The sequence below is a fragment of the Cyanistes caeruleus genome, chromosome 25 (assembly GCF_971803275.1).
Source record: "Cyanistes caeruleus chromosome 25, bCyaCae1.hap1.1, whole genome shotgun sequence".
NCBI classification, from domain to species: Eukaryota; Metazoa; Chordata; class Aves; order Passeriformes; family Paridae; genus Cyanistes; species Cyanistes caeruleus.
In genome coordinates, this window is record NC_141725.1 from 2,528,329 (window position 1) to 2,597,759 (window position 69,431).

General features: G+C 49.9%; 2 protein-coding genes and 2 long non-coding RNA genes across 4 annotated transcripts; 2 read left to right on the forward strand and 2 right to left on the reverse strand.

Moving 5' to 3' along the window:
- Nucleotides 1–10,267: 10,267 nt before the first annotated feature.
- MUC16 (mucin 16, cell surface associated) lies at nt 10,268–29,548 on the forward strand. The gene is made up of 46 exons (XM_086862326.1): nt 10,268–10,475; nt 10,586–10,612; nt 10,837–10,982; nt 11,090–11,157; nt 11,553–11,725; nt 11,836–11,862; nt 12,098–12,243; nt 12,354–12,418; nt 12,849–13,021; nt 13,132–13,158; nt 13,390–13,535; nt 13,646–13,710; nt 14,147–14,319; nt 14,430–14,456; nt 14,692–14,837; nt 14,948–15,012; nt 15,449–15,621; nt 15,732–15,758; nt 15,994–16,139; nt 16,249–16,316; nt 16,734–16,906; nt 17,017–17,043; nt 17,268–17,413; nt 17,521–17,588; nt 17,983–18,155; nt 18,869–18,895; nt 19,158–19,303; nt 19,409–19,476; nt 19,668–19,840; nt 20,298–20,324; nt 20,540–20,685; nt 20,768–20,835; nt 21,162–21,334; nt 21,836–21,862; nt 22,070–22,212; nt 22,323–22,390; nt 23,076–23,248; nt 23,540–23,697; nt 24,479–24,546; nt 25,201–25,355; nt 25,892–26,055; nt 26,147–26,211; nt 26,875–27,050; nt 27,150–27,194; nt 27,898–27,977; nt 28,863–29,548. The coding sequence occupies exons 1-46, from the start codon at nt 10,268–10,270 to the stop codon at nt 28,959–28,961; spliced, it is 4,932 nt and encodes a 1,643-aa protein (XP_086718452.1). The 3' UTR covers nt 28,962–29,548.
- Nucleotides 29,549–33,021: 3,473 nt separating this feature from the next.
- Nucleotides 33,022–34,024, reverse strand: LOC111940311 (uncharacterized). The gene is made up of 2 exons (XR_002869469.2): nt 33,723–34,024; nt 33,022–33,119 (listed from the first exon to the last, which is right to left on the reverse strand). It is a non-coding gene; the product is annotated as an uncharacterized LOC111940311 (long non-coding RNA).
- A 1,635-nt stretch (nt 34,025–35,659) lies between these two features.
- Nucleotides 35,660–37,626, forward strand: LOC147649328 (uncharacterized). The gene is made up of 2 exons (XR_015279160.1): nt 35,660–35,738; nt 37,462–37,626. It is a non-coding gene; the product is annotated as an uncharacterized LOC147649328 (long non-coding RNA).
- A 7,056-nt stretch (nt 37,627–44,682) lies between these two features.
- NFILZ (NFIL3 like basic leucine zipper) lies at nt 44,683–47,607 on the reverse strand. The gene is made up of 2 exons (XM_086862328.1): nt 46,734–47,607; nt 44,683–45,093 (listed from the first exon to the last, which is right to left on the reverse strand). The coding sequence occupies exons 1-2, from the start codon at nt 47,605–47,607 to the stop codon at nt 44,924–44,926; spliced, it is 1,044 nt and encodes a 347-aa protein (XP_086718454.1). The 3' UTR covers nt 44,683–44,923.
- Nucleotides 47,608–69,431: the final 21,824 nt, after the last annotated feature.

Sequence of the window (69,431 nt, forward strand, 5' to 3'; positions counted from 1 at the left end):
TTTTGGAAAGACAAATGTTAAATTGCCACTCTGAAATGACCATGGCAGTTCCATGATGCAAGATGGAGAGGAAAAAAGGCAGAGGAGGGTGCTGAGGGAGGTCCCTGTATTTTGCAGGCCAGGCAGCCACAGGGACGAGACGCGGGTGGACGCCGTGTGCAGCTACAGCAAGGAGGCCTCGGCTGCGCCTTTGGACAGGGTGGGGCTGTACCACCAAGTGAGCAACAAGACCAGAGGCATCACCCAGCTGGGCCCCTACAGCCTGGACAAGGACAGCCTCTTCGTCAACGGTGAGCAGCGCTCCTCCCTCAGCCTCCTCTGCTCTGCCAAGGCAGCCCTCGCCCAGTGCTGTCCCTGGCCCACATCCAGCTCCTGACCCTCTGTCTCTCTCTTTTCCCAGGATACAACGAGCAGCCAGTGCTGACCAGTGAGTACCTTGCAGGAGTGGGATGGGATCTGAAGGCAGAAAAAGGGACCACTGGCTTCTTCCGTAGGGCTGAGGACTCTTGGACCTGGGCAGGAGATCCTGGGGTTATGGGGAGCTTCTCAGCATTTGCCCTGGAGAGCAAGGCAGCAAGGAGACCTCTATACCCAGCCAGCCAGAGCTGTACCAAGCCAGTCTTTGCCCATTGTTGTTCTTATTTGCGCTTCTTCCAGCTCCCACCCACCCACCAACAACGACAGCTACTGCCCTTGAGCGTTTCACCGTCAACTTCACCATCACCAACCTTCCCTACACTTCCGACCTGGAGAATCCTGACTCGGCCAAGTTCAAAGCTACTCGAAGGGTTATGAACACATTGGTAAGTGGGACAGCTGTGGAAAATTCTCTTACCCTCCCTGCATCTCTGAACATGAATAGCAGTGAGATTGCCATGCCTTAACTGTGACACCATTTCTCTTGGCAGCTGGACCGCCTGCTGAAGGAAAGCAGCATCAGCCCTGTTTTCCAAGGATGTGAGACAACAGATTTCAGGTATGGGTTACACCCAGTGTCTCTTTGCAAGGCCCTCCCTAAGAATGGAAGCAGTCCCACTCATGTTCTCCTTTTTCTGGAGGCTGGACCTTCTCAGTAATGCCCTCCTGCACAAAGACATTTTCTCTGATTTCTATCCTTCTTACATATTCTCCTTACTGCCTGTCATCTCATCTCGAGGTCTGACTTAAGAAGGCTCTTGGTCTAGCCTTCATTACTTGCTCCTGTAAAGGCCATGTGGAATTTGTGAAGGAGGAAAGTAGGAATTGAAAAGCAAACAAACATATTTTGGGAAGGCAGAGCTTGCATTCCAACTCAGAAATGGTGTTGGCAGTCCAAATACCCAATCCTGAAGGGACACTGTGCAGAGGAGCTGCTCACGTAGGCCCCTGTGTTTTGCAGGCCAGGCAGCCACAGGGACGAGACGCGGGTGGACGCCGTGTGCAGCTACAGCAAGGAGGCCTCGGCTGCACCTTTGGACAGGGTGGGGCTGTACCACCAAGTGAGCAACAAGACCAGAGGCATCACCCAGCTGGGCCCCTACAGCCTGGACAAGGACAGCCTCTACGTCAACGGTGAGTGGCGCTCCTCCCTCAGCCTCCTCTGCTCTGCCAAGGCAGCCCTTGCCCAGTGCTGTCCCTGGCCCACATCCAGCTCCTGACCCTCTGTCTCTCTCTTTTCCCAGGATACAACGAGCAGCCAGTGCTGACCAGTGAGTACCTTGCAGGAGTGGGATGGGATCTGAAGGCAGCAAAGGGCTCACTGAGGCTTCCCTCAAGCAGAGGAGGCTGAGCGCTTGTGCTTGGCTTCCTGGCTGGGGCTTGAATTCTTCCAGCCTTTCCCATGGAGAGCAGGGATGGCAGGATGACCTCTATGGTTTGCCAACCACAGCCTTGACATCCTGGGTTTTGCCTCTTTCCCTTCCCCTTTGTGCTTCTTCCAGCTCCCACCCACCCACCAACAACGACAGCTGCTGCCCTTGAGCGTTTCACCGTCAACTTCACCATCACCAACCTTCCCTACACTTCCGACCTGGAGAATCCTGACTCGGCCAAGTTCAAAGCTACTCGAAGGGTTATGAACACATTGGTAAGTGGGCCGGCCATGGAAAATTGTCTTGCTCTCCCTGGGCTCCCTCCACTTAGAGGAAAATCAGTGAGATTGCCATGCCTTAACTGTGGCACCATTTCCCTTGGCAGCTGGACCGCCTGCTGAAGGAAAGCAGCATTGGTCCTGTTTTCCAAGGATGTGAGACAACAGACTTCAGGTATGAGTGTCTCTCCAGTGTGCCTCTCTGTGCCCTTTGTTTATGTAAGAGGACAAGTCATGGTCATGTTCCCCACCTTTATGGAGCAAGAAAATTCACCGTCCTTCCCAGGATCTTCTTCCTAATGCACCTCTCTTCTATACACCCCTTGCTTCCTGCATTCACCTCTTTGAGCTGGAAATGCCAATCCCAAGTAGATTCTAAAGTTCTTGCAGGCCCTCTGCTTCCTAAATATGCCAAGGCTGTTATTGAAGGCACAGATCAGTGTACGGCAACAAAACACATTCCCCAGTTTTGGAAAGACAAATGTTAAATTGCCACTCTGAAATGACCATGGCAGTTCCATGATGCAAGATGGAGAGAAAAAAATGCAGAGGAGGGTGCTGAGGGAGGTCCCTGTGTTTTGCAGGCCAGGCAGCCACAGGGACGAGACCCGGGTGGACGCCGTGTGCAGCTACAGCAAGGAGGCCTCGGCTGCGCCTTTGGACAGGGTGGGGCTGTACCACCAAGTGAGCAACAAGACCAGAGGCATCACCCAGCTGGGCCCCTACAGCCTGGACAAGGACAGCCTCTACGTCAATGGTGAGTGGCGCTCCTCCCTCAGCCTCCTCTGCTCTGCCAAGGCAGCCCTCGCCCAGTGCTGTCCCTGGCCCACATCCAGCTCCTGACCCTCTGTCTCTCTCTTTTCCCAGGATACAATGAGCAGCCAGTGCTGACCAGTGAGTACCTTGCAGGAGTGGGATGGGATCTGAAGGCAGCAAAGGGCTCACTGAGGCTTCCCTCAAGCAGAGGAGGCTGAGCGCTTGTGCTTGGCTTCCTGGCTGGGGCTTGAATTCTTCCAGCCTTTCCCATGGAGAGCAGGGATGGCAGGATGACCTCTATGGTTTGCCAACCACAGCCTTGACATCCTGGGTTTTGCCTCTTTCCCTTCCCCTTTGTGCTTCTTCCAGCTCCCACCCACCCACCAACAACGACAGCTGCTGCCCTTGAGCGTTTCACCGTCAACTTCACCATCACCAACCTTCCCTACACTTCCGACCTGGAGAATCCTGACTCGGCCAAGTTCAAAGCTACTCGAAGGGTTATGAACACATTGGTAAGTGGGCCGGCCATGGAAAATTGTCTTGCTCTCCCTGGGCTCCCTCCACTTAGAGGAAAATCAGTGAGATTGCCATGCCTTAACTGTGGCACCATTTCCCTTGGCAGCTGGACCGCCTGCTGAAGGAAAGCAGCATTGGTCCTGTTTTCCAAGGATGTGAGACAACAGACTTCAGGTATGAGTGTCTCTCCAGTGTGCCTCTCTGTGCCCTTTGTTTATGTAAGAGGACAAGTCATGGTCATGTTCCCCACCTTTATGGAGCAAGAAAATTCACCGTCCTTCCCAGGATCTTCTTCCTAATGCACCTCTCTTCTATACACCCCTTGCTTCCTGCATTCACCTCTTTGAGCTGGAAATGCCAATCCCAAGTAGATTCTAAAGTTCTTGCAGGCCCTCTGCTTCCTAAATATGCCAAGGCTGTTATTGAAGGCACAGATCAGTGTACGGCAACAAAACACATTCCCCAGTTTTGGAAAGACAAATGTTAAATTGCCACTCTGAAATGACCATGGCAGTTCCATGATGCAAGATGGAGAGAAAAAAATGCAGAGGAGGGTGCTGAGGGAGGTCCCTGTGTTTTGCAGGCCAGGCAGCCACAGGGACGAGACCCGGGTGGACGCCGTGTGCAGCTACAGCAAGGAGGCCTCGGCTGCGCCTTTGGACAGGGTGGGGCTGTACCACCAAGTGAGCAACAAGACCAGAGGCATCACCCAGCTGGGCCCCTACAGCCTGGACAAGGACAGCCTCTTCGTCAACGGTGAGCAGCGCTCCTCCCTCGGCCTCCTCTGCTCTGCCAAGGCAGCCCTCGCCCAGTGCTGTCCCTGGCCCACATCCAGCTCCTGACCCTCTGTCTCTCTCTTTTCCCAGGATACAACGAGCAGCCAGTGCTGACCAGTGAGTACCTTGCAGGAGTGGGATGGGATCTGAAGGCAGCAAAGGGCTCACTGTGGATTCAGAGGAGGCTGAGGGCTTGTGCTAGGCTTCCTGGCTGCGGGCTTGAATTCTTCTAGTCTTTCCCATGGAGAGCAGGGATGGCAGGATGACCTCTATGGTTTTGCAACCACAGCCTTGACATCCTGGGTTTTGCCTCTTTCCCTTCCCCCTTTGTGCTTCTTCCAGCTCCCACCCACCCACCAACAACGACAGCTGCTGCCCTTGAGCGTTTCACCGTCAACTTCACCATCACCAACCTTCCCTACACTTCCGACCTGGAGAATCCTGACTCGGCCAAGTTCAGAGCTACTCGAAGGGTTATGAACACATTGGTAAGGGGACCGGCACTGAGCCATATCCTTTCCCTCTTTGGTTTCATCATCTTGGGATGAGTGCAGGCAGCTGGCCATGCCTTAACTGGGAATCCTCTTTCCTTGGCAGCTGGACCGCCTGCTGAAGGACAGCAGCATTGGCCCCGTTTTCCAAGGATGTGAAACAACCGACTTCAGGTATGAGTTGCACCCCAGTGTCCCTTTGCAAGGCTCTCCTATACATAACGAGGCTGGTCACACTCATGGTCTCCTCTTTCCTGGAGGCAGGATTTTCTACCTTATGGCTCCCTTCTTTCTGAATTTCTCCCCAAAGACCTTCTCTCCTAGAACACCCTCTCACTGGCTTTACTCTCATCTTGGGGTAGTGAATTTGAAGATTACTTGGCATCCCCTAGAAGGTCTTCTAATTCCTTCCAGGCTCTCTCCTTCATGAAGTGTCTCAGGGCTTTCTTGGAGCTGGAGAACTCCCAAATACACACATTTGGGAAAGAGAGGGCTTGATTTCAAATTCAGAAATGGAGAGAGCAGGAAAAGGTTACAGGCCTGAGAGGAGAGTGCAGAGGAAGTGCTGATGGAGGTCCCTGTATTTTGCAGGCCAGGCAGCCACAAGGACGAGACGCGGGTGGACGCCGTGTGCAGCTACAGCAAGGAGGCCTCGGCTGCGCCTTTGGACAGGGTGGGGCTGTACCACCAAGTGAGCAACAAGACCAGAGGCATCACCCAGCTGGGCCCCTACAGCCTGGACAAGGACAGCCTCTTCATCAACGGTGAGCGGCGCTCCTCCCTCGGCCTCCTCTGCTCTGCCAAGGCAGCCCTCGCCCAGTGCTGTCCCTGGCCCACATCCAGCTCCTGACCCTCTGTCTCTCTCTTTTCCCAGGATACAACGAGCAGCCAGTGCTGACCAGTGAGTACCTTGCAGGAGTGGGATGGGATCTGAAGGCAGCAAAGGGCTCACTGTGGATTCAGAGGAGGATGAGGGCTTGTGCTAGGCTTCCTGGCTGCGGGCTTGAATTCTTCCAGCCTTTCCCATGGAGAGCAGGGATGGCAGGATGACCTCTATGGTTTGCCAACCACAGCCTTGACATCCTGGGTTTTGCCTCTTTCCCTTCCCCTTTGTGCTTCTTCCAGCTCCCACCCACCCACCAACAACGACAGCTGCTGCCCTTGAGCGTTTCACCGTCAACTTCACCATCACCAACCTTCCCTACACTTCCGACCTGGAGAATCCTGACTCGGCCAAGTTCAGAGCTACTCGAAGGGTTATGAACACCTTGGTAAGTGGGCCGGCCATGGAAAATTGTCTTGCCTTGCCTGGCTTCCCTTCATCTAGAAGAACAGTGAGATTGCCATGCCTTAACAGTGGCACCATTTCCCTTGGCAGCTGGACCGCCTGCTGAAGGAAAGCAGCATTGGCCCTGTTTTCCAAGGATGTGAGACAACAGACTTCAGGTATGAGTGTCTCTCCAGTGTGCCTTTCTGTGCCCTTGCTTATGTATGTGGACCAGTCATTGTCATGTTCTCTACCTTCAGGGAGCAAGTACATTCACCGTCCATCCCAGAATCTTCTTTTTAATGCACCTCACGCATATGCATCCCCCGTATTTCCTGCATTTCCCACATTGAGCAGGGAAGGCCCAAAAGTTCTTGCAGGCTCTCTGATTCCTCTATATGCCAAGGCTGTTATTGAAGGTGCAGATCAGTGTACGGCCACAAAACACGTGCCTCAGTTTTGGGAAGACAAATGTTAAATTGCCACTCTGAAATGACCATGGCAGTTCCATGATGCAAGATGGAGAGAAAAAAATGCAGAGGAGGGTGCTGAGGGAGGTCCCTGTGTTTTGCAGGCCAGGCAGCCACAGGGACGAGACGCGGGTGGACGCCGTGTGCAGCTACAGCAAGGAGGCCTCGGCTGCGCCTTTGGACAGGGTGGGGCTGTACCACCAAGTGAGCAACAAGACCAGAGGCATCACCCAGCTGGGCCCCTACAGCCTGGACAAGGACAGCCTCTACGTCAACGGTGAGCGGCGCTCCTCCCTCAGCCTCCTCTGCCCTGCCAAGGCAGCCCTCGCCCAGTGCTGTCCCTGGCTCACATCCAGCTCCTGACCCTCTGTCCCTCTCTTTTCCCAGGATACAATGAGCAGCCAGTGCTGACCAGTGAGTACCTTGCAGGAGTGGGATGGGATCTGAAGGCAGCAAAGGGCTCACTGAGGCTTCCCTCAAGCAGAGGAGGCTGAGGGCTTGTGCTTGGCATCCTGGCTGGGGCTTGAATTCTTCCAGCCTTTCCCATGGCGAGCAGGGATGGCAGGATGACCTCTATGGTTTGCCAACCACAGCCTTGATATCCTGGGTTTTGCCTCTTTCCCTTCCCCCTTTGTGCTTCTTCCAGCTCCCACCCACCCACCAACAACGACAGCTGCTGCCTTTGAGCGTTTCACCGTCAACTTCACCATCACCAACCTTCCCTACACTTCCGACCTGGAGAATCCTGACTCGGCCAAGTTCAAAGCTACTCGAAGGGTTATGAACACATTGGTAAGTGGGCCGGCCATGGAAAATTGTCTTGCTCTCCCTGGGCTCCCTCCACTTAGAGGAAAATCAGTGAGATTGCCATGCCTTAACAGTGACACCATTTCCCTTGGCAGCTGGACCGCCTGCTGAAGGAAAGCAGCATTGGCCCTGTTTTCCAAGGATGTGAGACAACAGACTTCAGGTATGAGTGTCTCTCCAGTGTGCCTCTCTGTGCCCTTTGTTTATGTAAGACTACAAGTCATGGTCATGTTCCCCACCTTTATGGAGCAAGAAAATTCACCGTCCTTCCCAGGATCTTCTTCCTAATGCACCTCTCTTCTATACACCCCTTGCTTCCTGCACTCACCTCTTTGAGCTGGAAATGCCCAATCCCAAGTAGATTCTAAGGTTCTTGCAGGCCCTCTGCTTCCTAAATATGCCAAGGCTGTTATTGAAGGCACAGATCAGTGTACGGCGACAAAACACATTCCCCAGTTTTGGAAAGACAAATGTTAAATTGCCACTCTGAAATGACCATGGCAGTTCCATGATGCAAGATGGAGAGGAAAAAAGGCAGAGGAGGGTGCTGAGGGAGGTCCCTGTATTTTGCAGGCCAGGCAGCCACAGGGACGAGACCCGGGTGGACGCCGTGTGCAGCTACAGCAAGGAGGCCTCGGCTGCGCCTTTGGACAGGGTGGGGCTGTACCACCAAGTGAGCAACAAGACCAGAGGCATCACCCAGCTGGGCCCCTACAGCCTGGACAAGGACAGCCTCTTCATCAACGGTGAGCGGCGCTCCTCCCTCGGCCTCCTCTGCTCTGCCAAGGCAGCCCTCTCCCAGTGCTGCCCCTGGCCCACATCCAGCTCCTGACCCTCTGTCTCTCTCTTTTCCCAGGATACAACGAGCAGCCAGTGCTGACCAGTGAGTACCTTGCAGGAGTGGGATGGGATCTGAAGGCAGAAAAAGGGACCACTGGCTTCTTCCGTAGGGCTGAGGACTCTTGGACCTGGGCAGGAGATCCTGGGGTTATGGGGAGCATCTCAGCATTTTCCCTGGAGAGCAAGGCAGCAAGGAGACCTCTATACCCAGCCAGCCAGAGCTGTACCAAGCCAGTCTTTGCCCATTGTTGTTCTTATTTGCTCTTCTTCCAGCTCCCACCCACCCACCAACAACGACAGCTGCTGCCTTTGAGCGTTTCACCGTCAACTTCACCATCACCAACCTTCCCTACACTTCCGACCTGGAGAATCCTGAATCGGCCAAGTTCAGAGCTACTCGAAGGGTTATGAACACCTTGGTAAGTGGGCCGGCACTGGGAAATTGTCTTGTCTTCCCTGGGCTCACTCTACTTAGAAGAATAACAGTGAGATTGCCATGCCTTAACTGTGACACCATTTCCCTTGGCAGCTGGACCGCCTGCTGAAGGAAAGCAGCATTGGCCCTGTTTTCCAAGGATGTGAGACAACAGACTTCAGGTATGAGTGTCTCTCCAGTGTGCCTCTCTGTGCCCATTGTTTATGTAAGAGAACAAGTCATTGTCATGTTCCCCAACTTTATGGAGCAAGAAAATTCATTATCCTTCCCAGGGACCTTCCTCCAAATTCACCTCTCTTCTATACACCCCATGCTTCCTTCTCTCAACTCTTTGAGCTGGAAAGGCCAAAAAGTCCCCAAGTTGATCCTAAAGTTCTTGCAGGCCCTCTGCTTCCTAAATATGCCAAGGCTGTTATTGAAGGTGCACATCTGTGCACAGCCACAAAACACATGCCTCAGTTTTGGGAAGACAAATGTTAAATTGCCGCTCTGAAATGACCACGGCAGTTCCATGATGCAAGATGGAGAGGAAAAAAGGCAGAGGAGGGTGCTGAGGGAGGTCCCTGTATTTTGCAGGCCAGGCAGCCACAGGGACGAGACGCGGGTGGACGCCGTGTGCAGCTACAGCAAGGAGGCCTCGGCTGCGCCTTTGGACAGGGAGGGGCTGTACCACCAAGTGAGCAACAAGACCAGAGGCATCACCCAGCTGGGCCCCTACAGCCTGGACAAGGACAGCCTCTTCGTCAACGGTGAGCGGCGCTCCTCCCTCAGCCTCCTCTGCTCTGCCAAGGCAGCCCTCGCCCAGTGCTGTCCCTGGCCCACATCCAGCTCCTGACCCTCTGTCTCTCTCTTTTCCCAGGATACAACGAGCAGTCAGTGCTAACCAGTGAGTACCTTGCAGGAGTGGGATGGAATCTGAAGACAGCAAAGGGCTCACTGGGATCTTATCTAGGGCAGAGGAAGCTGAGGGCATGTCCTTCGGCTTCCAGGATAGAAGCAGGAATTCTTCCAGCCTTTCCCATGGAGAGCAGGGATGGCAGGATGACCTCTATGGTTTGCCAACCACAGCCTTGACATCCTGGGTTTTGCCTCTTTCCCTTCCCCCTTTGTGCTTCTTCCAGCTCCCACCCACCCACCAACAACGACAGCTGCTGCCCTTGAGCGTTTCACCGTCAACTTCACCATCACCAACCTTCCCTACACTTCCGACCTGGAGAATCCTGACTCGGCCAAGTTCAGAGCTACTCGAAGGGTTATGAACATGATGGTAGGTGGACTAGTTCTGAGCCATCTCCTTGGCCTCCCTGACCTCATCAGTTTGGTAGCAGTGCAGAGGAGGTGGCGAAGGCCTAATTGTGAAACGTCTTCCATTGGCAGCTGGACCGCCTGCTGAAGACCAGCACCATTGGTCCTGCTTTTCAGGGATGTGAAACAGACTTCAGGTATGCTCTGCACCCCAGCGTCCCTTTGCAAGCCTCATGCTCACATGAGAGGTCAAGGGCTGGGTCAGAGAACACTCATGTTGTCCACTCTTACAAAGGGAGCCCCTTCTCCTTGATGCCGTTCTGCTCCAGGATGTTCTCCCTGTGCTACTTGCTCTTGGAGGTCCCTTTCTAAACCCATCCTCTCATCCTTGCATGGAATAGGCCAAGATTATTTGGTAAACTCAAGAGTATTTACAACACCATTCCAGGCACTCTCCTTAATCAAGTATCCCAGAGCATTAGTGAGAATGAGGAGCAGTATGTGGCCACCAAACACACATATGTTTAGGGAAGGCAGACCAAGGATTTCAACTTACAAATGGCTATGAAAGGCTTAAAAGGAGAAGGTACAGATGAGAGTGCTCAGGGAAGTCCCTGTGTTTTGCAGGCCAGGCAGCCACAGGGACGAGACGCGGGTGGACGCCGTGTGCAGCTACAGCAAGGAGGCCTCGGCTGCGCCTTTGGACAGGGTGGGGCTGTACCACCAAGTGAGCAACAAGACCAGAGGCATCACCCAGCTGGGCCCCTACAGCCTGGACAAGGACAGCCTCTTCGTCAACGGTGACTGAGGCTCCTCCCTCGGCCTCCTCTGCTCTGCCAAGGCAGCCCTCGCCCAGTGCTGTCCCTGGCCCACATCCAGCTCCTGACCCTCTGTCTCTCTCTTTTCCCAGGATACAATGAGCAGCCAGTGCTGACCAGTGAGTACCTTGCAGGAGTGGGATGGGATCTGAAGGCAGCAAAGGGCTCACTGTGGATTCAGAGGAGGATGAGGGCTTGTGCTAGGCTTCCTGGCTGCGGGCTTGAATTCTTCCAGCCTTTCCCATGGATAGCAGAGGTGGCAGGATGACCTCTATGGTTTGCCAACCACAGCCTTGACATCCTGGGTTTTGCCTCTTTCCCTTCCCCTTTGTGCTTCTTCCAGCTCCCACCCACCCACCAACAACGACAGCTACTGCCTTTGAGCGTTTCACCGTCAACTTCACCATCACCAACCTTCCCTACACTTCCGACCTGGAGAATCCTGAATCGGCCAAGTTCAGAGCTACTCGAAGGGTTATGAACACATTGGTAAGTGGGCCGGCCATGGAAAATTGTCTTGCCTTGCCTGGGTTCCCTTCCTCTAGAAGAACACTGAGATTGCCATGCCTTAACAGTGACACCATTTCCCTTGGCAGCTGGACCGCCTGCTGAAGGACAGCAGCATTGGCCCTGTTTTCCAAGGATGTGAGACAACAGACTTCAGGTATGAGTGTCTCTCCAGTGTGCCTTTCTGTGCCCTTGCTTATGTATGTGGACCAGTCATTGTCATGTTCTCTGCCTTCAGGGGGCAAGTACATTCACCGTCCATCCCAGAATCTTCTTTCTAATGCACCTCACGCATATGCATCCCCCTTATTTCCTGCATTTCCCACATTGAGCAGGGAAGGCCCAAAAGTTCTTGCAGGCTCTCTGCTTCCTATATATGCCAAGGCTGTTATTGAAGGCACAGATCAGTGTACGGCCACAAAACACATGCCTCAGTTTTGGGAAGACAAATGTTAAATAGCCACTCTGAAATGACCATGGCAGTTCCATGATGCCAGATGGAGAGAAAAAAAGGCAGAGGAGGGTGCTGAGGGAGGTCCCTGTGTTTTGCAGGCCAGGCAGCCACAGGGACGAGACCCAGGTGGACGCCGTATGCAGCTACAGCAAGGAGGCCTCGGCTGCGCCTTTGGACAGGGTGGGGCTGTACCACCAAGTGAGCAACAAGACCAGAGGCATCACCCAGCTGGGCCCCTACAGCCTGGACAAGGACAGCCTCTATGTCAACGGTGAGCGGCGCTCCTCCCTCGGCCTCCTCTGCTCTGCCAAGGCAGCCCTCGCCCAGTGCTGTCCCTGGCCCACATCCAGCTCCTGACCCTCTGTCTCTCTCTTTTCCCAGGATACAACGAGCAGCCAGTGCTAACCAGTGAGTACCTTGCAGGAGAGGGATGGGATCTGAAGGCAGCAAAGGGCTCACTGGGATGTTCTCCAGGGCAGAGGAAGCTGAGGGCATGTTCTTTGGCTTCCAGGATGGAGGCAGCAATTCTTCCAGCCTTTCCCATGGAGAACAGGGATGGCAGGATGACCTCTATGGTTTGCCAACCACAGCCTTGACATCTTGGGTTTTGCCTCTTTCCCTTCCCCCTTTGTGCTTCTTCCAGCTCCCACCCACCCACCAACAACGACAGCTGCTGCCCTTGAGCGTTTCACCGTCAACTTCACCATCACCAACCTTCCCTACACTTCCGACCTGGAGAATCCTGACTCGGCCAAGTTCAGAGCTACTCGAAGGGTTATGAACATGATGGTAGGTGGACCAGCACTGAGCTGTCTCCTTGGCCTCCCTGACCTCATCAGTTTGGTAGCAGTGCAGAGGAGCTGGCCATGGCTTAATTGTGAAACGTCTTCCATTGGCAGCTGGACCGCCTGCTGAAGACCAGCACCATTGGTCCTGCTTTTCAGGGATGTGAAACAGACTTCAGGTATGCTCTGCACCCCAGCGTCCCTTTGCAAGCCTCATGCTCACATGAGAGGTCAAGGGCTGGGTCAGAGAACACTCATGTTGTCCACTCTTACAAAGGGAGCCCCTTCTCCTTGATGCCGTTCTGCTCCAGGATGTTCTCCCTGTGCTACTTGCTCTTGGAGGTCCCTTTCTAAACCCATCCTCTCATCCTTGCATGGAATAGGCCAAGATTATTTGGTAAACTCAAGAGTATTTTCAACACCATTCCAGGAACTCTCCTTAATCAAGTTTCCCAGAGCATTAGTGAGAATGAGGAGCAGTATGTGGCCACCAAACACACATATGTTTAGGGAAGGCAGACCAAGGATTTCAACTTACAAATGGCTATGAAAGGCTTAAAAGGAGAAGGTACAGATGAGAGTGCTCAGGGAGGTCCCTGTGTTTTGCAGGCCAGGCAGCCACAGGGACGAGACGCGGGTGGACGCCGTGTGCAGCTACAGCAAGGAGGCCTCGGCTGCGCCTTTGGACAGGGTGGGGCTGTACCACCAAGTGAGCAACAAGACCAGAGGCATCACCCAGCTGGGCCCCTACAGCCTGGACAAGGACAGCCTCTATGTCAACGGTGACTGAGGCTCCTCCCTCGGCCTCCTCTGCTCTGCCAAGGCAGCCCTCGCCCAGTGCTGCCCCTGGCCCACATCCAGCTCCTGACCCTCTGTCTCTCTCTTTTCCCAGGATACAACGAGCAGCCAGTGCTGACCAGTGAGTACCTTGCAGGAGTGGGATGGGATCTGAAGGTAGCAAGGGCCACTTACTTGTCTTCTTTAGGGCAGTGGACTCTGCCGGCTGGGGCTTGAGATCCTGGGCATATGGGGAGTCTCCTTGCCTTGGCCTTGGAGAACTGAGCTGGCAGGAGACCTCTGCACTAATGCAGCCAGAGCTATAACAATCACAGTTTTCCAATTTGTAATTCCCTATCTGTTCTTCTTTCAGCTCCAACCCACCCACCAACAACGACAGCTGCTACCCTTGAGCGTTTCACCGTCAACTTCACCATCACCAACCTTCCCTACACTTCTGACCTGGAGAATCCTGACTCGGCCAAGTTCAGAGCTACTCGAAGGGTTATGAACATGATGGTAGGTGGACCAGCACTGAGCCATATCCCTGATCTCCCTGGCCTCATCAGTTTGGTAGCAGTGCAGAGGAGCTGGCCATGGCTTAATTGTGAAACGTCTTCCATTGGCAGCTGGACCGCCTGCTGAAGACCAGCACCATTGGTCCTGCTTTTCAGGGATGTGAAACAGACTTCAGGTATGCTCTGCACCCCAGCGTCCCTTTGCAAGCCTCATGCTCACATGAGAGGTCAAGGGCCGGGTCAGAGAACACTCATGTTGTCCACTCTTACAAAGGGAGCCCCTTCTCCTTGATGCCGTTCTGCTCCAGGATGTTTTCTCTGTGTTATTTCCTCTTGGAGGTCCCTTTCTAAACCCATCCTCTCATCCTTGCATGGAATAGGCCAAGGTTATTTGGTAAACTCAGGAGTATTTTCAACACCATTCCAGGCTCTCTCCTTAATCTAGTATCCCAGAGCATTAGTGAGAATGAGGAGCAGTATGTGGCCACCAAACACACATATGTTTAGGGAAGGCAGACCAAGGATTTCAACTTACTGATGGCTATGAATGCACCAGGCTGAAAGGCAGAATATACCGATGAGAGTGCTCAGGGAGGTCCCTGTGTTTTGCAGGCCAGGCAGCCACAGGGACGAGACGCGGGTGGACGCCGTGTGCAGCTACAGCAAGGAGGCCTCGGCTGCGCCTTTGGACAGGGTGGGGCTGTACCACCAAGTGAGCAACAAGACCAGAGGCATCACCCAGCTGGGCCCCTACAGCCTGGACACGGACAGCCTCTACGTCAATGGTGAGCAGCGCTCCTCCCTCGGCCTCCTCTGCTCTGCCAAGGCAGCCCTCGCCCAGTGCTGTCCCTGGCCCACATCCAGCTCCTGACCCTCTGTCTCTCTCTTTTCCCAGGATACAACGAGCAGCCAGTGCTGACCAGTGAGTACCTTGCAGGAGTGGGATGGAATCTGAAGACAGCAAAGGGCTCACTGGGATCTTATCTAGGGCAGAGGAAGCTGAGGGCATGTCCTTCGGCTTCCAGGATAGAAGCAGGAATTCTTCCAGCCTTTCCCATGGAGAGCAGGGATGGCAGGATGACCTCTATGGCTTGCCAACCACAGTCTGGACATCCTGGGTTTTGCCTCTTTCCCTTCCCCCTTTGTGCTTCTTCCAGCTCCCACCCACCCACCAACAACGACAGCTGCTGCCCTTGAGCGTTTCACCGTCAACTTCACCATCACCAACCTTCCCTACACTTCCGACCTGGAGAATCCTGACTCGGCCAAGTTCAGAGCTACTCGAAGGGTTATGAACATGATGGTAGGTGGACCAGAACTGAGCCATATCCCTGATCTCCCTGACCTCATCAGTTTGGTAGCAGTGCAGAGGAGCTGGCCATGGCTTAATTGTGAAACGTCTTCCATTGGCAGCTGGACCGCCTGCTGAAGACCAGCACCATTGGTCCTGCTTTTCAGGGATGTGAAACAGACTTCAGGTATGCTCTGCACCCCAGCGTCCCTTTGCAAGCCTCATGCTCACATGAGAGGTCAAGGGCTGGGTCAGAGAACACTCATGTTGTCCACTCTTACAAAGGGAGCCCCTTCTCCTTGATGCCGTTCTGCTCCAGGATGTTTTCTCTGTGTTATTTCCTCTTGGAGGTCCCTTTCTAAACCCATCCTCTCATCCTTGCATGGAATAGGCCAAGGTTATTTGGTAAACTCAAGAGTATTTACAACACCATTCCAGGCTCTCTCCTTAATCAAGTATCCCAGAGCATTAGTGAGAATGAGGAGCAGTATGTGGCCACCAAACACACACGTGTTTAGGGAAGGCAGACCAAGGATTTCAACTTACTGATGGCTATGAATGCACCAGGCTGAAAGGCAGAATATACTGATGAGAGTGCTCAGGGAGGTCCCTGTGTTTTGCAGGCCAGGCAGCCACAGGGACGAGACCCGGGTGGACGCCGTGTGCAGCTACAGCAAGGAGGCCTCGGCTGCGCCTTTGGACAGGGTGGGGCTGTACCACCAAGTGAGCAACAAGACCAGAGGCATCACCCAGCTGGGCCCCTACAGCCTGGACAAGGACAGCCTCTACGTCAATGGTGAGCAGCGCTCCTCCCTCGGCCTCCTCTGCTCTGCCAAGGCAGCCCTCGCCCAGTGCTGTCCCTGGCCCACATCCAGCTCCTGACCCTCTGTCTCTCTCTTTTCCCAGGATACAACGAGCAGCCAGTGCTGACCAGTGAGTACCTTGCAGGAGTGGGATGGAATCTGAAGACAGCAAAGGGCTCACTGGGATCTTATCTAGGGCAGAGGAAGCTGAGGGCATGTCCTTCGGCTTCCAGGATAGAAGCAGGAATTCTTCCAGCCTTTCCCATGGAGAGCAGGGATGGCAGGATGACCTCTATGGCTTGCCAACCACAGTCTGGACATCCTGGGTTTTGCCTCTTTCCCTTCCCCCTTTGTGCTTCTTCCAGCTCCCACCCACCCACCAACAACGACAGCTGCTGCCCTTGAGCGTTTCACCGTCAACTTCACCATCACCAACCTTCCCTACACTTCCGACCTGGAGAATCCTGACTCGGCCAAGTTCAGAGCTACTCGAAGGGTTATGAACACATTGGTAAGGGGACCGGCACTGAGCCATATCCTTTCCCTCTTTGGCTTCATCATCTTGGGATGAGTGCAGGCAGCTGGCCATGCCTTAACTGGGAATCCTCTTTCCTTGGCAGCTGGACCGCCTGCTGAAGGACAGCAGCATTGGCCCCGTTTTCCAAGGATGTGAAACAACCGACTTCAGGTATGAGTTGCACCCCAGTGTCCCTTTGCAAGGCTCTCCTATACATAACGAGGCTGGTCACACTCATGGTCTCCTCTTTCCTGGAGGCAGGATTTTCTACCTTATGGCTTTCTTCTTTCTGAATTTCTCCCCAAAGCCCTTCTCTCCTAGAACACCCTCTCACTGGCTTTACTCTCATCTTGGGGTAGTGAAGGTGAAGATTACTTGGCATCCCCTAGAAGGTCTTCCAATTCCTTCCAGGCTCTCTCCTTCATGAAGTGTCTCAGGGCTTTCTTGGAGCTGGAGAACTCCCAAATACACACATTTGGGAGAGAGAGGGCTTGATTTCAAATTCAGAAATGGAGAGAGCAGGAAAAGGTTACAGGCCTGAGAGGAGAGTGCAGAGGAAGTGCTGAGGGAGGTCCCTGTATTTTGCAGGCCAGGCAGCCACAGGGACGAGACCCGGGTGGACGCCGTGTGCAGCTACAGCAAGGAGGCCTCGGCTGCGCCTTTGGACAGGGTGGGGCTGTACCACCAAGTGAGCAACAAGACCAGAGGCATCACCCAGCTGGGCCCCTACAGCCTGGACAAGGACAGCCTCTACGTCAATGGTGAGTGGCGCTCCTCCCTCAGCCTCCTCTGCTCTGCCAAGGCAGCCCTCGCCCAGTGCTGTCCCTGGCCCACATCCAGCTCCTGACCCTCTGTCTCTCTCTTTTCCCAGGATACAATGAGCAGCCAGTGCTGACCAGTGAGTACCTTGCAGGAGTGGGATGGGATCTGAAGGCAGCAAAGGGCTCACTGTGGATTCAGAGGAGGCTGAGGGCTTGTGCTAGGCTTCCTGGATAGAGTCAGGAATTCATCCAGCCTTTCCCATGGAGAGCAGGGATGGCAATGCAGGGATGTGGTTTTGCAACCACAGCCTTGACATCCTGGGTTTTGCCTCTTTTCCTTGCCCCTTTGTGCTTCTTCCAGCTCCCACCCACCCACCAACAACGACAGCTGCTGCCCTTGAGCGTTTCACCGTCAACTTCACCATCACCAACCTTCCCTACACTTCTGACCTGGAGAATCCTGACTCGGCCAAGTTCAGAGCTACTCGAAGGGTTATGAACACATTGGTAAGTGGGCCGGCCATGGAAAATTGTCTTGTCTTCCCTGGGCTCCCTCCACTTAGAAGAACACTGAGATTGCCATGCCTTAACTGTGACACCATTTCCCTTGGCAGCTGGACCGCCTGCTGAAGGAAAGCAGCATTGGCCCTGTTTTCCAAGGATGTGAGACAACAGACTTCAGGTATGAGTGTCTCTCCAGTGTGCCTCTCTGTGCCCTTGCTTATGTATGTGGACCAGTCATTGTCATGTTCCCCACCTTTATGGAGCAAGGACCTTCTCCTACCATCCCAGGATCTTCTTCCCAATGTACCTCATGCTTATATGTCCCCCTCATTTCCTGCATTTCTCTCTTTGAGCAAGGGAGGCCCAAAAGTTCTTGCAGGCCCTCTGCTTCCTAAATACGCCAAGGCGTTATTGAAGGTGCAGATCAGTGTACGGCCACAAAACACATGCCCCAGTTTTGGGAAGACAAATGTTAAATTGCCACTCTGAAATGACCATGGTAGTTCCATGGTGCAAGCTCCAGAGGAGAACAGGCAGAGGAGAGTGCTCAGGGAGGTCCCTGTGTTTTGCAGGCCAGGCAGCCACAGGGACGAGACGCGGGTGGACGCCGTGTGCAGCTACAGCAAGGAGGCCTCGGCTGCGCCTTTGGACAGGGTGGGGCTGTACCACCAAGTGAGCAACAAGACCAGAGGCATCACCCAGCTGGGCCCCTACAGCCTGGACACGGACAGTCTCTACGTCAACGGTGATTTTTTTTTCATTTATTTAATTTTCATATATTTCATTTTCTATGCTTTGGTGATTTCATATCTTGTCGTTTTCTTTCACAAAATCATTCCTCTTTTTGTAGTACTTTTTCTTCTTTCACTCATTTGTATCTCTCATTGTTTTTCCATGGACATCTCATACATTCTACATACGTTTATTATTTTACCTCCTTCTATGTATTTTTTAATACATTAAAATTAATCTTTTTCAAGTGTATTTTCTCATTTACTCTATGTTAAAGTATTCTATTTACGAATATCTCAGAAAATAAAAGGGTCTGACCTCTCAATGTCATTCAAGCACTATCACTTATCGCTGCTTTACATAATCATGCATAAATTTTCCATGTAGAAATTAAATGATTCCTTGGCCATGGCAGTGTTGTTGGAACCTGATGATTTTTAACTTCCTTTCCACCCCAAACCAGTCTGTGATTCTAAACTGGATTTCGGGAATTGGTAAATTTCCTCTAAATATCCCTAAGAAATGGAGAATTCTGTGCACTGCTAAGAAAAGCAGCACCTTGCCAACACAGTAATATGCATTTATGCCTGGACAGTCACCAAATCAATCTTTCCTAGGAAATGTTTACTCAGGCGCTCTCAGACATGTTCTGTATTCTAGTGTGTGCCAAACCTTTCCAACTCTAAGGCACTTCCTCAAGTCCTGTTCCTTTTCTTTCCCCCATAGGTCATCATGAAGTGCAGCCTGAACTATGTAAGTACCACTAAAGGGAAATTGAGGGGCAGGAAGATTTTGCTAATTAGCAACAGCCAAAACAGGAAGTTGGATTAATCAAGCAAGAGCACTGCTGGTTTATAAAGTAGTGTTAAGAGAATTTGTGAGCCTGTTTGGGAACCATAGCTTATATAGCCTTGAAGCCCCCTAGATTATCTGGGAATTTTACCTAGAGTGCTTCCTCTTGGGATGTTGAACATTAATGGTACTTTCAAGCAATAATTTTCCTTTTTCATTACAGCTGCTGATCAAACTATCCAACCTCTAGCACCAGCAGTGAAGAACTTCACCCTGAACTTCACAATAACCAACCTCCAGTTCACAGCAGATCTGCAGAAACCCAATTCCAGGAGATTCAAGTCAACAGAAAAAGTCATGTACCACTATGTAAGTCTCACAAACAATGCTCTGCTGGGGCAGAGTTCTCTCAGTATCTCTCATCTCTTACCTTCACTGGGACAACTCACTTCCATGTTGTTATTCCATTTCCAGCTTGATCTTTTACTCCAAAGGAGCAGCATTGGCCCAGCTTACATTGGCTGCAAAATAATGGCATTCAGGTAAGAGCCATGTCTGAGAAAAGTCCCCATTTTCTGCTTCTTAAAATTTCCATTTCTCAGCATTTAACTCATCTTTGGGTATTTTCTTATGTGGTTGTGATGTCTGAGGGGTTTTTCTGATCCCTCTCTTTGTATGCAAGAAGTTAAGATCAATTTCTCATTAATGACTAAACCAATGCCTCGTTTCCTAGGTCCACGGAGAACAGGGATGACACAGTAGTGGATGCCATGTGCAGCTGTAGGGATGAGCCTTCAGATCCCAAATTCAACAGAACAACCATTTACCATGAGCTGAGCAAAATGACCAATGGCATCACCAAGCTGGGACACTACAGCCTCAACAGCCAGAGCCTCTATGTCAATGGTAATGAAACCTTCTCAAGGCATTTTTCCAAATGAAATTGTGGATTCCCTGTCTCTGGAGCTGTTTAAGGCCATGTGGGATGGAGCTCTGAGCATCCTGGTCTAGTTAAAGCTGTCCCTGTCCAGGGCAGAGAGGTGCACCTGGATGGTCTTGAAGGTCCTTTCTATCTCAAACCATTCTGGGATTCTATGTTGGAATCATGGAACCATTATGGTTGGAGAAGACCTCTGATCAAGTCCAGCCTTCAGCGTTGACACAGACTAATTTGAAATTAGAATAAAGAAGGTTTAATTCACCTCTTAAAACAGAGAACAAAAATTAGAGGGCAAAACCCGTCTGTCACCAAGTTAAAAGTCTTGAATTCAGTAACCACAATCTTGTAATAAAATCCCCTGTCTTTAGTCCTGCTGAGTCTTTCTTGGAATATTTTCCTAATAATTTTCCATTTGTTTTTCAGGTTACAATGAACCTCAGATTCTATCCTGTAAGTATATTTAAAACCAAATACAGGTTAAGACTACTTAAAGGCATAAATTGGTTTTCTCTTCTGCTGATTTGGCAGTGTTCTTAACACTGCAAAAGGTCTGAAGGGTGGGATCATGTGCACATGGGTTTTTTCCCTAAGAAAACCAGTAACAGCAATGTCTGATGGAGATCCTGTTCTTATTTACTCATTGTTGTTTTTGTTCTCTCTTGCAGCAGTAAAATCAACCACACAAAGCCCAGGAGCAATCACGGAAAACTTCACCCTGAACTTCACCATAACCAACCTCATGTTCACCACAGACCTGGAGACACCAAACTCCCGTAAATTCCAGTCTGCTGAGAAAATAATGAAACACTACGTAAGCCAAAATGCTGTTGTTTTTCACTGAAATCACCCAGGATTTTGGGGTTCCTGTATTCACAAAGACTTTTCCTTGCTAGATTGACTCCCTGCTTCAGAAGAGCAGCATTGGCCCCCATTTCACTGGCTGCAAAGTGACGGGATTCAGGTGAGCAATAACCACAGAGATTCACTTGGAACTGCAGCAAATGGATTTCCTTACATTTGTCTGGCACTTTAATAATTGTCCTCCTTTCTCAAGTAGTTGCTTTCATTATAATAAAGCTTCTACACCATTTTGTGTGGTCTTAACCTTAAAAAGCCCTTTCCCTTGTAAGGCCATATCTTGGTGGTTTCTGCAGCTCATCTGTGAATTGTGAGCAGATTTATTTGGAGGGTTTTTTAATCACATCAAAACAAAAAAACCAAACAAACCCTCCCCCTCCAAAATATTTTTAATAACTAACAGAAGCTCCATGATATTAAATTCCTCAGGCCTGGGAAGAACAGGGATAGCACAGGAGTGGACACCATCTGTGGCTACAGAAATGGCTCCCAGGTGCCCAAATTTAACCCAGCTGAGGTTTACCAAGAGATGAGGAAAATGACAAATGGCATCACCAAGCTGGGAATCTACGACCTGGACAACAAGAGCCTCTATGTCAATGGTGAGTGTTTGATTTTCCCACTCCTCCAGGCACTGGAGCATTTTGGGACCGCCTCAGCTCTCAGGGATCACCTCAATATTAAAAAAGTCACCTTAAGGAGAAGGTCTAGGGTTTTCTACCTGATTTATCTGTGTAAGATGAAGTATAAAATTTAAAATCTTTCCACGTTGACATTTTTTAAGCTTTTAATTTCTGTATTACATTGAAAAGTGAACTTAATTTTAGTCTTGACCTCAATCATTCACCTGCCTATGAACATTTTGCTTGATTTCAGTCCCACAGTGTATAATTAAACACTGGCCCACACATTTTCTCATTGTAGCCCTGCTCTTCCAAAGCACATTGTTCTGCCTAAGTTTGCTTTGTTTAATACATTCACACCCTTGGGGCCAGGTTCTGATGATTCATTCTCAAGTCATCCTTTTATCACCCCCTCTACACTTCCCTTCTCCAAAGTGGATGCTGTCTTACATAATTCTTTCTCTTGCATTTCCTTTCCAGGTTACAACGAACCCCTTGAGAGATCCCGTAAGTATTTTGCCAAATTCATTTTGCCATGCACATTTTGCCAAATTCATTTCAGGGGAAGCTCTCAAAGGAGCAATGCCCTGAGAAAATCAGAGGGGGAGAGATTATTCGGAGTAGCTTTGAGGTGTGCTGGGATTAGGAATGTTTTGAAAGTGAAAACAGCTTTTTCTGTAGGAAATTCCTAATCCTTCTCCCCTTTGATTACAGCCAGGAGCACCACAGCTGCACCAAAACCAATATCCAGGAATTTCACACTTAACTTCACCTTGACCAACCTCCGCTACACTGCAGATCTGGATGAGCCAAATTCCCGCAGATTCCTTTCCACAGTGAAAGTTATGAACCACTATGTGAGTCTGGCTCTTCTTGTGGCCCTTTTGGGTCTTGGTGGTGACCTAAATCCACCTGCTTTAAACTCAGGATATGATTCCAAATTCTCAATTGTCCTTTTTTTTGACAGCTTGACCCTCTTTTCAAGAGAAGCAGCATAAACTCTGCCTACACAGGATGTAAAGCCATGAGATTTAGGTAAGATTTGGAATTCCAGAATCACAGGATGGGTCAGGTTTGAAGGGACCTCCGTGGGTCACCTGGTCCCACCTCCCTCTCCAGCAGGGTCATCCCAGAGAGCACATGGATTGTGTCCAAATGGCTCTAGAATATTTCCAGTGAGGAGATTCCACAACTTTTCTGGACAATCTGTTCCAGTGCCTGGTCACTGCACAAGGAAGTTGTTCTTCCTCATGTTCATGAATTTCCTGGGCATCAGTTCCTGCCTTGTTCCTCTTGTACTGTTCCTCAGCCCCAAAGGGCAGAGCTTGGTCCCTGCTCTGAGCCCTCCCTGCAGACACTAAAAATATCTGAAAGAATCCTAAAAGTGTCTGAAATACTAAAACACCTAAATATAAAACACCTAAAATACTCCTGAAACTGCAATGAACCATTTCTTTCCCCACTCTCACACACCTTCAATTCATGGCTGTGCTGAGGCCAGAAAAGAGCAGCTGGTGACACTTCCTTGTCCAGCCAGGATTTTTTTTTAGCTGATAAAATAATTTTGGTATCTAAATGTCATCACCCCAATTCTGGAAAGCCTGGTGAAGGATGCAAGAGCCCATTGGCACTGTGGGTTTGGTGTCTGTCCTAAAAACCCCACAGGAAGTTCTTCCAGCAGAGCAGTGTCCCAAAGAACGTGTCTGACGTTTTTCCCCAGGTCTGGAAGGAGCAGGGATGACACAAAAGTGGATGCTGTGTGCAGCTACAAGGACAATGCCAGCCTGGCCAGGTTTGACAGAGAAAAGCTTTACCAGGAGCTGAGCACCATGACAAACAACGTCACCAATCTGGGCCACTACAGCCTGGACAGGAGCAGCCTGTACGTTGATGGTAAGTATCCATGGGGATAACAGGATTTTGGGATCTCCTGGAGATCATTCCTCATCACTGGGGCCTGAGCAATGATGAACCCTTTGGTCTGTTGGTTTTCTTTAAGTTTGACACAATGATAAAACCAGTCCTATAGGATATTGCCATGCTGGCAGCATTTCCATTCCTAAATCAGACAAGTTCCTGGTGAATTTCACTGGTACAGTGTATGACCTAAGCAGGGGTGAATCTATATTGCTTTTATGATATGAACATATGTAAAAATAAATTTACTCTACCCTTTTTATTTAGGTTTTACCCTCACAGACACAGCTGCCACCAAAGAGCCTCTCTTGACTGCAGTCAAACTGGGCTACAGACTGAGCTTTAGAATAATCAATGAAAACCTCACCAACCCTGATTCCCAGTCTCCAGAATACAGAGCAGCAGTAGAAAGCATCACCAACAAGGTAAGGAGGTGTTTGGGAATATGTCTGACTGGTCAGTGCTTGAAGCAACTACCAAAGATTTATGTCTGAATTAAAAAAAAAAATTAAAAAATCAACATTTGGGAACAAAAATTTCTACAATCTGAAAGATGAGATTGACCTTTGATTCAGTTTTGGTTTTAAGTTGTACCTGGTGGGTGTCATCCCTGCCCATGGCAGGGGACTGGGGCTGGAGGATCATTAAGGTCTTTTCCAACCCAAACCATTTGATGATTCCATGTGGTCTTATGAAATTCTCTCCAGCCAAAGACATGGACTGCAAAATGCCAGAGCTGATCTGTTAAATGAACATTAACAGATGTTCATTCAGCATTTCACTCCCACCTCGAGAACTGCATCCAAGGCCAATCCCTGCTGGCAAATCCCTGGTCTACACATGATTCAGTCCTAGAATCCAATGTTTTCTCTTCAGCACCAATCCAATTTATCAAACTGATGAGGCTGTGGTTGGGTGGGTTTTGCTCTCTTTGAGCTCTGGGTCTGTGAGGTGGGGATGTGACTCAGGACACTGCTCCCCCACACTGCCATCCTGCTCAGATAAGGCAGGAATGCTTGCCAGGCTGGAAGTCGGACCCCATCCCCAAAAAAGTGCCTATTCCAAAGTAAAACCCAACCCCCATGAAATCCAACCAGCAAAAAATAACCCTGGCATTTCTCCAGAGTTCAAGTCCCTCCTGCTGGCCTAAAGCCTCCAGCACAGTGCCCAAACTCATTAATATTTAATGGGACATTTTAATTTCAGATGAATCACCTGTACCGTCAGAGCGACCTGCGGGACCAGTTCCTGACCTGCAGGATCACCAGGCTGAGGTCTGGGATAAAATCTGATTTTGTTTAAAGATTGCTACACCCTGGCACTGCTCCCCCATGGCCAAGAGCCACTGGCCCCTATGGATTTCCTCCCTTCCATTCTCCTGTGGGAAACTGATGCCCTAAGGAGGCATTTCCAGACTTCACAGAAGTTGTCGGTTTGAATTTATTTTGGGGTTTCTCAGTCAGGGTTTCTGTAAGGCACTCTCAGGTCTCTGAGTATCCCAGGAATTACAGATTCCATCCTTTTCCACCAGTTCCACCTGGGAACTGGTGATCCTGTGGCCTCTGCACTCGTCTCAACCTGAGCTCCACTAGATTTTAAAAGTGAGCTGTGATGTCCTGCTCAAGACTGAGTGAGGCTTGAACAAAGGACCCTCCCACAACACCAAAGATTTAAAAAACCTAAAAGTGCTGCTTTTTCCTTGCATTCATGCAATACAACCTAAATCTGTCCAGAGAAGACGTAAAATTTTAACTCCTGTCCCTGTCCAGAGGAAAAGCCCCAAGCAGCCCATTCCACACCATTATTCCACCACATCACTTTAAACCACTCAACCTTCAGGACAACAGGAACCCTTCAGGAAACTCCTTCCCACACGGAGCTTCCTGCCCATCCTACTTATCCCCAAACCTCTGTCCCTCTGCCCACAGGCCTGGATCCATAGTGGTTGACTGCCAGTGCTTCTTCCAGCCCAACCCCAGCATCAACAGGGCTGTGGTTGAAAGGACTTTCCAGGACAGGACCTCCAACACCACCGGGCTGTGGCTGGGGAGCAGCTACCGACTTCAGGAATTCTCAGTGGACAGTACGTGGATCAAATCCCTTCCCAGTGTCCACATGGATAACTCACTTTGCCATGGCACACTCAGAATCTCCCAAATTTGCTCTGTCAGGGCACAAATAAATCTATTATTAAGTTGAATCACTGGACTCTGAGTTAGGCCATTCAGACATTCAGTCCTCTAGTCACTGATGGCTTAAGGGGTTGTTCAGTATTAAGATGTTCTCCAGTATTAAATTTAATAAAAAATATTAAATTTAATTTTAAAATTAAATTGTTCTTCAAAATAAGGTGTTTTCAGTATTAAAAAAAAATCATAAATTGCAGTTTGAACTGATTACCACAGCTAGAGATAAACAGACTTTCAGCTTTTTTTTCCCAATGTGCAGCATACCAAAGAAATAAATGCCCTGGTATATCTGGAGTTTCCTGTCAGGCCTCAGTGCAACTCAAGTTCTGCCAATCTAATACTTCCAGCTAAAAGACTGCTGCTCAGTGCTGCTTGCTAGGAAAGCCTCAGTTTCTCCCTGCTAGAGTTTAATTTTCCTCTCCATTTCCAGCCTTGGAACTCTCAGTTGAGGCAGCAACCCACAAGACACCCCTCGAGTCTCGCAAAGAGAACTTCGGATTAAATTTCCAAATCTCCAACCTTCCCTACTCGCCAGAGCTGCAGGACTCCAGCTCCCAGATGTACCAAGAGAACAAAGAGAAGATTGAGAAAGAGGTGAAATGAACAGCAAAAGCTTGAGTTCCCTGTCCAAAGGATGTGTTAAATTAACTCCGCTTTCCTCAACTCTTTTGTTTCTCCCCATCAGCTCGAGGTATTCAGGAGCAGCCACCTGAAGGAACAATTTGTTGGCTGCACTGTGGAGAGCTTTGGGTATGTCCAGTGGTGTTTTCAAGTCCCAAGGGAGCGGTTCAGGAGGTCATTTAGGGTGTCCACCCCTCCCTGCCAACCTCTGTTCCCCCAGTGACACACGGGAGTCACCTCACTCTCCCTCAGTCACTTTTGCCTTTACCACAAAAGGTTTCTGTCCAAACAGAGCTGGTTTTGTTTCGGTGCTTGCAGAGCTGTTTTCATGCATGAACAATCCCAGGGTAAAGCAAACATGTTCATTCTCTCATTTAACGTGCTCAAATAGGCTCAAATTCCACTGGCACACTGAAGGAAACCCAACTGACCAGCCTGAGGACAAAATCTGCCTGTGGAGGGTCCTCCAACTACTCTTTGGAGGAACAAAGTGGCAGAGTAGATTTAACTTTTAGAAATAAAGCTGATTTAACTCATAGAGCTGATTTTCCTTGTAGAAATAGAGCTGATTTGCCTCTTAGAGATGATTTACCTCTTAGAAATGCCTTGCTGGGGATTAAATCAGAGGATGGAATTCACAAGGTGCCAGCAGTTCCTGCCTCACCCAGAACAAGCCACTAAAAGTGATCCCATCCCAATGAGACGTCACTGGGACATCTGCAAACCTGAGACCCCAAATCCCTCTCCCTGCTCTACTCAGCTTCATTTTCTCTCCTCTCTGCCACCCTCCAGGCCTGTCCATGGCAAAGGACACACAGAGGTTTCCTCCATCTGCAAGTTCACCCTGGATCCCCTCTCAGGGACTTTACCAGAGCAGGAGGTGTTTGAGGAGCTGAAAATCCTGACCCAGGGCTTCACCAGGCTGGGTCCCAGCTATGAGCTGGAGGAGCAGAGTCTGATGGTGGAAGGTGAGAGCTCCTGGAGGGACATTTTGGGGAATTCTTCCTGTTTTTGCCTAAATCAGCTCCAGAGTTCCATTCCTCATCTGTCCCACTCCTCATTTCCAGGTTACTCACCACTCAAAACAGAAGAGCCAGAGTCCAAAAGATCAGGTGGGTGCTTTTTTGGCAAGGATTGACCCAACAGCCACTGAATGCTTGAGCTCTAATAAATAATTGAACCCTGATAAATACTTGAGCTGCAATAAATTAGCATCAGATCTCTTGGAATGGGACTAAACCCATGGAAATGACAAAAAATCCAGGGCTCTTGGTAGCAAACAGCAGGTGCCACCAGCCTGAGGGGAATGGAATTGAAGGACAGGCAAAAGCAGTTTGGGAACTGTTTGAAAACTCTGGCACCAATAAATTTTGATAACTGCAGTATTTCTAAAAATAAAAAAAACCCTGACCAGATATGGTTTAGTTTATCTAGAACCCCAGGATTAACAGCAAACACAGAGAGAGAAAAAAATACCCTGAGCTGTCACTTTCCTAAACACTCTGGTAAAATAACCACAGCCTTTGCTGACACCCTGAGCCCTGTCCCTGACCCCAGAAGTGTCCAGGAGCTGTTAAGACAGAACTTTGTCACTCTGAACACCCCTGGAACCAGCTGGGGGCTCTGCTGCTCCCTGCAGTGACATTTAAGGTTGTGGATCCCTGAACCCTCACTCCATTTTCCCAAATTTCTGTAATTTTCCCTGACCTACAGAGCGTTCAGCACTTCTGAACTTTGCCAGGGTGAGATCTCCCTCTCAGACCCCACGAGGAGGAGTCTCTAAACCTGATGTGCCCTTTTTTTTCCCTTTTTCAGAGCTTCAGTTCTGGGCCATCATCCTCATCTGCCTTTTCACCCTGCTGGGTTTCATCCTCCTCCTCTTGTTGTGCTTCCTGGTGAGTGTCCCCTTTGCTGTCCCACTGTCCCCTGGCTCTGCAGAGCCACAGGAGGGACATTCAGACCCATTCCCAAGGATCCCAGTGGGAGCAGTGCCTGCAAACAGCAAAAACCACCCCAAATCCTTCAGTCCCTGCCAGCTCCTCCAAGCACTGGGGATGGGGAAGGGAATTTAGAGTCAGCTGAGGAGATTTTTAGAAAAGGAAGCAGAATTTTCCTTCTGGAAAAGCAGCAGGATCGTGGCTGGCACTGGGTTTTTGCAGAGGGAAAAACACAAACCCCAAGGCGAGGCCAGCACCAAGATGAGGAGCAGGAATTGGGGAATCCACAGGTGGAAACAGGGAATCCTCTGCAGCATTTCCCAAACCTCTCCCCTGTCCAAATACCTGCAGGATGAGCAGGTTTGGGATGACGACTGCCAAAACCAACATTTTTAACAGCCTGTGGGAACCACACTGAGAGTTTTGTATCCAGTGCCCTCTAACCTGGCAGGGCCATGCTCCAGCTGCAAATCCTTGGAAAAGGCAGAGGAGATCAGATCCTCTTCCCATCTCTGCTTTGATGGGGAAAAGCACTGCTTGAAAACATTGCTTTGCACCAGCTGAGGAGAAGAGCTAAATCTACAGAGAGCACAGAGGTTCAGGAGACAAAATTACAGCCAGCAGGATTTGGGAGAGGAAACCCCTCTGCTGCAGAGCTGCCTTGCAGCTTTAGGCATTTGGGGATTTTTATTCCCAAAATCCCTCCCTTCCCACCTGGCAACGTGATTTGGGGACACCTAATGGTGGGCAGAGCATGGATTCAATATTTTTTGCCGTTAATTTTGGTCATTTTGCCATTAATTTCATTCTTTTCCCATTAATTTTTTGTTCTTTTCCCACCAGGTCCTCTCCTGCCTGAGGAGAAAGTCCCACCTGTACCAGGTGCAGCAGGGCCTGTATGGGTTGTACTTCCCCCACCTGAGCACTGGGAAGGTTCACTGACACCTCAGCTTGGTCTTCCCAGACCTGTTCGTCCACTGATGAAGGAAAAATAGCTATAAAAAAAACTAGAAAATATTTCTGTTATAAATTATTTCAGCGTTTTTTCTCTCCTTGAGACAAACCTTTGCACTATTGCCATGATTCTTTTCATGCTCCAGGAAACTGCCAACAGTGCAGGTGCTGAGGAAAATATTATATTTTTTTTTTAAGCTCTGCAGTGTTTTATATAAATATACATTTTATATAAATATTACACAATTGAAAGAAAATAAAAACTACCAGGAGCTGCAGTTTGCAAAGCCCTTCAGTGTTAATGTCAGTTTTCTGAAAAAGGCTTAAAATTATACTAATTTAGAGATTTTTGGGGACTGACTGTTGTAGATTTAGAAATCCCACCTAGATTTTAGCTTTTTCACACTGAGCTTTAAAAATGTAAATATCTTAAATTAATTCAAATATTTCCTCTATTTATAATTATGACATTATGATGTAAAGAGATCTTGTTAAATCTGAGTGTGACACAGCCAGGCTGTGTATTTTGAGATTGCTGCTGATTTCAGTTCAATAAATGCCACCTTTTACTGCCATGGAGTTCTGTTTCCCCTTTATCAGCATTTTTATCATCCCAAATCAGAAACTCTGCAGAAATCCTGGAGGTTTTGCTCCTCAGCTCCCATCCCACAGCACAGGATCTGTTTTTTGAGTTCAGCACCTTTTCCTGCCCCTCTCACCTGGCCAGAATTGCCCCAAAACTCCCATTTCATGCCCCAATTTCCTGCCCAGCACAAGACTCAGGGCTGTTTCTCTGCAATTACTCGATCCTATAGTTAAATGAATTCTCTGAAAGTGAAAACATTCAATTAGAATTAAGGAACCGATGATTAGTCATTAATCCTTCCACTGCAGGCAATGTTTCCATGCAACCAAAGTCGGTTTTGCCTCCGAAGCCCAGCTCCTCCAGGGCAGGTCCAACCAGTTCCCCCCAGCTCAGAGTTTCCTGCAGAGGATCAGGATCAGTTTGCTCGCTCAAACAAAGGGCTTGAAGCACCAATTATGTCAGCAAACATCGATTAAAAGCTCTCGGAGCTCTTGCAAAACCCCTCTGCAGAGTCCTGAGCTGCCACCCTGCGCCAGGGTCGGTCGGGGTGGGAAGGAATTCCCAGCTCTAATTCCCAGTCTGGCCAAGGAAAGCTGAGTCCAGCCATGAGAATCATAAAATCCTGAGCTGGAAAGATCCCTCAGGGATGATCAGTGCAGCCCCTGGCCCTGCCCAGACCCCCCACCAAGCCCACCCTGAGCATCCCTGAGAGCGCTGTCCAAACGCTCCTGGAGCTCTGGCAGCCTTGGGGCCGGGCCCATTCCCTGGGGAGCCTGGGCAGTGCCAGCAGCCTCGGGGGGAAGAACCTTGCCCTGAGATCCATCCCAAGCCCTGGCACAGCTTTGTGCCATCAGAGCAGCAGCTCCTGCCTTGGCAGCCCTGAGTCCTCAGCTGACTGTCCCTGCTGTGCCTCAGTTTCCTTCTCGCTGGTTCCCCTCTCCCCTGGGAGCCTCTCACTCCCAAAAAGCCACGAGTGAAGCCAGCAGCAGAGATGAGGGGCTGGCTTGCACTGGGAGAGGAAGGTGCCGGTTTTCGGAGCTGTTTCCCGGATATTCTGAATTTTCCTTTTCCCACTCCAGCCCCAGGGGAGGAGCTGCCTCTCCCAGCAGGAGCCGCATCCCTGGTGCCCAGGCTTTGGAGAGGGGAGAATCAGCACTCCCTGCCGGGCGGAGCTGGCACCGCTGTCCCGTCCAGCCCGGGGACAAAAGGCAATGCAGAAAATCCAGCAGTTTCCCAGGGAAGCTCCAGGAGCGCTCCAGGAGCAGCACTGACCGGGAGCACGGAGCACATTTCTCACAGAAAGGCACAAGAAGCTGATCTAATGCAGAAAACCTTCGATGCAGCTCTGCATGACCTGTTTGTGGGGATCCAAAACGCCAAGCACCACTTGAGACCCCACTTCCCAAAGGAATTGCTCCTTTCTGCAGGAACAGCTGCAGAGCACAGCCCAGGACGTGCCGGGTACCACCAAGCCCACCCACCTCTGCCATCCTGGGCAGGGGGCAAACCCCAGCCCTGCCAGAACCAGAGCCACAATTAGAGCTGGAAATCAATGGGAAAGGAGCACCAAGACAACTGTGAGGGAAGGGAGCAGCAGCTGGCTTGAGAAAGGGCTCAAGGGTGCTCTGGGGGAGGCCACGAGCCTCAATCCAGAGCTGCTTTCCAAGGAATAGGAGGCCTCACGTTCCACGGATGCTCCTGAGCATCCCCTGGGCTGTGTCAGAATGAGCCTGGCAGGGCTGGGCCAGCTCAGCAGCACCAGGGGCTCTCCCTGGACCTGGATCGGGCTGGGCAAGGCAGAGCAAGAGGATGGAGAAGGCTGGGAATGTGCTCCCAGCTCCTGCTGCAGCCCCTCCCTTCACCCCCCGCTTTGTCTCCATCTGCCTCTCTTGTCCCCTTCCCCTGCAGATGCACCAGGGAGGCTCCTCAGCGTTCTGTCCTTGTGTCTGTCCTTGTGTCTGTCCTTGTGTGTGTCCTTGTGTCTGTCCCCGGAGGGTGAACTGGCCGCTGGCAGCCCTGATCCCACCCTGCCCTGCCCTGCCCAGCCTGGCACTGCCTGGGAATCACTGCAGGAGCCAGCCTGGGCTGCACAGGTAAGATCAGCTGCTCCTCATCCTCTCCCCAGCAATTCCTATTCCATTGGGCTCTTACAGATGGAAAAATGCTCCATCTGCCTTGGAAGCAGCTGTCAGAATTCTCTTTGTGCAGCGAGGCTCCAGTTCAGGGAGTCACACTCAGACCCCTCTGCACCGCTCTCAGCATCAGCCCAGCCCCACTTCCCAGGGCCAGAATTCCCTCCTGTCCCACCTTTCATGGAGAGAACAGGGGGGACCCGAGCTGCCCTGTCCAGACCAGCCAGCCCCAGCTGGGATTTACAGCTCCATAGGCAAGAGCTCATCCTTCTTACTCACCCCCCTCAGTCTTTCCTCTAATTAGTTAATTAATATAATTAGATCTCTTCAGCATTTCTCCACTAGGAACCTCATCCTGGGACAGCCAGGAGATCTCCACCATGCCAAGCAAGAGATTTAGTTTGGGTTAAAACTGGCTGTTTTAGCAGCAAATGCATCATTTTGTCAGTGGCAATCGCTGAATTTACTGGCACAGTTTGGTGTCACCTGCAGGGTTCGGTGTCACCTGCAGGGTTCAGTGTCACCTGCAGGGTTCGGTGTCACTTGCAGGGTTCGGTGTCACCTGCAGGGTTCGGTGTCACCTGCAGGGTTTGGTGTCACCCTCACGATGCCAAAAAGCCCCAGGGACACCCACCTGTGCTCAGGCAGGCAGCTCAGCCATGCCAGTCCCCCAGCCAGGTGACACCTGTGGCCCAGGGCAGGGACAGTGGGTGGCAGCTGGCGGTCAGTGCAGTGTCCAGCAGGATGTGATGGGAAGTGCTGCTCCCTGCAGGGAGTGAATCCCCTCTGGGGCAGGGCAGAGGGGGCTGCAGGGACCCCCCAACACGGCGTTGCCGGGGCTGGGGTTGCAGTGACCCCAGGCAGCCCCCGATGATGTCACAGAGCCCTCGGGCGCTCCAACATTCCATTCCCAGAGCTGCCCCAGGAGCTGGGAAAGGCCCTGCCAGGAGCAGGGAATGTGGCAGAGCTGTGGGATGGGGCAGGGGAGCAGAGGGGAGGCTGCAGGAATGCGGGAGGGGTGCAGGGAGGAGGTGCCAGGGATGCTGGAAGGATGTTGCAGGACAGTTTCTCCCAGCTCTCTGACCAGCAAAGAACTTGAGTCTCAAATGGACCCCAAGTGGTGACTTCAACACCCCTGAAACTTTCCAGAGAACCCCAGCCCCAAATCGGGGCTGCCTGGAGGGAGGAGCAGCCCCTGGGATCCCCCAGAGCCTCAGGGCTGTCCCTGTGCTGAGCTGGGTGTCAGCTCTGCTGTGGTGGCATTGCTGAGCCCCAGCACTGCAAGAACCAAAATGATTCAAAATCGAAATAACTTCAGTCTTACACTGCCTGATTTCAGAGCCCCAGGGAGGGCAGAGCATCAATATTTGCACTCCAAATCCAGCTCAGCTCCTTTGGCTTTGGCAGCAAAGGCTGAACAGCAGCGTCCTGAGAGGGGAACCGGGCTTGGATTGAGATTCAGAAATCAAATAATAATACATAATAAATTATGATAAATAAAAACAACCCCCAGAGTGTTTCCAGGAGGTGACTCCCCATCTCCCAGGTGATATCCAAGCTGTGAGGATGTGGTCAGACAGGTCCCAGCTCAGCCCATCCCCAGGGCAGCCACACTCAACATCCTCAACATCTTCTTCATCCTCTGAGCGCCACCAGCATCCTCTGACCATCGTGCCTGAGCGGTGCCACTGGCCCCCCTGGGTGTCACCTCTGCTCAAGGTGGCATCACTGAGCCCCAGCATTGCAAGAAACACCAAAAAAAAAATCCCCAAATCAGACCAAGGAACCCCTCAGGAGCCTCGAGCACCATTTTCCACCAAATTCCTGCCCAAAGCAGAGGATCCCATGGAGAATCCTGGGGGTGCTAAACCTGCACAGGACACAGAGCTGGGAAATCCCATCCCTGGGGCTGGAGGTGCCTTCCCCTGTCCCTGTCCCTGTCCCTGTCCCTGTCCCTGTCCCTGTCCCTGTCCCTGTCCCTGTCCCTGTCCCTGTTCCCATCCCTGTCCCACCCTCCCCAGCCCCTCTCACCTTGCACAGCCTCACTGCAGGTCAGGTTCTCGCTGTCCCCCTGCTCTCCATCCCTGCAGCCCATCCTGGGCTCCCACAGCCCCAGAGGTGGCACTGCCAAGGCCATGCTGGTGCTGGGGACACCCCACTGCTGCCTGTGCCAGGGCTGGGCTGAGCAGCAGCTGTGTCACCTCGGTGCTGGCCCTGGGGACAGGGGCTGTGCCCAGGGGGGACACGGAGCCCTCCAGCCCTCGGGCCCTGCCCCTGCCAGGCCCAGGTGGGTCCCCTTTGGGGCAGGGCAGAGGTGCCCAAAGGGACCCCCCAACACCAGGGTTGCCAGGGCAGGGCTTCCACTGCCCTGACCCAGGTGATGTCACAGCACTCTTGGGGACATCCCCCCAGTCCCACCGGATTCCATGGATAATTCCAACCCCATGGGATGAGCTCCCTGCCCCAGGGGATCATGCTGCCCCCCAGCCCTGCGGGATGGGGCTCCCCAGTCTCGGGCTCAGCCCCAGCCTGGAGTGGGGACTCCCCCCCAGTCCCTGCCCTGCTCCAGTGGCCCCAGGACCACACAGGCTCTGGGATCACCCTGGCAGCACCGCAGCAGCAGGACACCTCTCCCAGAGCATGGGAAGCATTCCCAGGGCTGCCCCAGGAGCCGGGAAAAGCCCTGCCAGGAGCTGGGCACTGCAGGGAGTGAGGCAGGGCCGTGGGATGGGGCAGGGCTGTCCCAGGGACAGGGCAGGGGAAGAGGAGAGGCTGCAGGAATGCGGGAGGGATGAGGGAGGGATGCAGGGAGGAGGTGTCAGGGATGCTGGAGACATCTGGCAGTTCACTCTCCCAGGGATTTCTGACTAGCAAAGAGCGTTTTGTTCTCAAATAGACTCCAAGTGGTCGCTTCATTTCCCCTGAAACTTCCAGAGAAAACCAGTTCATCTCTCCTTACAAACCCAGCCCCAGTCTGAGCCCTCCAGAGGAAGGAGCAGCTCCAGGGATCCCCCAGCCCCACACAGCCCCTGGTGCTGCCTGCCCAGGGCTGTCCCCGTGTCACACAAACCACAGCCCCCTGTCCTGTGGGGCAAAGAGCTGCAATTCATTTCCTGTGAGCTGCAAGGGGGGGACCAGGCACGCCTGGGGTGTTACTGAGCATCCCCGGTATCAGCTGAGGAATCACACCTTTGTTTTTCAGGCTGTTCCTTTTTCTGGTAAAGGTTTGCCATGGTCAGGGCTCTCCTTGTACCTCTGGTCATCCCTGCGGTGACCACTGCCCTGAGTGGGCACAGCTGCATTTACACCACAGCTGGCGCAGCTGCAAATCCCCTTTTCCTTCTGCTGCTGCTGCAGCTCCTTTCCCTGCAGAATCACCCCCAGCACCCCCTGGGGATGGAGGCAGGAGCAGGGAGCTCATCTCTGCTTTCTGCTCTCCATCCCCACCAGCTGGGAGTGCCCTCGGAGCAGCTCTCTGCCCACTCTGTCACATCCCCTGGGCACTGCCACCACTGCAGATGATCAAACACGTCCAGCACCTCTTTATCCTCCCTTTCCCATGGTGGAGGATGGCTCCTTTGTTTGGGAAGAGGTTTCACTGATTGCCATGGGGCTTTTGGGGGCAGCTCCTGTGTTAAAACCTGCACGGAAACACCCTCCTGGTGCTCTGGGTCCCTGCACATCCACGGGTGACATTGTGCAGATGGGGATTTGGGGACAAGCCCAGCAGGATGCCAGGGGCTGCTGCTCAGGTTCCAATCAGGCACCTTCGTGCCCAAGGGATTGGTCTGGCTCTGACTGATGGGAGCTCCCAGCTTACCCCGAGCCCTTTTTGGTGGTAAAAAGCAAACACAGCCTAAACAGGTGCCCCTGCAGCAGCTCCTGGCTCACAGCCTGCAGGGCCCAGGGCCCTCTCTGTGCTCAGAGCCCTTCAATCCTCACCCACAGCAGCTCCTGGTGAGTTTCCAGTGGGATGCAGAACCCCCGATCCTACAGGGATGGGAAGAAAGGCGTGGTGCGGTTCTTGAGGTTACTGAAAGCATTGAGGTAATTCAGCGGAAAGTCTTTTTCTGCTGTAATCTCACTCTCCATGCCAGGCTGTTGCTGCTGTATTAGAGAAAGGCAGCGCGTGTGGGAGGTGTGAATTAATGTTACCGCACTGGGAAGGTGGTGACGAGCGGGGATCTCACAGTGATGCACATCAGGCTCTCTCCTCAGCAGGGCTGCGAGCGAGTGCAGTGGAAAATAAAGGACATAATTGTTTTTTTAAGAAAAAGCCCAGACCAAAGAGCTGTGAGACACCGGCGTCAGCAGATGCTATTTCAGAGCACAGACACTCACCTCCTCTCTCCTGGGACAAGTGTTAACCTTTAAATGCAGCCTTTCCACTCTCTTCCCTTTCACTCACGTATTTTTTTCCTCCCCTTTCTCCCCACTTGCAAACATCCCTCGAGTTTCCCCATCGAGAGCCCGTGGCTGTCGTGTGCTGGGAGCTGCTCCATCCACACCCCCACACCCCATCCCTGTGCTGCCACACTTTTCCAGCAGCAAAATCTCCCTGTGGCACTCAGGACTAGGACATTGCCCTCATTTCTTGTCCTTCCTGGTCCAGTTCTCCCGGAGATGTGGCTGGAGCTGAATCTCCCCAGCTCTGGTGCCAAGGGGAGCTGGCCAGCTCTGATCCCTGTGGTGAGCAGGGACAGGAGCCCAGGAAGGGCTGGAGCTGTGCCAGGGCTTGGGATGGAGCTCAGGGCAAGGTTCTTCCCCCCGAGGCTGCTGGCACTGCCCAGGCTCCCCAGGGAATGGGCCCGGCCCCAAGGCTGCCAGAGCTCCAGGAGCGTTTGGACAGCGCTCTCAGGGATGCTCAGGGTGGGCTTGTTGGGGGGTCTGGGCAGGGCCAGGGGCTGCACTGATCATCCCTGAGGGATCCAGCTCAGGATATTCCAGGTTTCTGTGGATTATTGTAACTCTCCTGGCATCCCATCTTCCCCAGTGTTTCCAGTTCAGTGCTGAGCACTGCCTGGAAGCAGCTCCGTGACCCACAGGCCATCACAGCTTCTCCCAGTCAGGTCCAGCACCAGCTGGGGATGGCTACTGGGAGCCCCTTCCCCAATTTTCCACACCCTGGTCAGGGGAAATGAAAGTTCCTCTGCACACCCTGCACCCACCCTGCAGCAGTTCCAGGAGAATTGGGATGAGGCTGAGCCTCCTCCTGCACCCAGCAGCTCCCAGGGCCGGGCAGGAGCGAGGGGCCGAGCCCGGGGCAGGAAAACAGGAGCTTTGGGAAGGTGGAGAAAACCAGGAGGATCCCTGGGATACCGAAGGGAATTGTTCAACTCCTCATATCCCAGCTCTGCTGGGTGGAGGGGGATGTGCAAACCCCCCGGGCCGGGAGGAATCTCTGTGCTGCTCCTCATCCTCCACCCTCTGGGCATCCAGCTCCCCGGTTATTCGGAATAAGAGGATTTAGTGATCAAATTGCCTTTTAATGCTGAAGTTGCAGCCTCTGCTTCAAAGGCATTAAGAACAAAAGTAGGTTTTTTTTCTGGTGAAAGTGCCTGACTCACTGAGAGTTCTCAACTGCTGCTTTAGGGCCTCAGAAAATGAGAGGAAGCTGCTGTGAGAGGCTCAGCTCTCAGCACTTGCCACCAAATGTCCCCAAAGACTCCCCTGTCCCACCCCATGACCAATTCCCAGCTCTTTAGGATTTGGGTCAAAAAATATTATTAGAAATTAAATCATATAAATCTTAAAATGTTTGATTTCACAGGCCCCAGAGGGAAGAGCATCAATATTCACCCCCTAAATCCAGCTCGGCTTCTGAACTTTGGCAGCAAAGGCTGAACAGCAGAGCCCTACCAGGGGCACCTGGGCTTGGATTGAGATTCAGAAATTAAATAATAATAAAGAATGAATTGTATTAAATTAAACCCAACCCCAGAGTGTTTACAGGAGGTGAATCCCATCTCCCAGGTGACGTCCCAGCTGTGGGGATGTGGTCAGAGAGGTGCTGTGACAGGTCCCACCCCAGGATGGCCACACTCAACATCCTCTGCATCCTCTGAGCACCACCAGCCACTCAGAAAACAACACATTTTAACTGAAATCTCCCAAATTCCACCCAGTCCAGCAGGGACAGTCCCTGTTCCCAGAGTGAGGGGCTCAGGAATTTCAGCCCTGTGCTGCTCCCACATTGAATCACTGAGTGACAGACATGTGGCCACCAGGACTCTGGGGCTCTTTTTCCGTTCCTGTCAAGTTGTGCAGAATTTCAGGGCTCAAACACAAGCTCCTCATTTCTCTTCCACGCTGAAATTTTAGATTTCACAGTGGTGCTCACCAAAAAGGATTATTTTGCCCCTGTTTCTTCAAGGCATGGCATAAATAATGCAAGAGCATTTCTATTCCCTTATGGATTTCGTGTTTTGCTCTTCTTTTTTCTTCTCGTTTTCAAGCTTTTTTTTTACCTCAAACTCTGAGGAATTCAGGAAGGTTGTTTATGCCACAGAAAAATGCAGAAAAAAAGTAGGAAAATTGCCTGGGTTTTATTAAAACTTTCTAATTTTGTCTAATTTGTGGGACCAGGTCAGATTTGGAATGGGTCCTGGTGCCCCTCAGCTGTGTCTCCTATGGATGAAATTCCTTTTGCTCCAAGGAGACAGCAGGAATTAGGGAATTAATAAAATCATGCCAGCCAGCTCCAAATATTTCCTGGAAAGGTTATTTTATCCTGAAAAAACAAACAAAAACCAATTTTTTCCAGTAAATTCCAATACAGAGCTTCGTCTCCTTTCATTTTGGTCACAGAAATAAGAACCAAAAGTGCAATTTAAAATCTAAACCTTTGACATTCAGTGGGGTGGAGGGAGGGAAATGCTGGCAATAAGAAAAGCAGGATCAGATCAGGCCTCTTTCACCTGCCAGGGAGGAAAAAGGAATTCCCTGAGCAGCTGTAATAGCTGAGGAGCAGGAAAAGTGCCCGGGAAGGATTTTCCTGCCCTTCAGCTGGGGAGCAAAGAGAGCAGAGGCAGCACATCTGGAGCTGGGGGTGACCAGGAGGCCACATCTGGATGGCTGCACTGACATCCTGTGGCTGCATTCCAGAGGAAATCTGGGGGGATCAATAAAAGCTTTAATTTTTTTCCTCTGATCTCTTCCAGAAGAGGAACCTCCTGCAGCTGGAGCAGCGTCTTTGTGTCACCAGCAAATATTCACAATTTCTGAGGTGGGAGCCAAACAGAGATGGCAGAGCAAAGGGAGGCTCAGGGCACCCCAGGAAGGGAAGGGACAATCCTGGAGCTCAAATTCCTGACCAGCAGAGCCTCCTCTGCAGGGTTTGGTGGCTGTGGGGAACATGGAGGGGTCTCTCCTGCTTAGAGACACAACAAACTCCTCACACCTCTTGCCACTGCTTCATCTGCAAGGAAAAATCTTCCCCTCTGCCTGGGCAGCACTTCCCTCTCTCCAGGGGTGCAGAGAATCCAGCTGGGCTTCCCAAAACTGGGCTTTGTTGGGCCAAAGCAGCACTTGCACATAGAAAAGTTGGAAGAGACCTTAAAGATCGTCCAGATCCAACCCTCAGGCATCCAATGTTGTCCCCCACACCTCTGTGACCCTTCCAGCTGTGCGCCAGATGTGTGGTGGGTGTTGATCTCTGCAGGCACCAGGGCTGAGACAGCTCTGGGTCTGTGCAAAGGGAGGGATAAACCAGCAGGAAGAGCAGACAATTCCCAGGTTTAAACACAGCAAATCAAGAATTCTGGGGAGATTGGGGGGATTTTACCCAGAAAAGTGACATTTGGGGTTGTAGGTAGACTTGGTTCACATGTCAGGCCAAGCCATCAATAAGTGAGGGAGTTTGGGCAGAAAAAAAAAAGCAGAAATAAAGAGCACACAACCCTGAGTGAGGTCTGGGGGGTTCAGCACAGCTCTGCCACAGCCTCCTGCAAGTCAGAGAGGGGGGGAAGTCAGGAAAAATCCACTCCTGAGCAGGGCACTGGGGCTGTGTCCGCTCCAGAGAGCCAGGGCTGCATCAGACCTGAGGAGAAATTGGGATGGAGACACTTGGGCCACAATGTGAGAGGTTTGGGGACCGAGGTTGAGCTGGGAACACTTTTTAGTTGCTCCTTTGCCCCACCCAACCCAAACACCTCCCAGCTGTGAAGATTTTTCCTGAAAAGAACAAAAATCAGAACCAGGCCAGCTCACTTCACCCCAGAGTGCTGCTGCTCTCTGAGCAGTTTTGAGGTCGGGGAGTTGCCAAAACTGCTCTGCTCCCTCTGATGTTTTAACACTCTCCAGGTCTGAGTAAAGCTGTGAGAAATGAGAGCTTGTGGTCTTCAGGAGAACTGAGACCACAAACCTGGCCTGGGATGAACAACTTGGTCACACCTCTGCAGCTGCATTTTGTCAGGTTCCTGGAGAAATCTCTCTGTTTCTCTTTGTTTTCTGCAACAGGGACAGGAATTTATAAGATGTGATAAGAGAAACATCAAAGTTGGAAGTCAGCTCTATAAATCTGAGTGTCCCGTGCCCAGAATATCCCAGGTAATCCCTTCATCCCATAATTCACCTTGCTGTGAATTACTGCACATGGACAAGGATTTTGGGGGGAATAAGGAATTTAGACAGCAACTCCCAGCTTTTTGCATCCCAGATTGCAAAATCTGCTTTGTCCTTTTGCAAGCCAAAGGATGGAGCTGCAGCTGAGGGGACACAGGAGGCTGAGGTCACCTGGGGATGTTCAGGGGGTGTCTCCAGACCATTTCCCCAGCTCGCTCCCAGCCTGACCCTGCTGTGGAAGGATGGATGGACCTCACTGACATTTTGAGGCTTATCATCCTGAAGGCCCCATTGGCTGAATCAGGCCAGGAGTTCCATGGTCATGCACATCTCCAGCCCTGGAAATCCAACAGGCACCAAAATATTGTCCTGTGCAATTTCCTCTGCACCCAGAGCTCCTGAGGTGCTGATCCTCAGGCTCTGTCCCTTCCAACAACAGGGATGTGGGTGGGCCTGAAAATCCCAAGTGTTTCATAAAAAACCTCCGCTACCCTTAAAACCCCCTCCAAATACCCTTAAAATACCCTCCCAAACCCAGCTTTTCCAAACCCTTTTCCAAGTTTTCCCAGGCAGTGCCTGAACAGCCCCAGGGTGACTGAGCCAGGGGGGGAACTGGGACCAGTTTGCACAAGATGTGCAAAGGAGGGGATTTACAAACGTGGGGGGGGGGGGGGGGGGGGGGGGGTGAAGGAGGCACCCTGATCTAAAGATAAGGACGAGGCTCAGCAGGACAGGGACAGGTCCAGCAGAGCAGGGTCTGGTGCAGCTGATAAGGCCAGCAGGAGATAGGGGCAGAAGAGCTGCCTGTGGTCAGTGCCCAGCCAAACCCCAGATCTCTGTGTAGGGAACAGCAAAGCCCAGCCTAAACCCCGCTCCAGAGGCTGTGACTCAGCCCAGGGTCAGAGCATCACCAAGAACTCAGAGAAGTGATGCTGAATTTCCTCCCCACTCCTGCCCAACCTGCCTCTTCCTGCTCCAACCCCCCAGGCTGGGATTTGGGAAGAATCCCAACCCTCCCTGAGCTGCAGGGCAGCCCTGACCCTGCCGAGCTCCCCTGGGGTTTGATGGTGCAAACACCAACCCAGGACATGATGATTATTTTCTTTTCCACAAAAAGACCAACCCACTTCTTTAGAAATCCTTCTAGGAGTGATGAAACATTAAATGGAAAGAATTCTCTGGGATGGGAGTGGAAACATTCAGTTTGATCTGAGTCTGAGCTGCCTGTGCAGTGTCTGCTCTCCTGGGTGAGAGGGTTCAGGATGCAATCCTCATTTTCAGATGGTTGATGCTGCTCGTGCTGTATGGTTTAGAATTTTCCCTTCTGATTATTTTATAATGCTAGAAATACAACCAAAATTAAATTTAAAATTGATTTTTGAATCAGCATTGCCCTCCCAGGGGCTCTCCAGTGTGTGAGCAGGGCACTGTGAAGGCAGCACCTCTTTTCAGAAGTCACTGCTGACTTTTCATGCCTCAGCAATGATTCAGTTTGGAGCCTAAGCCAAAGGTCAGCATTAACTCATACTCTGAAGGGAGGGCTCTGTACTCATCTCTCTGCCCAGTTCTGCAGTGTGTGACACCCAGTGCATGAAATGGCTGGGATTTGTGGGGTTTTTTGAAGTTCACTGTGTCTAGGGACAGAGAAATTCCCCTTTCTGAGGCACAGGCATGGAGGAGCATTTGGGTGAGGTTTTGGCTCCACCCAGGCTTGTCCCCAAAGCTGAGCAAACCCCAGGGAGAGCAGCAGCAGCATCTCCCACCCCCAGCTCAGTCTCCAATTCCTCCTGGCAGATTCATCCTTCCTGAAATCCTCTCCTTGTTTTTTGATCCCTGTGGTCCCTTCCTGCAGGGTTTAGTCATGAGCTGCACAAAAAAATAAATCCATCCTGCAGCTTTTGCTAAGCCTCTTCCCGCTTTCCCAGGGTGCCAGGTCGTTCTGAGGAGTGGAAATCACTGAGCAATTTCCCCTGCTCAAGTTCTCCAGGGCTCCCTTGGTGTAGATTTAGGTGCCTGCAATGTCTCTCTCAGGTACCTCCCACCACATCAAAGGCAAAAACCTCCCTGTCCTGGCAGACAGATAAAAAATACTGGAATAGTTTTCCAAAGAGGTACAAGCAGGAAATATCTCCCTTGTCTCCCCCTCTTAGGAAATACAGAGGATTTTTTATTCTCTAATGTGCAGCCCAGTAATTAATCAGCTTGAAAACTGCCTGAAATCACTTTGGAACAAAGACTAATCAAAGAATTAACTAAGCCTAAGCAGAGGCAGGAACAGCTCAGCTCAATTCCAGCCCAGCCTCACAACTGGTTCCACAATGGCTCTTTCAGAGGATGCTACTGAATGTGGAACTTGGGATAAAGGATAGGGATGGATGGATGGATGGATGGATGGATGGATGGATGGATGGATGGATGATGGATGGATGGATGATGGATGGATGGATGGATGATGGATGGATGGATGGATGATGGATGGATGGATGGATGGATGGATGGATGGATGGATGATGGATGGATGATGGATGGATGGATGATGGATGGATGGATGGATGATGGATGGATGGATGGATGATGGATGGATGGATGGATGGATGGATGGATGGATGATGGATGGATGGATGGATGGATGGATGATGGATGGATGGATGGATGGATGATGGATGGATGGATGGATGGATGGATGGATGGATGATGGATGATGGATGGATGGATGGATGGATGGATGGATGATGGATGGATGGATGATGGATGGATGGATGATGGATGGATGGATGGATGGATGGATGGATGGATGATGGATGGATGGATGGATGGATGGATGGATGGATGATGGATGGATGGATGGATGATGGATGGATGATGGATGGATGATGGATGGATGGATGGATGGATGGATGGATGATGGATGGATGGATGGATGGATGGATGATGGATGGATGATGGATGGATGGATGGATGGATGGATGGATGGATGATGGATGGATGGATGATGGATGGATGGATGGATGATGGATGGATGGATGGATGGATGATGGATGGATGGATGGATGGATGGATGGATGGATGATGGATGATGGATGGATGGATGGATGGATGGATGATGGATGGATGGATGGATGGATGATGGATGGATGGATGGATGATGGATGGATGGATGGATGGATGGATATTCCCCACACAGGAAATTTTCTAGGACAAAGCAGCAAAGGAGGAGTGCAGGTGTGGAAGGAGGGGAGGAACCATATCCACCTCCATCTCCTCCAGCTGAGTGACCCTGGAGGGGAGGAAAGGAAGACCAGGAGCAGGAGAAAGGGGGGCAGGGGTGGGAGCAGGTATGAGGTGAGGCAGGTGAGGAACCAGGGCTGGCTCACTGCACACCCTGTCCCCATCTCCTGCTGCTTTTCCTGTTGCTGTCCCACCCTTGTACTCCCTCCACAGGCACCCAACAGCTCCCTGTGCCACCAACCCCGGCTCCAAATTGGGTCTGGCCCCTGGTTTGTGCGAGAGCAAACAGGAAATGTTACTCATTTCTTCAGAGTTCTCAACACCCCACAAAAAATCACCTTTGGGCACCTGCAGGGCTGAACTTCTTGGGGCTGAATCACTGGGCCACTGGCAGGAGGGGTGGGAGGGACAGCAGGGTTAGGAGGGACAGCAAGGTTAGGAGGGACAGCAGGTCCTGGAGGCAACCTGTAAACGTCAAATCCATCCTACAGGTTAAACTGAGCTCCCTTCCACCCCATCTCTGCATCCCAAATTCTTTGCAAGCACAGGGAGCCAGCCCAGCCCTGCCCAGCAGGATAAAAAGCTGATCCCACACCTGATTCCCACAGGAATAGGAGAAAGGCGATTTCTTACAGTAAAATCGTTTCTGTGCTGCCTCCTTGGCATGGACTGTCCTGCCGCTTGTGAGGGGAAGAAGGGACAGCAGGAATGGGACAGGAAATGGAACCACGAGTGGTTTCATCTGCAGAGCATCACTGCCTCGTGTTTCACACCTGAGCAGGGCTGCAGCTCTGGTTTCCCCTCAGTCAGGGGTACAGGAGAGCCCCCCTTGTGCTGTGGCAGCTGTGCCAGCAAGCTTTGCCCATTTCTCTGCACTGATCCTGGCCCAGAACAGGGGGACAGGGCTGCTCAGGGCTGAGCCTTGTGGGGTGTCCCCACAAACAGTGGGGAAGGGTCTGTGCTGGGAGCTGGGGTCCTGCTGTGGGAACAGAGGCACAGACAGAGGGAGAACACCTTTATGGACAGAACAATGGGGAAGTTGGGTGCCCACAGCTCCCTCCTTGCTCCCACTTGTTCTCTCAGGATGGATTTATCACTCTGGCTGTTCCTGAGGGGGAAAGATGCAGATCTGATCCCAACAGTCAACCCAAGACTCCTTTTGCAGCTCCTGCTAACAGAATTTTATTGGGCGCAAGTTAGTCCCTCCCCAGTTCAGATCCCTTGTACAGCTCCCACTCAGGGCACCCTTTTCCAAATTAATTTGAGGGGTTGTTCCATCCTCTGTCTGGCAGTGTGGGCTGTCCTTTTGCACAGTTCTATTATTGCTGCATTCCTTTATTGACTGTGAAATGATTCCTAGAAAAACACTCTTGACAATTGTCCTTATTCTCCAGAGCCTGATGTTTCCATGGATTATGGGAAGGTTTGGGCTGTAAGGGACGTTAAAGCCCATCCAGTGCCACCTCTGCCATGGTAGGGACACCTCCCACCATCCCAGGCTGCTCCAAGCCCCGTCCAGCCTGGCCTTGGACACTGCCAGGGATCCAGGGGCAGCCCCAGCTGCTCTGGGCACCCTGTGCCAGGGCCTGCCCACCCTCCCAGCCAACAATTCCTTCCCAATATCCCATCCAGCCCTGCCCTCTGGCACTGGGAAGCCATTCCCACTTGTCCTTTTGAATCGTCTCTTTCCATGCAGGCTCCCATCAGGTCCTGGAAGGACACAGTGAGGTCATCCCTGAGTTTCTTCTTCTCCAGGTGAACACCCCCAGCTCTCCCAGCCTCTCATCCCAGCAGAGCTGGTCCTTCCCTCTGCTCATCCTGGAGCCTCCTCTGTGCTCTGTCCAGCAACTCCAGCTCCTCCCTGTGCTGGGCCCCAGGGCTGGGGCAGCTCTGCAGGTGGGGTCTCACCTGAGGGGACAGAGGGACAGACACACGAAGGAACAGGAGAATCCCTTGAGCTGGAACTGATGAGGTGGAGACTCACAGGGATCTGAGCTGGGATGTTGAGCTCCACTGTCAGCTCCAGCTCCCAGCAGGGCTGGGCAGGTCTTTTGGGACTGAAAATGTGTGGCTGGGGCAGAGGAGAGCAGCTTGAAGTTACTTCTTCACTTCAAGATCTTCTTTTGCCAGACTGGGGCCGATGGAATCATCAGGTTGGGCTGGTCTTGTCCAACATGTCAAAAAATGTTTGGGACTGACAGACACAGCAACATCAGAACTTCAGGATCATCATTTACTTGGGAAAAGAGAAAAAGCAAGAAAGATCTGAGGAAAGGAAGTTACAGCTGTTCCTGAGAATTCTCTTTGGCTTGAAAACTGAGGAGCAGCTCCAAGCAGGAGGCTGCTCTCCCTGAGGCTTTCCCAAAGGAAATGCAGGCAGAAGGCAGGATGGACAAGGACTGGGTCCCAGCAGATCCAGGAATACAAGCACCACGTGCAGCTTGTGCCTGTTTAATAAAGAGTTCCCAAATACACAAAGATTGGGTTTGAAAATGCCTTTTTTAAAAGAAATAAGCAAAACTAAAATATTTTTTGCATTTCAATAATAAAAATAAAAAAATGATATTTAGTCAATTAGTTGCAAACATAAAAAAACAGTTGCAAAGATAAATGAAATCACCTTCTGGACCGCAGCATGTCTGGTCACAGAGAAAGAGTTCATTCTCTCTTGGGGTAAATTACAGTAAACTGGAATAAAGTGCAGGAGGTCCTGCTTTCATTTCATGCCAGTGTAAATCCACACTCCCAGAGTCACAACCCCTTTTTATTTTCTCCAGACAGCTGAGAGGTCTGAAACCAGTTCCATCAACAGTTTCCTGTGTCAGGGAATTCTGACTTCAGGCACGTTGGTGAGGATGAAGGCAGTGATGAAGCAAATGTCACTCCGGTGGCTGATAATACTGTCAGCTGTGGTGGTGTCACAGTGTGTGGGGACCATCCCCACTGTCTTGGCCTCTTCCTTCCCCTTCACACCTCCAGTCTGAGCTTGCTGTGGTAGCAGAGCCACCAGTGAGACCGAGGGGTGACCGCAATGTCCTGGCCAGCTGCAGTTGTGCTGTAGTGATGCAACCCCAGAAACTCCCTCAGCATCTACACTGAGCAAGGAAAATTACATCCATCTTTGGAGAAAAAGACATTTCCCTCTCACCTCATTCTTCCAAACCCTTCGTGTCCTTGGAATGTCTCACTCTGGCCCCGCAGCAGCCATTCCTGTGCTGCCTCAGTGTGAGTCCAGCCCAGTCTCCTCCAGACTGCCCAGGGCTTTGCTCTTAATCCGGAGCTTGTGTGGGAGGGCAGCGAAGCTCCGGCCCTTCAGCTGCTCTTCTGAGGGGCAGGGCAGGCTGCAGGAGAGCACGGGAGATGTTTTGGGCACTTGTTGCTCGTCATCTTCATCCGACACTGTGGTGCTGCTCTCCTTCCTGGCCTCAGCGGTGCCCGGGGATGGGCACAAGAAGCAGGCGCTGCCCAGCCAGGGGCAGGGGAAGGGGTGTTTGTCTGGGCAGGGGTAGCTGAGGAATGGAGAGAAAACTGTGGGACTGAAGGGAGCATCAAACCTTTTGGGGCTGAAGGATCCCTCAAACCTTTTTGGTTGCTGGAGGCCAGGTGTGTCCATGGGAATGGGTTTGGAGTCACAGCTGAGGATGTTTGTGGAGGGCTTGAAGGTTTTGCAAGGAAACTCAGCTGGTTCCAGCACCTTGGGCACAAAACTCATCCGGGCAGGGCAGCAGGAGTCACCAGCAAAAGGCTCCATGCCCAGCAGGGGTGAGGCTGCCCGGTGACCCCTGAGGTAGAGCCCGAGGGGGCGACCCTGGTAGGGGCTGGGCTCGGGGCTGAGGAGCCCAAAGCGCAGCTTGAGGGAGAGCAGCTCTGTCCTGAGCACGGCATTCTCGCGGCTCAGCGCTGCCAGCTGGCTCTCCATGGCCACGTCGTTGAGGCGCCGCTTCTCCCGCGAGCGCTTGGCGGCCTCGTTGTTCTTGCGCCTCTTCTCCCAGTACATGGTGTCCTTCTTGTCGTCCGGCATGAATTCCCTCTTCCGCCGGGAGTGTCCGCCTGCCTTCCCCAGGAGCAGCTGGGCCTGGCCCTGCTGCAGCACCAGCTCACTCCGAGGGGCCAGAAAGCTCTCCATGGTGGTAGAGAAGGCAGCTGGGGTTCTGTTGGGATGAGAATGCTCATTAGTTACCTCTAATGTGCTGTTAATTAGTGCCACTGGGTAAATTAATATCGGAATAGGGTTGTTTTTTCTCTCTGCCACACACACGTGTAAAATGAGGACAGCTTCTCCCGCTCATTCCCAACATTTTGGAGCCACCTTTTCAAAATATTCAGATTCTGTAAGTTTTCAAAATATTCAGGTTCTGATGTGTCAGCACATCAATTAAACAATAAATCAATCAATCAATCAATCAATCAATCACATCTCACCAACCTCTGCACAGTCCACCCCAGGATATCCAAAAACCGTGCATGACTGAGCAGAGTTCCACCCCACACATTTCGCCGACTCAGTGAACAGTCACACTTTATCTCAGTAACTACAATCAAGATGATAAAAATTAGTTGTGATCTCCGACTCATCTCAAGCTGCCTTACAAAGGAAATAAGAGTCGCTAGCCCTGTTTGGGAGATAAGGAAGGCACAGGGAGAGGAACTGATTTACCTCAGTCATGGGCTTTGGGTAGGAGCTGAAGCAGGGTTACGAAACAGCTTTGCAGTCATGGAGTGGGATTTGGAGGGAAAGGACCTCAAGCTCATCCAGCCCCGCCCCTGCCATGGCAGGGACACCTTCCACCATCCCAGGCTGCTCCAAGTCCCGTCCAGCCTGGCCTTGGACACTGCCAGGGATCCAGGGGCAGCCACAGCTGCTCTGGGCACCCTGTGCCAGGGCCTGCCCACCCTCACAGCCAACAATTCCTTCCCAATATCCCATCTAAACCTACCCAGTGTCCATTTAAAGGTATTTCAGAAAAATCAGATCTCTTTTTAAGATATCCCAAGCACCCAACAAATAAAGCAGGAAAGATCTCTGGAGGATTTTGAGGATCAAATAATGTGAGAATGGATTAAATGAGCTCCATCATACAGAGTTACACAAATATTGTACAGCAGAAAGGTGAGCACTGAGCTTAAAATGCTGTTCAAGGCCTTTGATTCAGTGTTCTACTGCTTGTAGATGAAATCTTTATTTATGCAGATTTATAAAACTTCAGTACTGGCTGGATGTCATCACCAGTGACCTCTGCACAACTCAGACCAATCCACTTCTATTCCCTCTCCCAGTTTTCCCAGTGTGACCAGAGTTTTGTTCTGGTTTAAACAAGACAAGTCCCACCAAAGTGCTCTCTGCACAAATCAGTGGGATTTTGTAATTAAATACATTTGGAATACATTTATTTTAATTTATGTCTAAGCCCTGGAGATCTCAAAGAGTACAAAAAAATTCTGAGGGTAACTACAAACCAAAACAAAAAAATGTCCTTTAGCATGAATAAGTTTGCGGTAATTCCTCCAGCTTTCGATCAAAATTACTGCTGACCTGAAAGCATCAAAAGGAGAATTTCAGCAAGTGGATTTCTGGTTTCTCACGGTGTCAGGAGGCAGAAATGCAGTTTTTTCAGGGCTTAATCACTTAGCAGGAATGTTTCAGGTTTGGAGGTGACGTGAGTTGTTTGTTGAATGAGTCAAAGATCTACAGGTGGCTTTTTCACTGAGTAAACTCCTCACGAACAGTGGGCAGAGCAGGTTGTTCTCACCCCGTCCTTCCCTTGCTCCCGGTGCCCATTGCGAAGGGATCCTATGGGAAATTTCCGGATTACTGTTCCCAATATTCCCCGTTCAGTCAGCCTGGGAAGCATGGGGGCAAAAAAGGGACCCAAAGTAAGCATTTGTGAGTCTGAGCCTGAGCAATGAACCTCCCTGAAAACCAATTTTGTTGAACTTTTCCCATATTAATCCAACCCCTCATGCTCCAAGTGATAGTGCCAAGGTGGGAATTTCCTTCAGAACTCAACACCTGAAGCACATGGAAGTGAAATAGCGAGAAGTGAGGGTTGAACCCAGGGGAAAAGGGAGGAATCAAACATTTCCACTTCCTTGGAGGTGGGGAAGTGTCGCCCTGAAAACTCAGCTTCTGAGCTTGCTGACATGGTTCTCTAAAGACTTTCCCAGGACAGTAACTGTAAACATAGATATGTGTACATTCTTTCTGTTCCACGTCTTGTGATGGACATCTCTCATGGCCAGTGCAGTGAGAAAGTGTTATCCTGACCATCCAATCCCTGGCCGTGGTAAGAAGCCTATAAATCCTGGGAGGAAAAATAAACTTTCTCTTCTTTTCACCGCACCTCAACCTGTGTCCGTGTGATCTCTTCATCTTCAGAGGAAACAGGGAAGGCCTGGAAGGAGGCTGAGCGTGAAGCGGGAGGCAGGGGAAGAAGCTCTCATCGGAGGCAGGATTTGGCCTTTTAAGGTCAAGGAATGAAGCCTGAGCTGGGCCAGTGTGTGAAAACATCAAGGGTTAGGCCACAGAGTCTCACCTCTACCTGTTATTTTTGGCTGCAGCCCACAAGGTCACACCTGTGCCCACACGAGTGTCTCAGGGCTCTTCGCGAGCGCGGCCTCCAGCAGGGGAGAGCGCAAAGTGACACCGATCCCGTCCCCACAGGGCCCCGTGGAAACATTAACATTAGCAGCGGCATTAGAGCACTTTGGTCAGGTGAATTATGCAACCAAGAGTTCCTAAGGTGCTTTGGTGTCTGTTGTTTCTGCAGCTGGAAATATAAAAGGCATTTATTTACCAGTGTCTCGTCTGATGATAGGCCGAGCTCTGTGTTATCTGCATCCCGAACAGAAAGCATCGAAACAATTGTAAAATGATGATGTTTCCTTGGTTTTCACCTCTTTTTTTTGCACTAAATCTGCTGGTTCTGTTCAAACAGAGCATCTCTCAGAAGCTCTGCTTCTCTAGAGAGCAGCCTTTGAGCTTTACCCCTGAGCAGGCTGAAAGCAAGGCACGGTTTTTGTATGAAGATTGTTAAATACATGAAGATACGCATTAAAACCCATCCTAATCACTTCTACAGTGCCTCTGATCAGCTAGGAAGGGCTAGATGTGCAGTGCCCTGGGTTAATGTGCACCTCTGTGAGGGTGAAGATGTGCTGTACTCAGGGCTTTGCATTTGCTCAGAAGATCCTCATTTTGGGTAAAAACTTTTCCTCTCACTAAAAGAAGGGCTCAGTTTCAGAGATCTGGTTCAGCCCTATCTCCCCTCCTTTCCCTTATCTCCCCCCTGAGCCACAGATCAGAGGGGACTCTCATGAGTTGGACTTTCCAGCAGAGTGTGCAAAACCCTCCAGGAAAAACTCGATATCTCAGCGGAACTGATTCAGTGCTGAGCCCTGAGCTGATACACAATAAAACCACCCCAAAATCAGCTGCTGAATCTCCTTTGCTCCAAGCCCAAGGCAAGCCCTCAACCCTCAGATTATTCTTTTTGTTTCAAGGATGCAGTAAAATTAAAATAAATCCTGCAAAGCGCAACCAGAACAGTTTCTCCAAAGAGAAATTTTAATTATTTCTGAGGAGTAAAGAAAATTAACTGGGATTATCACGGAGTGGATTTCAAAGAAACAAAGGGAATCTTCATACAGCGCTACTAAAATTTGGAGTTCTTTGCCTCAGGATAATGCAGTCATCAAAAAAGGGACAATGACCAGGCTTTGTTCAGCAGTAAGTGGTTATTGATATAGAGCTGAACTGCCGTCATGGTCTTACCTTGGGATTAGAAAGGATGACGTGGATTAATTACAAAATTCAACCCCTGTAGTATCATATCTGTATTTTATTATTCTCAGTTTCCTCAATTTTTAATGCGTGATTCTAAATTTTACTGCATCTCTCGATGGCTTCTCTAACTTGCAAAATTTTTCTTAAATCTTCGCACCTATTTATCCTTATAGTAAAAAATATATCAACAATAATCAATAAAAATGTGGTGTTTGAAGTCTCATTTAAAAGCACAGCCGAGAGGAGCATTCATCACTAACATGAAAATCCAAGCATAAGTCTAAATATATTTTAATTAAATAAGACAATCAATGTAATATCAAAGGGCACAGAGTGACTTGGCAGAACTTCCCTGTGTTGGAGATTTCTGTTCTTAGCTCTGAAGTGAAAATGGTCAATTTTAAACAAGAAAAAGGAAGGAAACTTCCAGTTGTTTTCCATATAAAACCCAATTCCATTATGAAATTCACTGCCCCACAGATAATCTTTGGATCAAATTTTCATTCCCAGTTTCCTGATCCCACTGGCTTCATCACCCAGATATAGAAGTGCTTCATGGGAACATCACTGGAATTTACCTTTATTAAACTGGGGTCAGAATCTGGAATTTGGAGTTTAAATCACACAGTTTGAGCCAAGTTACCCTTGCTTCACATCAATATAAAGGCTCCCGAGAGTTGCCTATTTTTTGTCTTTTAAATTATCTCATCCTAAACTAAATCAAAATTCAGCTCTTAATCTCAAGCCCCTCCAGCACATCAATCTCAAACCCACAGGAGTTATTGAGAATTTGCTCTGATAAAATGAGATAACTCTGATATTTTTCACTGATATGAGAACTTACAGTGATAAAATGAGGCCCAGGTGCTGATTTTCATCAGAAACCTCTGAAAACTTCTCGCAGGGACACTGTGCAGTACAAACACTGCAAGAAGCAAACAACTTTGATCCCTGCTGCTGCTGCTGCTTCTTCACTTGAGTAGTAAGAAAAAAATTAACCCTGTGGTTTGGTGGTATCTCAGGGTGCTCTCTAAACCTCCCAGCCTGTTTGAGATAAAAGGGCTCCACTCTAATTACTCATATTCCTGAGTATTTGACATTCACACTGCACAGTGGTTAACAGGAGCTGTTGAGGAACAGCTATTACTCACTTCTTATGTCTCAGTGGGAAATAACGTGGTCTGGTGATGAAAGGAGGCACAAAAGGAGCAAACAGCAGAACCCAATGACCTGTGGCAGCCTCTGCCAGAGGACTGAAAGCTTTAAACTCAAACTCAAACCAAAAGTGACGCAGAAACAACCCCAGTGTGCCAAAGCTCCAATTTGCTGCGTGTCTATTTTGAAAACACCAAATGATTGTTGGCTGCAAGTGTCAAATATTGCTGAAGGTCTGGCAGTGGACTGCAGGGACTTTAATTTCCAAAATTAGGCATTTTTACCTTCAGCTTTTCTAAAATCACTCAAGCTTTTCATTCCTTTCTTGGAAATTCAGGTTTCAAGATCCCAGAAGGATTCTCTGGAGCAGATTACAATTACTATTCATTACTATTGCTGTTACTATTGCAACCATGGATGCTCAACTCCCCCAAATTACCTTTTCCTCTACAGATTCCAGGTCAGAAGGACACAATGAACTTCCTGGTGTGCTAAAATTTTAAGCTCTAAACTATTAAATTACTGTCTCCACAGCCTAATCACAACAGGTGGTTTGTTGGAAGCTCGGTAGAATTAATTTTGTCTGTTTGGTCTTGAGGTAGGAGAGTTCAAAGCCCTGGGATCCCCCCGAGTTACCAAAGCAGCTGCTTCCTTTATACCCCAGGCCCTGTGGCCTCTGAGGCCGCTCTGCTCGGGGTAAAAAGCCTCAAAAGCAGCTCAGGTATTGCTCAGGTTGGAACAACCTGACCTCTAAATTTGACTGTGGGTCTGTGACAGACCATAAGGCTGGAAATGTGCTGCAAAACCCTGAAAAGCCCCGAGGTGCTGCTGAACCTTTACATGGGGCCGAGTTTTGCATTTCTTTGCCTGCAAATGCCTCAGTGAGAGCTGCTGAATAATCACAGAATCAGAAAATAATGAAGTTTTCTCAGTGTTTGGTCTATTTCAGTTGTTTCTGTGCCCAAGAAATCTCACCTGTCCCACCCTCATTCAATGCAAGATATTCATAAATGTAGGGGTTTTTTTCCTCCTGGAAAAAGCTTTCAAGAAATCCTTTTTCTTCCCCTGTTTTTTTCACAGTTTGGATGGATAGTATTGATTCTGGGACAGTTTAGGAATAGTGGAATCAGAGATTTGAGTATTTCAGCCAAAAACTGAAATCAGCTGTGGAATCCTCAGGAGGAGATGGATGTGGAGAGAATCCAGAGGAGGCACCAGGGTGATCAGAGGGGTGGAGCAGCTCTGGGAGGAAAGGCTGAGAGAACTGGGAATGCTCAGCCTGGAGGAGAGAAGGTAAACTAATTGTGGCCTTCCAGGACCTGAAGGAGCTCCAAGAAAGATGCAGAGATAATATTTCCAAGGGATGGAGTGCCAGGACACAGGGAATGGCTTCCCAGTGCCAGAGGGCAGGGCTGGATGGGATATTGGGAAGGAATTGTTGGCTGCGAGGGTGGGCAGGCCCTGGCACAGGGTGCCCAGAGCAGCTGGGGCTGCCCCTGGATCCCTGGAAGTGCCCAAGGCCAGGCTGGACGGGGCTTGGAGCAGCCTGGGATGGTGGAAGGTGTCCCTGCCATGGCAGGGGTGGGGCTGGATGGAATTTAAGGTCCCTTACAGCCCAAATCATTCCATTATTCTATGAAAACCCAAACCAATTCAGATCTCAGTGCATTCATATAATTTCTGCTTATTTTTTTAAACAAATAAAACTCTCCTTGGAAGCCAATTATGTCGCAAAAACAACCTGTACACTACGGAGCATTTTACAAACATTTTCAGTTGTTCCTTCAGTTTCAGCACCCATTTGTTGGACTCTGCCCCAGGAACACAGAACATGAATAACGGGATTATTCTTTTTCCCCATTTCTTAAATGATATCTGAGCTCTTTCATTCAGATCAAACAACGCTGAGAGAGGCTGGAATTCCCCTGAGCTGATTAATGCCAACAAATCCAACCTGGCCAAGAGCTCCTGACGCTGCCCCTCACACTCGCGCACAATCACAGGGCCCAGATTGCAGGAGCAGCCCCTCCATATCACACCTGTCTCATTTAAAATATCATCTAGAATATAATCTATGATATTTATAGGAAAGGAAATAACACACAAAGCCTCTGTGGCCCTCAGCAGCCCAGGGATGAGCCTGGCAATTCCCGGGATATTTCCAGCAGCCGCTCTGGGGCTGCAGACAGGAACCTGCGGGGTGTGGCTGCATTTACCTCAGTGGCACTGCAGGAAAGCTTTTCCAGGCACTGGATCTTCACTCTCACGATGGGAGAAGAGAAGGAGCCGAGGATCTGAAGGAGCTCCTTGGAGGAGCAGGTGGATGCCCACGAGCGACGTGTGGCAAGTGCAGCCCGGCTTCCGCCCTCCTCCCCTCTCTGCCTACCCAGAGGGATGGAAAATTCCATCTGCTTCATACTGAATGTGACCAAAACTGCTGTCACAATAGGGTTTTTTTTAAAAGTGAAGATCAATGGGCAGAGATAAAGCTCATTATTATCTGAAGGTTACCCCACAGGTTACGGTGGTGCCTCGGCAGGAGGAAGAAGTGAGAGGCGGCCGCGAGCCCAAGGTAAGTCCCTTCCTCTTCACAGAACATCACTGCAGACCTTGAAATCCACAAGGCCTAAACTGAAATCCAAAATTAAGCACAGCCTAAGAGCTTTTTCTGAGACAAGGCCAGAAATGCTGGCTCAAGCAAGAACTGCCATCAGCCTTAACAAATCAGGGGTTTCTGTCTTGGAATCGCCAAGAATTCCAATTCAGAAGTCAAGGCACACCAGGAAATAATTGACCACATTTCTGCTCTTTTGGAGGTGTGACCATCCCTGGCCAGCAGGTCTTGAGGGCACATGAAATCTCAATTTTAAAAGCAGAGTGGATCTCTGTCATTTTGGTTATTTTTTATCATTTGCAAATGACAAAATCCCACTGCTCTGCAGGAGCTGAAAAGGTGCCGCTGTCACCAAGTCCGTGACAACACTTCCAGAGGAAAAGCAGAACAAATCCTTATAAAAACAAGGACTTCCCTCATTTTCCAAATCCATCCTCCAGCAAACATCAGTCAGGAAAGAGCCTTCTCCTGGATTCGATATTCCCAGTGCCTTCCTTCATCTTTCCACAAATCTGTTTCAAAATGCCCAACCCAAAATATTTCGTACGGCCCACGACACTTCCAGGATCCCCATCCTCCTGCTCCTTGTGTGGTTCCCCACAGCAGCAGCTGCAAATTATTCCTGATTTACCAAACTGAACCAGGCCCTGGCCTTACCCCTGAGCCCCAGAGACACAGACAGTGCATCCCGTGGGATTTTGCAAACCCAGACAGATTCCAGCTCTAAGAAATTATTTAGCTTTAAGCAGAAAAACTGAAACCGAGTCCAGCTCTCCATCTCTTTCTCCCTGTCTTTTCCTGTGCCTAAACCAGCACAAGCACTTCCAGAACTCAGGGCTAGAGGGTCCCATTTACAAGAGTTTCTGCAGGACCTCATTAAAACTCCCTTAATTGCCCTCCTCCCGTTCCAGACCATCCCCGCCGAGCTGTACAGAATATTGAGCAGATTGGGACTGGAGCATCCCAAGCACAGAGAATTTCTGCACGTGGCACCTTTGTCATTGTCTCCTTTTGCTGGAAACTGTGGCTGCCCCTGGATCCCTGGCAGTGCCCAAGGCCAGGCTGGACAGGGCTTGGAGCAGCCTGGGATGGTTTGAGGTGTCCCATGGCAGGGGTGGAACTTTGGGGTCCCTTCCAACCCAAACCAGTCTGAGATTCTGTGATTTTATGATAATTTCCCAGCAGGAATGCTCCCATCCTTGAGTTCTTTTGCAGAAATCCTGTCACAGCACCTGAAATCCTCTAAAAACTTTTTTTTTTTCCTTTTGAAGGAAACAAATCATCCCCAGCAGCTTGGCCTGGAGGCTGCCAAGCCTTCTCCACTCATTCACGTGCCAAAGGCACTCTCAGCCCAGCCTGATCACATCTCTCAGTCATTAATTGCTAATATCAAGATTTTCTCTCAGAGGTTTCCCTTTCATTCTGCCATCACAGGAAATAAATGAAACTTCTGAAGATTTTTCAGGCACAGTCAGTGCTGCTGAGTTTCCGTAACACACAGAGCTGCTGGCAGCCCACGAAAGCTGAAACCGCTTATTTCAACCCCAAATCTTGGTTCCTCCGTGCCCAAGGCAGCGAGGTCCTTATCAGGGCTTTATCAGCATCAAAATGCTGGGTAAATAAAGTCAAGGCTCTAAATTAGGATTTGGGTTTTGTCTGAAACTGCACTCGAGCCAAATCTGGAGTGTTTCCACTAAAGCTACTCAACTCCTTCCAGCTTTGTGCCCAAAGAGCAGAAATAAACAGCCAGACCATGACAGAAAAAAAGCAAAAACCAATGAACTCTCTCTTCCATCCCCTGCTTATTCCAATCTTTGCAATATTCCAATTATTTCAATATTAAGAATCACAGTAAACACGCACCAGGCGGAAGCAGCAGAATTTTCTTGACTCCACAAGAAAATAAAGGTACTTTTCCTTTTCAAGACACAAAGGCAAAATCTGCTCTTAACTCCATTTTACCTGACTTTCTGCTATTAATTACACTTTACCTGATTTTCTGTTATTAATTACACTTTACCTGACTCATTTTAATTACCTGAATTATTGCACAGCTTTGGAAAAGGAGGGAGCTGTGGCCTGGCACCATTTCCATCAGACTCAGGGCAGGTTATCCACCAAAAGGTTTTCACCCACCCCATCTTTTAGGTCTGAAGGGCCCCCAGGAGATGGGATGAGTCCCCAGCTCCCCAAAATCCAAATTTTAGGGGACACTTCACCGCAGTTGCTGAGGCCACACTGATGTGGCAGCACAGTAAGAGCCCCCCTCAAACCAATCCTGCCCAGTGAAAATATCCCTGGGCAAGCTGGGAGGTCAATTATTAATTAATTAATTAGAGTGAGAAACAGAAACAGTCTGTGAACAGCAGAAATTGGGCTGTGTTCTAGAGGTTTTCACCTCAGGAAAAATCAGGGCAGGACACCAAGGGCAAGCCTGGGGCTTGGTGTCGTTGCTTCCAAGATGTTTTACAGCTGCTCAGGAAAAAAAAAATCCTGGAGTTTACAAGATTTTCCCAATATCTGCTGTTTTTCTGGAAGCCTCTGTGAGTTAAAGGTGCCTTTAAAAAGTATATAAAAGTATAGAAGTTTCACCTTTTCTTTACAGAAAAATGTGGGGCCTGAAAAACCAGACGGGCAGAAAACAACAGCAAAAACCCGACCCCACAAACAAAACAAAACCAAAAGTTCTTCACATTTTGATTTCCTGACCCAGCATCATTTGAATTTAACTTTTAAGGGCACATTGTAAATACATTCAAATTGTATTGGAATATTTTCTGGATACAGTTGATGGTTTAGACTCTTTATAAGAGAACTGAAGCTCTGAGGCATCTTAAAGATGCCTGAATTTTGAGAGTGGTGTTTTTGAAGTGAAACCTGCTGCATTTGTTAACCAGAAATGCCAGAAATTGGAGGAATTAATAATTTCTGCCTCATATCTGCTGGTTCTTCTACTTTGCTGGCCTGGAAGTCACCCTCTAATTAATTATTGCAATAATTATTATGAGCAGGGCTCTAATATGGGATAACTGGCACGTAGGACACTTAGGAAATGTATTTCCCTTATCCCAACAAATCTTTGGCTGCCCCAAAGAAATCCAGCCAGTGGGAAACCAGAGCACAATAAAATTCAATTTTAGAGTGGCCAGAAATTTAAAATATTAAATATTTTTTAAAATTTATGTCTTTTATTCCCTCTGCTACAACCAAGGCATTTTGTCACCAGTGGAACTGGAGGTTCCAACCTTTAGGTGGGTACCCAGTTAAGACTTTTTTTAGTCTGGGAAGACCCAAGAAATATAATTTTTTCAGGTTTTTTTATCAACAGAATAATTATTTATTCTCCAACTTCCTTGAAATCCAAACCAATCCTGGCTACTCAAATAAGCATCGTGGAAAGAAGAGGCAGCAAAAATATTCAACTTTAACAATGAGGGAAATAAAGTGGAATAATACAACAAATTCTACAAATATCAGCACTTCCATCTGAGGATGGGGAAAGGAATTAGGGATATTGGACAGTACAGTGAATATTTGTGCATGCAGGTGTCAGCAGAAAGGGAAGGTGCTGGGTGTCAGTTTAGAGACAGAAATTCAGGGGCAGGTGGGGGAAAGCAGAGAATGCAACGAGATAATAAAAAGAAGTCATGGAGAGAGAAAAGGAGGATGGAAAAGGTAGAAAGAAAAAGAGAAAAAGAAAAAAAAAAGAAAAAAATGAAGAAGAAAGAAGAAAATATGAAAAAAATGAGATGAGAAAAAGACTGCAAAGTATGGAAAGGAAAAAATGCGGGGAAAATATAAAAAGATTGAAAAAGAAAGAAAAAATATGAAAAATAGGGAAAAATACTTTTAAAAATTAAAGAAAGCAGCGATTTTCCTGCCACGAGCCAGCCCCATCCCAGGGGAGCCCAGGGCTCTGGGGACAAGCCCAGCAATGGTTTCCTCCTTCGCCTCCTTTGCTTCCCAACACCTGGAATAGCCCCAATTCCTTGGATTCTCCAGCAGCACCTGGACAGGACTTACCTGGAGGGTGGCACCCGAGCCCTGCGATCCTCCGGGCCCTGCAGGAGCCACCTGGCAGGGCGAGAGGGCGATGTGTCCACAGTGTCCCCCCAGTGTCCCCAGTGTCCCCAGTGTCCTCCCCAGTGTCCCCAGTGTCCCCCGTTCCTCCAGTGTCCCCAGTGTCCCCAATGTCCTCCCCAGTGTCCCCAGTGTCCCCCCAGTGTCCCCAGTGTCCCCAGTGTCCTCCCCAGTGTCCCCAGTGTCCCCCCAGTGTCCCCAGTGTCCCTGGTGTCCCCAGTGCCTCCAGTGTCCTCAGTGTCCCCAGTGTCCCCAGTGTCCTCAGTGTCCCCAGTGTCCCCAGTCCCCCCAGTGTCCTCAGTGTCCCCAGTGTCCCCAATGTCCTCAGTCCCCGCACTGTCCCCAGTATCCCCAGTGTCCCCAGTCCCCCCACTGTCCCCACTGTCCCCAGTGTCCTCAGTGTCCCCAGTGTCCCCAATGTCCCCAGTCCCCCCACTGTCCCCAGTGTCCCCAGTGTCCCCAGTGTCTCCAATGTCCCCAGTCCCCCCACTGTCCCCAGTGTCCCCAGTCCCCCCACTGTCCCCAGTGTCCCCAGTGTCCCCAGTGTCCCCAGTGTCCCCACTGTCCCCACTGTCCCCACTGTCCCCAGTGTCCCCAGTGTCCCCGGTGTCCCCAGTGTCCCTCACCTCCCGGCCGTGTGGCAGCCCCGCACCCCCTGACATGGCCCTTGGGGGGAGGTTTGGTTTTGGTTTTCTTCACTTTTTTTTTTGGTTTTTTTTTTGAGGGGGGAGGTGTTTTTTGGGGCTTTTTTTGGTTTTTCTCGTGAGCAGCCCCGGGGAAGCTGCAGCGATGTCGCGATTACGTAAGAGGCGGTGACACTCGGGGACAGGGGGGGGCCGGTGGCTCCTGCAGCCCTTGAGCTCCCCGGCAGCCAGGGCAGCACATCCTGCTGAAATCGAGCCCCAAAGAGCTGAGGAAGGTGTGGGGTGACCCAGCAGAGAGCCAGGAGAGGTGACAGCAGCACCCCGGGACCCCCGGGAGGGGGGCACACGGAGAGGAGGAGGAGGAAGATGAGAAGGGCTGGATGGTGCAGCAAGAAAAACAAAATAAATCTCAATTTAAATATCAGTTTAATTAATTAAATTTCGTTAATTAATTTAATTCATTAAAATTTTAATTTAATTAAATCTCAGTGTAAATGAGATTGGCAACTTAGAGTAGCACAAACAAACGGGGGCAGTCAGGGATGGGGTTTTGAGATGTTTCATTATTGACAAATCAGTCCTTGGGATGCAGCAAAATCTGTTCTGAAGACAGCCCCACTTAATGAATTGATTAATTGTTTGGAATTAATTGATCCTTTTTGGATCCAATCTAATAGATAGGATTAATTGATCTCTGAATTCCTCAGCTCAGAGGGTCACAGCACCTCCCCCTGAGCTTCCTGTGCAGTTTGAGGCTGGATCTGTTTCTGGTCCAGAGCAGCTGGGGCTGCCCCTGGATCCCTGGCAGTGTCCCAGGCCAGGCTGGACGGGGCTTGGAGCAGCCTGGGATGGTGGAAGGTGTCCCTGCCATGGCAGGGCTGGGGCTGGATGATCCTTAAATTCCCTCCCACCCAAGCCATTCCATGGTTCTGTGAATAAAAACTTCCTCTGCAACTGGGATCATTCAAACCCAAGTATGAAATATTCCACTTTTTCTTCCAGCCTACTCAGGGTGCAGCCCAGGTCCTGTTTGGTGTCCAGCAGGGCTCAGAGGGTCCTGGCAGGGGCAGGAGGAGCCCAGGGAAAAGGGAAAGGGGCAGAAAAGCCCAGAGGGGATTTCTCCTCTGCATTGCACCCAGTCCTCAGCAGAGCCAGTTCCTTGTCCTCAGGTGTGCACAGGTTTTACACCTCTGGCAACTCTTCCATCCCTGAATTCCTGCAGGATGGAAAAGCACTGGGAAGATCCTGGTGCTGCCAAGGCAGAAGCAGAAAGGAAAAATCTGCCACGTAGTAATGCTCAGCCTCACTGGATTGATCACAGAATCTGGGAATGGTTTGGGTTGGAGGAACCTCAAAGCCCATCCAGCCCCACCCCTGCCATGGCAGGGACACCTTCCACCATCCCAGGCTGCTCCAAGCCCCGTCCAGCCTGGCCTTGGGCACTGCCAGGGATCCAGGGGCAGCCCCAGCTGCTCTGGGCACCCTGTGCCAGGGCCTGCCCACCCTCCCAGCCAACAATTCCTGCCCAATACCTGATCCAAATCTCAGCAGAGGTTCCAGTTTCATTCACAGCAGTGAGTGTCAGCTGATTTTTTGTTATTTTACTTTATTCTCTTTTATTTTACACTGGTTCTGACAGGATGAGTGTGAGCAAGGGAGAGAGAGAATCTTCCCAGGAAATCAGGGCTGGGCTGTAGAGGTAACTCTTGTCTCTTGCTGCTCCCAAAAGTGAGAATTGGGTTCCCTGGTTGCACTGAACTTTAGATATCTGCTCTGGAAGGGTTTCTCCATATGGAATGATCCTGTAAAATTGCCCTTCTAGTGAATGGAGAGAATCAGATTTTGTAAGGTTCTGACGTAGTTTAGGTTATCTTGAGAAGAAGAAACACATCCTCTTATCTTTTTATTGGTAACATAATACAACATATATATGTATTATATTATATATTATATATTATATATTATATATTATATATTATATATTATATATTATATATTATATATTATATATTATATATTATATATTATATATTATGTGTTATATATTATGTGTTATATATTATGTGTTATATATTATGTGTTATATATTATATATTATATATTATATATTATATATTATATATTATATATATTATACATTATATATTATATATTATATATTATTTATATTATATTATATTATATTATATTATATTATATTATATTATATTATATTATATTATATTATATTATATTATATTATATTATATTATATTATATTATATTATATTATATTATATTATATTATATTATATTATATTATATTATATTATATTGTATTATATTATATTATATTGTATTATATTATATTATATTAATACAATATAATGTAATGCTATAAGGGTGTGGTTTTATTGGGTTTTTTTATCTGGCAATATAGAAATTTTCCTTCAGAATATGCCAGTTTTGCAAGAAATGGTTTTTATCTCTGAAGGAATGAGATTGTGACATAAAGATCCTCGTTAGCTCCAAAAACTGGAGTTGAAATTCAATATTTAAAGTGTGTTGTTGTGAAAAGAGGAACAAAAAATATTTTTAAGGAAATAAAGTGATTTTAAGGAAGTGCAGGGAACAGGGATGAGCCCATCACATTCATCTGTAAAAGGAGATTTCCTGCTTTTCAGATTTTTAGGGATCAGGTAACTTCATTCCTGGGCAGTCTGTCATGAAAAACGCCCTGTGAAATATTTTGTTCAAAACGGGTTTTCCACATAAATGTGAATTAAGGAGAATTTTCCACAGCAATCCTCAATTTTCAATTCAAACTGGATTTCCTAACAGCAGTTGGGGAACCACCCTCAGTTGTTCTCCTTTTCCCCAGTGGTTTCCATCTTGGACAATCAAAATATCGCAGCCAAAAAATCCCCAAAATACTCTTTACTTTCCAGATGAATTGTTTGAAGAAACCCTCCAAAGGTTGCAAAGCAAAATTCTACAGACCCAAAACCGTTTTTCTGTTCTCTGTTGACAAAATCATTGCCAGGAGCTGAGAATTTCAAAGCAGCTCCACAAATTCGTGGCACCACCAGACTTTTCTCTGCAGAAGCATCTCCCACATCCCCCAGGGGATTTTTGTGGTTCAGATCGTGTGGTCCTGCTCTGTTTCCCCTCCTAACTCAAGGGCTGAGCCCCTCAGAGCTGCTCCTTTTCAAGGCCAGGTCTTGTTGCTGCTGAAGATGAAGAGATCACACAGACACAGGTCGAGGTGTGGTGAAAAGAAGAGAAAGTTTATTTTTCCTCCCAGGATTTATAGGTTCTGCCCATGGCCAAGGATTGGATGGTCAGGATAACACTTTCTCACTGCACTGGCCATGAGAGATGATGTCCATCACAAGACGTGGAACAGAAAGAATGTACACATATCTATGTTTACAGTTACTGTCCTGGGAAAGTCTTTAGAGAACCATGTCAGCAAGCTCAGAAGCTGAGTTTTCAGGGTGACCAGGTCTCACTTTTCCTGCTGAGATGTTGCAGCTGAACCTCATCTCCAAAGCCTCAGCTCCCCCAGTGCCCACAGAAGCCACCACAGCTCCTCCCCTGCCCCCAGCACCAGGGGCTTTCCTCCCTCTGCGCTTCTTCACCCTCTTGCCCTGAACCCCAAAAACCAAATCACTGCTCTGACACCACCCTGAGTCCAGCTCAGCTGGGGTTTATAATTTTTTACCTTTATTCTGACATTGCACTGAGTTAAGAAGGCATTATTTGTGTGTTGGGGGGGAGTAGGAAGTGCCACGACAGCATTTTCAGGGCAGAGCTGGCCCCAGAGCTCAGCCACCCCAGCTGCCCAGAAGAATAGAGCCTGTCTGCAGCTCCTCAGCACATCCTGCCAATTCCTGCAGGCCTTTAATAACATTTTATCCCAAACGAAGCAAAACCCATCCTGTAGGAAAAAGCTCTGGAAGTTGCTGCCGTAGGAGAAAAGGAAGCTTGGCCAGGACTGGTGAGGGACCTTCAACATTCACACAGCTGGGGAAGGTGATTTGGGCTGCAGGGATAGTCCAACACTGAGCTGGTTCCCACTCCTGTGCTCTTGGAGGGGTTTGGAATTGGGATGGATTTGCTGTGCAGCCAGTTCAGGGTTTTGGCAGGACTCATCCCTGGGGAATCTCTGGCCTGAGGGGCTGCAAAGCTCCCTGGTCCCTTCTGTCACGCCTGAGCCATTGTTTGAGGGTTGGCAGCAGCTCCTGGGATTAAACCACTGTGACATCTGCCGTGTCACCCCGGGGCCGTGCCAGCACTTTACTCCTTGGTTACTCACTGGAGGATGATTCCCTTCCAGCCCTGGGCAGGGAATGGGGTGGCACAAGAGCCCCGTGGCTCCCTGACTGCAGCAGCTTTGGGGGCAGAGGGGTTTTCACTGGGTCATTCCCACCCACAGGATCCCCAGAGATTCCCCTTGGCCATGCCCAGCAGAAGGGATGGTGGGGATTTGGGGGGACAGGGATGAAGGTGCTGCAGGAAGAGGCACAGGTGATGTGAGGGTGGCACAGGGTGCCCAGAGCAGCTGGGGCTGCCCCTGGATCCCTGGCAGTGCCCAAGGCCAGGCTGGACGGGGCTTGGAGCAGCCTGGGATGGTGGAAGGTGTCCCTGCCATGGCAGGGGTGGGGCTGGATGGGATTTAAGGTCCCTCCCAACCCAAACCATTCCCAGATTCCACAATAACTGCTGCAGGCCCAGTGCCAGCAGAGGCCCAGCTCTGTCCCTGTGTGCAGGACACAGCCCCGGGTGACTTTACACACACAAAACCTTTCCTACACACACCAGGACACACCTGACAATTCCCAGGTGCCCTTGGGATGTCATTCCCCACTCTGAAGGCTCCAACCCAAAAATACCAGAAGGGAAAATGAGGATTAAATCCGCCCTAAATCCCACAGTCCTCTGGAAGCTGCTCAGAGGGAGCTCTGACATCCTCCTTCCATCGACTTGCTGGGAAAAATGACCTCCAGAAATTCCCATCACTTCATTCCCTCTTCAGTTAACTCTGCCTATGAATCTGATTTTCCCTTACATTGGTTTTCCTGAGCCTGGGGCTGTGTTGAGGCATCTTAATCCATCTTGGTCCCAGGGACAAAGGGACAACTGTGGAAGGAAGGAGCGTCCTTCTCCAGCAGTGTGAGCTCCCATTTCCATCCTGTCCAGCAGGATTTCTCCATCCTCTCATGGGCTCTGATCCCTGAGGACAAAACAGGATGGATGTGGAGGCAAATGTGACCCATTTCAGGTCTTTGCATGTTCTACTGCCAGAGAAAAAAAGGTCAAAAATCCCTAAATCCTAATGAAGAGAGTGGGAATTCTTGATTAGGGACCACAATCAAGCCCTTGATTTAGAAAAGCAAATTAGGAAAACCTAGAGGAGAGATTTTTTTTTTGGTCCATTTCTTAAGTTAAAATAACAAAGATAAACCAGATGATTTGACATGAAATCAGAATTAAACACGACAAAGTAAAATTCAATACCCCCTTTAAAACCTGGTTCCTGTCGTTTATACTTGGAATATCCTCTGAAATATTCCCTGTGCCGAGGCTCTATTACTCTTTGCTCAATTCCCTGCTCTGCCTGTGAATATTTTTATATTCTACCCCAAAAATTCCTCCTTTCGTTCCACTTTCAGTACCTGAGCCCGTGTCATTATTTCTGCTCGTACTTAGCAGCTGCTCTGCTTCTTTCCCACCTCTGCTGTGTCTTTGCAGCTCCTCCCAGTGTCAGCTCAGTTGTGATTTTTCTGACTGTGCCAGCACAACTCTGGGGTGTTAAACAGGCTAACCTAAATAGCAGCTCTCAGCCTTCTGTACAGTATTTTTTTCCTTTTTGCTGAGTCTTTGCTGCTTCACATTTGGGAAAAATGGGTGCTGAATTTGGGGATCTGCTGGCAGGGTTTGATATCTGCTTTCCTGCGTCTGTTTTTAACCCAGTTTTGGTACATAAAGCACTTTTTCCATCTTTTTTCTCTTCCTTGTTTAAGCAAAAACACATAAAAGGAAATGCTTTCCCCTTTTCTACTGTTTGGAGATGTTTTCTCTTTTATTAATCACTGCAAGCACATTTTCCCAATCACTATTTTTATTTTGCTTTTTAAATTGGTGAATATTTACCAGTTAAATTTTCAATTTAAAAAGCTGGATCAACATAGGAGATTTTGTGATTCCCTTGTTTCTGTGATTCCCTTTTTTCTGTGATTCCCTTGTTTCTGTGATTCCCTTTTACTACAGACACCTTGGGTTCCTTCCTGAAGGTGTCTCTTGCACAGGTGCTTCTTAATAGCAAATAAAATCATTATTTTCTGTGAGATTTTCTACAGTAGAGAAAAATGTGCTAAAACCTGTGAATGAATGAATCTTTATCTTACACTGAGGCATTGCTGTGCAACAATAAGGCCAATTCCCAAAGGATTAACTGTGTGTTTCTGGAATCACAGCTCTGGGAGCAAGAAAGGCAGAGGGATAAATCACAGGATCACAGAATTCCACACAGAATTAAGGTTGGAAAAGACCTTTAAGGTCATCAAGTCCAACCATCAACCCAACAGCACCATGGCCATCACTAATCCGTGTCCCCAAGTGCTGCACTCAAAGGTTTTTTGAGCACTTCCAGGGATGGTGACTCCACCACTGCCCTGGGCAGCCCCTTCCAAAGCCTGACCACCCTTTCCAGGAAGAAATTCCACCTAATATCCAATCTAAACCTCCCTGGAGCAGCTTGAGGCCGTTCTTGTTCCCTGGGAGAATAAAAGGAGGTATCAACCCCACCTCAGACGCTTCTCACCTCAACAGGATTTTTTATTCTTTTTAGGTCAAGGGCTGTTGGCTATTTGTCATTCCAGTCTGTTTCCCAAAATTCACTGGCATGTGGCCAAAGTCCTGCCCAGGGTGGGCACGTGGATTTTGTAGGTCTGGGGAAGGAGCTGCCCAACCACATCCCTGCTTCCGTCACCAAAGGCTGTGGGAAGCACCACAGCCCTGCCAGGACCTTGCTCTGCACCCACTCCCTGAGCCCAGGAGTGAATGACTTGGGTTGGGCAGGAATTTTCCAGCTGAGTTTTCCACCTGAGAACGCTGACAAGGCCCAGCCAAAGAGCTCTGGGGAAAGGTTTTTATTCCATCAGAGCTTTCGGTGGAAACAAAGCAAGGCCAGGCCAGGTCCTCGATGTGTCCTCAAACGCTGCCAGCCCAGCCCCCTGCCCACACAGCCCTGGCCACAGCATTGCCCAGCTGATGGATGAGCCAGGGCAGCAAAGGGAAGCAGTTCCTTCAGCAATGACTCTGTAGATTAATTTAATTAATTGATTTAATAGCAAAATGTATTTACTGAAGGCAGTTTTTAACCTCTTGACACCCAATTATTTTTCTGCTCAGTTTGAGGATCCCTCACCCTGGCCCAGAGCCACAAGCCCAGCCTGGGGGTCAGAGGAGGGAGAGTTGGAGGTCACAGGAGGGAGAGCCCAGAAATGGAGGAGAGAAGGAGGATGGGCCCCAAGGGGGACCTCAGGTCAAGAACAAAATTCCTGGGTACCCACAAATCCTCCAGTTTGTATGAACAAGGCCCCAGAAGTGCCACCTCAGCAGAGCAGAGGCCTTGAGGAGGCCAGGGGGACACCAGGCACTGTCCCCTGGGCACATCTCCCCGCGGCCATCCTCGTTGGTGATGGCCACAAGAGCCAGCCCAGAGAATCAGCTGCTGAAACCACTGCCCCTGCTGGCTGGTGGCAATCAGGAACAGAAATAGCCTCTCTTTGTGACAGGGGCGTCATCGATGCTCTCTGCACCTCCTGGCTCGCTGCAGGACCTGCCAGCAGTGTCCCAGTGCCTGTCCCCACCCCACAGGGTCCTCCTGTCCCCACCCCACAGCATTCTCCTGTCCCCACCCCACAGGGTCCTCCTGTCCCCACCCCACAGGGTCCTCCTGTCCCCACCCCACAGCATTCTCCTGTCCCCACCCCACAGGGTCCTCCTGTCCCCACCCCACAGCGTCCTCCTGTCCCCACCCCACAGGGTCCTCCTGTCCCCACATGGGGATCTCTGGAAGAGATGAGTGAGGATGGATTTTCTACTCTCCAACAGCATCATCAATCTGGAGGAGTCCCATAAGGATCAGAACCAGCACCTCGCTTCTTTTCCAGTTTCTGTTTCTGTTTGGGTTTCTGTTGTTGATTAAAAAACCAAAAAAAATCCATCTGGAAGATTTCTGAAAGATTTTTTCCAAGCTGTTCCTGGCTCTTTTCCTGTCTCCCTTCGAGCTGTCCCATCCCTGAGCAGCAGTGAAATGTCTGACAACCAGGAAGGCCAAAAGTGCACCTCCAAATCTCACATTTCTTTACGGAATTCAGGTGAATTCCTGGTCCTACACCGTCCCCTCCCCTCCCTCCATGACAGGAGAATGGCTGTTTTCTTCTTTTCTGAAGAAAATGCACATGAAGGACAGTGATATCTAACAGGGAAAACCAGAGTAACATTTAAAAAACAAACAAAAAACCCAAACAAACAGATGGAAAAGAAGAAAAGACCTTTTGGCTGAGTCCACTTCTCATCTGCTCCACCAGATTTCCTGAGGGCAAACAAAGAAATCTTTTACTTCTGCTGTGAGAAGAGAGGTGATTTTCCCCAGGCCTTGGATATTTGTTAATACCCAATCCAGCCCCACCACCTGCACTCCTCTTGCCAGAGAAACCTCAAATTTTGCACCTCAGTTTGCATCTTCCAGGGCCTGGCACATCCTTTTTTCTTCTTGGGTCTGTGGCAGAAACCTCTGCAATAAGATTTGGCTAATTAGAATCCTGGAATGGTTTGGGTTGAAAGGGACCTTAAAGCTCATCTCATTCCAGGCCGTGCCATGGCAGGGACACTTTCTACCATCCCAGAAATCCAAATTCTGTCCAGCCTGGCCTTGGACACTGCCAGGGATCCAGGGGCAGCCACAGCTGCTCTGGGAAATCCATCACAGCCCCTTACCACCCTCACAGGGAATAATTCCTTCCCAATATCCCATCTAAATTTCCCCTCTTCCAGTTTAACTTCATTCCCCTCATCCTGACGCTCCAATTCCTTATGCAGAATCCCATTCTGGCTTCCCTTCATGTCCTGGGAGGGGTCTGAGTTCTCCACACAACCTTCTCTTCTCCATGTGAGCACCACCCAGAGGTGCCCCAGTCCCCCTGTCAGCTTTTTGTCCTCCTCTGGATTTGTTCCAAGGGCAGTTCCACGTCCTTCTCCTGCTGGGAGCACCAGAACCATGCACAGAATTCCAGGTGGGATCTCCTGGGAGCAGGGCAGGGGTGGCCGTGGCTCAGTCCATGGATGCACTGGTTGTGCTGGGTGTGGTTTGACTGCTCTGAGCTGGGAAAGCCTTGGAATATAAAAAGGAGGCATCACCTGGGGGTGGGAAATAGAAAAACAAACAAAGGTGGAGGGGAGCTTCTCTTCCAGGCCCCTGACAAGTCAAACCCTTCCCTGCCTCACGTCCTTCTGAGGGATTTAGGAAGAAGATGATCTCCTGTCATTCAGGGAGAGCAGGGGACAGTGTAGGATCAGAGGTTCACCTGAATTCCATGGGGAAATGTGGGATTTGGAAGTGTATTTTTGGCAGGCCCAAAGCTCTCTGCGCTTTCCTGGTTGCCAGACATTTCACTGCTGGCCAA

What these genes read in the sequence shown, in the direction of transcription:
- NFILZ (XM_086862328.1), bottom strand. Translation starts at nt 47,607, where the DNA reads ATGGAGAGCTTTCTGGCCCCTCGGAGTGAGCTGGTGCTGCAGCAGGGC. An exon ending in TAAGAGCAAAGCCCTGGGCA is followed by an intron (nt 45,094 to 46,733) that starts GTCTGGAGGAGA and finishes GATATTGGGAAG; the next exon opens with GAATTGTTGGCTGGGAGGGT.
- MUC16 (XM_086862326.1), top strand. Translation starts at nt 10,268, where the DNA reads ATGAGAGTGCTCAGGGAAGTCCCTGTGTTTTGCAGGCCAGGCAGCCAC. An exon ending in TGTGAGACAACAGACTTCAG is followed by an intron (nt 11,158 to 11,552) that starts GTATGAGTGTCT and finishes TGTGTTTTGCAG; the next exon opens with GCCAGGCAGCCACAGGGACG. An exon ending in TGCACTGTGGAGAGCTTTGG is followed by an intron (nt 26,212 to 26,874) that starts GTATGTCCAGTG and finishes GCCACCCTCCAG; the next exon opens with GCCTGTCCATGGCAAAGGAC.